The 72,089-nt window shown below is 39.9% G+C and overlaps 2 protein-coding genes across 2 annotated transcripts; one reads left to right on the top strand and one right to left on the bottom strand.

Moving 5' to 3' along the window:
• Positions 1–36,773: 36,773 nt before the first annotated feature.
• Positions 36,774–37,628, bottom strand: LOC110881561. The gene has a single exon (XM_022129781.1). It carries the CDS (start codon positions 37,626–37,628, stop codon positions 36,774–36,776), a length of 855 nt encoding a protein of 284 aa, XP_021985473.1.
• A 1,241-nt stretch (positions 37,629–38,869) lies between these two features.
• LOC110881562 lies at positions 38,870–39,880 on the top strand. The gene has a single exon (XM_022129782.1). It carries the CDS (start codon positions 38,870–38,872, stop codon positions 39,878–39,880), a length of 1,011 nt encoding a protein of 336 aa, XP_021985474.1.
• Positions 39,881–72,089: the final 32,209 nt, after the last annotated feature.

Below are 72,089 nucleotides of genomic sequence, written 5' to 3'. Positions count from 1 at the left end.
CATGTGGGTTTTATTGGCCCACAATTTTCAAGGATGCATGTGAGTTCGCTAGAAATTGTATAAATTGTCAAAAAATGGGAAGTATATCGAAGAGAGATGAGATGCCATTACAACCAATCTTGGTTGTCGAGATATTTGATGTATGGGGTATAGACTTTATGGGTCCTTTTCCGAATTCGAATGGCTTCCTATACATTTTGGTAGCGGTGGATTATGTCTCGAAGTGGATTGAAGCTATTGCAACACGAACAAACGACCATTCGGTTGTTTGTAAATTTGTTCAATCCAACATTTTCTCTCATTTTGGCATCCCGCGGGTTATTATAAGTGATGGTGGTTCGCATTTCAAGAATTTCAATTTCGGGAAATTATTGAAGAGGTATAGCGTGAATCACCGAATTGCCACACCTTACCATCCGCAAACGAGTGGACAAGTCGAAGTGTCCAATCGTCAAATCAAAGAGATTCTTATGAAGACGGTAAGAACGGATAGGAAGGATTGGTCGAGTAAGCTAGATGATGCATTGTGGGCATACCGAACGGCCTACAAGACTCCTATTGGCACAACGCCTTACCGGATGGTGTATGGAAAGGGTTGTCATTTGCCAATGGAGCTAGCGCATCGGGCACATTGGGCAATTAAGATGGTAAACGCGGATTATGATGAGGCGGGGAAGTTGAGAAAGTTGCAATTAAGCGAGATAGAAGAGATTCGGGATGAGGCGTATGAATGTGCATCGGCTTATAAAGATAAACTCAAGAAGGTGCATGATGCAAAACTGCGAAAGAAAACGTTTGAAGTGGGTCAAAAAGTTTGGTTGTATAACTCAAGACTGAAGATGTTCGCGGGTAAGCTTAAAAGCAAATGGATGGGCCCGTACGTCATTCGGAGAGTTGGAAGGTTTGGTGATGTAGACATCCAAGATGAGCAAACACTTAAACAACAAACGGTGAACGGTCAACGGTTGAAGCCATACTTGGAGGGGAACGACATCAACAACTTGGAGCTTGATAAAGCGGGCTACATTTTGCGCCCGGTCGATGAGGAACAACCATGAGAGGCCCAGGTTTGGTAGTGTAAATAGTAGTGTTTTGTTTTGGTTGTTTTGTATAGTTGCACAATTACCGTATTTCCTTGAAATCCGTGTTTGAAACAAGTGTGGGGATATTCGGGTCACGAATTACTCTAACATTGTGTTGAGGACAACACGAGACTTTCGAGGGGGTAGGGTGATTTTTACACGTCTTAAAAAAAAATTTAAAAATTTGAAAAATATAAAATTTTATGGTTAAAAATCACATTTTAAGCAAAACAGGGATTCCCAGACATCACCGTAAATTACGGTCTCACCGTAATTTACGGTGGAGATAAAAAAGTTTGTGGCTTTACAGTGCAAGTCTACTGTTTTACGGTGGAATTTTTTTTTCAGGGTTCACCGTAATTTACGGTGAGACCGTAAATTACGGTACGCGGAAAAAGTTGATCCGTCGTTTGGGGTTCCGCATTTAACTAAAAAATAAAAAATAAAGACATCTGGTCACGTGAAGTCACCCCTAACCACACAATTCTCTTCTCTATCACCATCATCTATCTCTTTCACAAGACCCACAAATCCATCTTCTTCTCCAACCTTCAACCCTCCATAACTTTTTCAATTCTTGTCCAAACTAAGTGAAATTGGAGTCTATCTTGACTAATTTTTCACGTAGTTTCTGATTTTGTCAAGAGATTCACGAGAAAACAAAGCTTTAGGGTTCGGATTTCAAACCCTAGTCCGAAAATTTTTGGGGGTTTTTGGAGTTTTTGTTTCAAAAGCATTCTTGCATCTTAAATCAAAGGTATGGAAGCTTATTTGTTGTATTTTGATGATGCATTGTGAAGATTGAGGTTATTGTTGATGTTTGTTCATACCCACTTGCTTGTTCATAGTTGTGACTTGTTACTTGTTCTTGAACATGAGTATGGTTTGTAGATGTAGGATTGTTAGTAAAGTAGTGAACTTTTGGGGATTTCTACAATGTAGAGACACCATGCCCAAATTTTTGAAAAAAATTATAAAAGTTTTGGTTCACTAACATCTACAGCCATAGTAACAAGCAAGTGTGGGGATATTTTGGAGAAAGGAGCCTAATTTTGTTTTGTTTGGTTGTGTTGTTTACTCTAATGTGTGTAGGAATGGCACGAACAAAAGAAAAGACCGGAGCAAGTTCATCTTCGTCTTCGAAAGGAAAGGGTAAACAACCGGAACAACAACCGAGAAAGAGACAATATTTGGGCCGAGTGAATGAAAGTGAAAGTGAGGAAGAGATGGAGTTGGACCCGACTGAAAAGCCGATATGGGATTCAGGATCATTGGAAGACCAACTCGAGGAATGGCAACCAACATTGTATCATGATAGAATGAATCGGCTGAAGAATAAGGCAGCGGCCTTTATTTGTGAAAGGGAAGTTCGGGAAGTGGAATTCCAACAGTTTGGTGTGTTTGATAAGTTTCGTGCTCTAGGTTGGGAGTCGGCGCTTAAATGTTTTGACAAAGATAGGAACAACCTGTTTATGACCGAAATTCAAGAGTGGATGGCAACTCTTAAGGTTAACCAATATGACAGGCCATCAAAAATGAAGCTAACGGGTATTGTGAATGGAATTCTAGTGGAGATGTCGTTTGACACGTTGAAGAAGATTGGGAAATATGATAGTCTTGCAGCCCGTGATTACATGATACCGACTCTTGATGACCTCCTGGTTAAACCGGAGAAACATGTTCGATGGAATGACATGTTGGCAGCACTGTTTTTACCCGGTAAATACAGTGGTATTCTATACCGGAAGAACTTAAAAATAGAAGCTAAATTGTTGCTAGCAATCTGTGTTCTCAATGTTATTCCACGAAGGGGGGACAAAGAGCAGGTGAGGTTCCCGGAGGTACCTGTCCTCTATTCGCTAATGCATGGGTCTCCGCGTTTTCCGATACGCTATCTGATCATGAACCACTTATGGATTTGCCGGAATAAATATGGAAGGGACATTGTACCCTATTGTCGAATAATCACGGGGTTGATGAAACAACAAAAGGCAATAACATCTGAAGATCGAGGAGCAACAAAAAGGCATTAGCCTTTTACGTTGGATAAGTTGGGGAATTGTTGGACGTATACACAATCGGAGCGGTATCACAAAGTTAAGTCGGAAGGACAAAGATGGAGGGCGCTTAAGGCGAATGCGAGAGATTTGTTACCGGGTGAAGAGGATGAACCCGAGAGTGAGGCGGAGATCCCGAGCGGGGATGAAGATTATGAAGAGCAACCACAAGGTGGTGTGAATTTGAACGTGCGACAAGGGGGCCATGGTGGAGGTTTTGGTGGTGCTTTCTACGATTATACGGAGCGATCTTATGTGCCCGGGTGGGCGTATGAAGGTACCATGCAAGAAGTGATAGCAAACCAACGTCCTCCGGCTTCCGTTTTTGAAACTTGGTCGGGTCCGGAGCGGACGTTGTATGACCAAAATACCATGATGAGTGCAAGTATTGAGCATTCTTTGAAGCAAAACTTTGATCGTAATGAGGCATGGAACCGCACCTTTGCGTATTCCCAAGAGGTGGAAACGAATAATCGGTATTATGACGATCAAGAGAGGAGGATGCATGCAGATTGGCATGCCGGAAGGCCGGTGGTTGCGGATCCACAACATGTGGATTATGCCTCGCTACCGCCTTATGATGGTAGTGTATCATATCCGACTCCACAGCTTTACGATTCACAATGGATTGACCCGAGGCAACAAGAGGGAGCCCAACAACAACAAGGAGGAAGTAGTAGTAGCGGCTCATTTGCATTTGGAGAATGGAACGACATGATGTCTTCCATCTTTGGACCTCCGGGACCGCGCTACTATTAGTCAGGTTGTGTTTCTCCTTTGTATATTTTGTGCATATTTGTTAGTTTGTTTTGTTTTGTTTACGGTTGGGCGGTTGGGTGGTGTATGATTGTTATGTTGAGTGCGGGATGGTGCTTATTGGTGGTGTCATGTGTTAAAAAAAGAGAGAAAAAGAAGAAAAAAAATCATAAAATGAAAAATCCAAAAAGAAATTTGGGGTTTGAGTGTAGAAGCTTTTTGTTGATGTTGAATGAATTTGAGTGATCAAAGCCTCCTAAAACCATACATTGGGGTCAATGTATCCCAAGTGTGGGGATGGGGGGAATTTTTTGGAGATTTTGAAAAATTTTGAAAAATTTTAAATCAAGCGAAATATTGTGAGAATTTGAACACCCTAGAGTAACCCCAAATGGTGACCGGCATCCCTTGATACCCTTTCATTCTTGGTGAGAGTTGAAGCCACATTTGTATATAAATAATGCTTATCTTTGATGAGAGTGGCTACGGGTGGGGGTACATTAGAACTTGTGCTTGTATGCGGTTTGAGTCCTTAGTTAGACATAAATGTGAAAAGGATAAGGGCATCTAGGTTCGTCTTTAGTGTGTGCGAGTGTGGGATTTGGGGGGTTGCACCTCATAAGTTATATATATGAGCATGGTTACGAGAGGGGCGGGGGTTTGGACATTTAGTTACCCAATTTTGTGCCTAAAAGCCTATTATTTGTTACCCCTAGCTACTTACCTAAAAATTTGCCCAATTTGACCCGGTCTTTTAGTATTAGTAGTAGTAGTTGTAGTAATATGATGTAGATATGTTGATGCTTTATTGCATGGTTGTTTGCTTGAAAAAAAAAAGAGAAAAAGCAATGAAAAATGAAAAAAAGAAAGGATGTTTAGTTGTCTTGTACATAGTAGTTTAGATTGGTAGTTGTTAGTTTGTTTTATTGTGTAATAAAAAGACCGGGTTAAATTTTCGCTACTTCATATATATTCCATTTCCTACCCATACACTTAGCCACGTTACAACCTTGAAAGTCCCTTTGATTTGCATTCATGTTTGGCACTTGTTAGGAGAAGGATCGATTTAGGTACAAGCCTATAATTTTGCAACTGCCCGTTAGCCTTTGTGTGTCTAGCTCATGTTGCTAGTGCTTACTTGTAACCGAGAGGAGAGACATAGTGAGGGGTGCATTAGTTGGGTGTTACAAAGGGGTGAGTAAAAGGATTGCTTGTTTTTGCTTGGTTTACATTGATCACTTGTTGAGAAATTGATTAGATGAGTTGCTTGGGACAAGCAACGGTTAAGTGTGGGGATGTGACGGGTGGTCCATTGGACAACCCTTTTATGATGTTAAAAGACAAGTTTATCCCTCATTTAAGTGTGTAATTATCTCGAATTAGATAACTACTGTTGCTCATGTCTCAGGTGCGGTTTGGCGGCTTAAAGTGAAGAAAAATGCAGCTTTGGAAGGTTCGAAGTTGAACGGGTTGAGTTTGAAGCAAAAGATGAAACGAAGAAGAAAAATCAGCTTTCCACCGTAATTTACGGTGGACCTGATCTTCACCTTTTTCCTGCCGTAAATCAGAAGCATATTACCGTAACAATTTTATGTGTACCATAATTTACGGTAGAGCCGTAAATTACGGTGGAACTGACGAAAAAACCGTATCTGCCATCATTTATGTAGTTGGATGGTGTCTTTTCATTATTCTCATCATTGGACGTTTGGTAGACATTGGGGGCGATTTTGCTTGTTTTGTCTTGGTTCTAAACAATTCCTAACATTCGGTTTGTGTATTCGATTCGTATGAACATTAATCGTTGTGTGATAATGATGTACCAAGTCATGCGTGGCTAAACTTTTGGTGATCATCCTAGATGTAAGGTTTGCTTTTGAAACACTATGTTTGTGCTTGAATTTCTAGAATAATAACTTTGAATGTTTGTTTGAGTTATTATGGTGTTTGGATATTTGTTTGTAAATTGTTGATTATTGTTTGATGTTAATCTAAACCATACGTTCTTGGTGCCGTTGGCAATCGAGATATCATGGGAGGGGTTAGGGTTGGATAATTGTCAATTGATCATCGAGTAACAACCTCGCATTTTATAATCCGAGTACTTGGTTCTCTTTGATCACAAACAGATAATCAAATACGAGCCATGTCTATGTGGGTCTTTCTAGTTAAGCATAAACATTAGTGTGGATTAAAACCTAAAATCTAGGATGGTCGCTTGTTCCTAATCTGTTTACAAAAACACTCTTTGATTTGCAATTTAATTAGTTAATATTAGTTCTTAAAATCAAAACAATCAACTCTTGAATTTTAATTTCTGCAATTTTAGTTTAATATTAGTTTTAGTGCAAAGCTACATAATCGACATACTTTCCACAAACTCCCTGTGTTCGATACCCTTTCAGTTGTTTTTGGGATTAAATTTGCGTGTAACCACGACAAACACGTCATAGACTCAGTCTTTTCAGCCCATCTTACAAAAGCAACAGCACCTCCGGTGCCGTCGAAGTTCACGGGCTTGCAGTCGAGGAACTGCTTGTAAGTGCACTATGCACATACGTTAGAATATACAAATGGTATTAGTGAACGTGCTAAAAATATCCAAATGTATCGTAGTATGTCTCAAACGACTTAACATTACCATCGGGTGGATTGTTATTGTCGTTGTTGTTCGAGTTGCTTCCGCTGGTTCCTCCTTGTGAGGCTGCATACCGTGCTATGGCAGCAGCAATGATTTGTTGGAGTTCTGCCTCGTTGGTAGGCATGCGTGGACCACGTCTCGGCGGCATCTTCTAAAAGACAGTTCACGTTGGTCAGGTCATAATAAATAAATGAATCATACGTATTCCATTTATCAAGCACATAACATCTCATGTTACAAATAAGCCAACCACATAACATCACATGTTATAAAATATAAACAATCAATCCAACATCACGTATAATGAGAATATTGCGATTGCGCTATCATAAATCAAGACCACAATGTAAGGTTTACAAGTTCATAACTGTATCGTACATCATCAGTGACTAAAGGCCACATCGCCCTAGTCCAAACTATCTAATCAGTGACAACAACAACCAATATACAAATCATCAAAGTCATAATCATCAAAATGCGGTCTCCAAAAAGCTGTATAATCTGCACAATCGCGGTCCTCTCATCAAAAGTCTACCTGCGTCGAATCAAAAGGCCTAAGCTGATGGCGGCGGCGGAGGAGGAAAACGAGAAAAGAGTAAACGTCGCATATGCAACCAGTCCTCCTCCATAGGACGATGAGTGCGCATCAAGTATGCTATCTGCTGCTCAGGAGTCCAAAAGCGAGTGGCAGAATCGGGGGACAGTGGACGTGGAGGGTGTGATACTGCAGGTGGGGTCTGGCAATGGCACAGTGGTCGTTGAGCTCTCTCCAGCTCCTGTATGCGACGGGTCAGCGCCTCCTGCTGTATCATGAAAGATGTGAGAATGTTCTCCGTAGAATACCCCACGTGGTATGGGTGATACGGATCAGACGGTGGCATATTAGGGGGCGTAGTCCATAGGAATGGCTCGCTAGTTGGTGTGAAGGATGGTACAGTAAATGGTGCAACAGTGGGAATAACCGTAGGATGAGAAATCTGGGGTACAAACTGGTCTCCTCCTGACACGAAAGGTGTATGACCAAATGGCTATCGAGATGAACCTTCCCCAGGACGTGGTGGAGGTATGTCTTGAAGAAACGTGATAGGTAAGTCAGTGTGGCGAGCATATGTGGTGTGTGTGGGAAGCAAAGGAACATCAATAGGAGCTGAAACAGGGGCTGAAATGGGGGCTACAAGTGGTGTAACCAGTATCACGAAAGGTGGGTAATCATCGTCATCATCTATCCACCCGTTGCGGGTGTGAGCGTATTGTGGATCAATATGGGTCGCAAAAGGTGCTCGGTCAAACAGTACTGGTACTGGATCAGGAAGTGGTGCAACAACATGATCCTCTAACAAAAGTGGAGCATCAACATGAGCATTAGCAACGTGATCATCCACCAATGGTGGAGCAACAACAGGATGATCGTCAACAGGTATACCATCAACAAAAGGAGCAACAGCAGGTGCATCGGCATGAACATGGTCATGCTCTAATGCAAGGTCAGGAGCAACGACTGGCTCAGGGGCCACAGCAGGCTCCAGATCAACAAACTCCATGTCAAAATCAGCTGGATCAGCAAACAAAGGATCGACAGGGGCTACAGGATCCTCCAGGGGCTGGTCTAAATGAATGAACTCAATATCCGGGTCAGGATCAAAACCAGGTGGAAAAACAGGATTTGGATCATCATCAACATCGTGATCGAACTCAAAACTGTGTGCGGGAGCAGGTGCAGTTGATGACGCCATGTCAGGGTCGGCGTCGTGTGAGTGGTGCTGCACTCCCTGGGTGTGCGAAGGTGTGGACGCCACAGACTCAAAGGAGTCTGGAACAGGTGAATGGACAGGAGCCTCCTCTGCAGGAGCATCAGCAATGAGTAGGATATCATCAGCAGCAATAGGGACCTCACCCTCAAGGTCATCCTCAAGTGGGTCCTCCTCAAACAAATCGACGTCATCGTCGGAAACAATATCGAGGGGCATATCAACAACCGGATGCGCAGCAAGGGGTACAGGAGCAGGGATCATCACGAGTGGTAAATCCCCAGCGAGATGGCCATTAGCAGGCTTGGCTACGACGTCAGGCAGCTCAAAGGGCTGGAAGTCGTCATCGTCTGTGCTGGTAGTATCGGAAGTGTGGACCTCGTGCTCCGATGAAACTCTGTTATCTGATACTATCGCCATGGGATCTGTGGTGTCTGAAACTCTAGTATCTGATGAAGGCATGATGTCTGTAACACAAACACATATGCACAAACAATCAATCATATAATCAAATAAACATGTTAGTCACCAATATGCAAGCAAGTATTTCTTCCTAGTCTCACTAGACTACCCTCCCAGCCTCTTAGACTGAACCTCCTAGTCTCTCAGACTACCCTCCCAGTCTCTCAGACTGGACCTCCTAGTCTCTCAGACTAACTCCCTGGCCTCTCAGACCAAAACCTCCTAGTCTCTCAGACTAACTCCCTGGCCTCTCAGACCAAAACCTCCCCAATCTTAAAGATTGGCCCCTCAGTCTACATGATTGAACCTCCCCAATCTCACAGATTGGCCCCTCAGTCTACATGACTGAATCCCTGGTCTCCCTGACCAACCTCCCAGTCGATAAGACTGAAAACCCTGGTCTCCCTGACCAACCTCCCAGTCGATAAGACTGAATCATAAATTTTGAAAAATGCTCATACTTTTTGTTTGTAAAAATGTTTTGTATCCTGGATCTGGACGTAATGTATGTAATGTAAAAATGTTTTCGTGAGAGCCCTAGTGATCATAGTCTAGACTCGAGAAGGAATCCTAGTTGGCTATGATCAAAGCTCTGATACCAAGCTATCACACCCTGGCTTTGCGGAAGCGTGGGTTTATTTGGTGTGACTTCTTAATACCATAGCTTAATCACAACAAAGCTATATGAAAGTAAAACCATGATGATCATCCATGGATTCAAGTTTTAAAAGTAAAATACGACAACATTGTTTTCAAACATCGACACATGCAATGAAAATACAACACAACAAAATAAAATCTTGTTCATAAGACACAACCACATAACATGAAATAACATAGTTTAAGGCTTGTGACTCGTCCAGGTAAAAGTCACAACCCCTAAACTTGGATGACATCACTCCTCTTACACAGCATGAAGACATAGCATACCTCGCCAGATCCCTAATTCCCTGAAATACATGTAAGTTGAAAAATCAACAAAAGTTGAGCGAGTTCATGTAAAAGTGAGTATGTAAAAACCTTTGTAACATGTTTGTATGTATGAAAATCTCTGGTATGTAGCAAATAAGGAAAAATGAGATCACCATTGGGTTACAAAGCCAATGATATGTGTGAAGTGCTGTAGGAAGACTCAAACCTAGCAGATTTTTGCGTCGGGCTCAAAGTCACCCCGAGGTCCGTACAGTTGGGCCTCGAGTTGGGCTCGCTACACCCAGATAGATCTACCGCTAATGACCCTCGGTCCTACAATGAGGATTAATGGACTCTAGTTTCCGCCTACCCACTCATATGATCTAAGTAGTAACCCTCCTTAAGCTAACCATACCATGTATAAAAGTATCCATAATCATTGTAACATGTATTTCACCCCCCGAAGTATAAAAACTGAAAACAGTTAAGAGAAAAGGGGGACATGAACTCACAGAAGTGCGTCTCGAAATAATCCGTCCCAAAACAACCTGCTGCGTGACGACCTACACGTACTAACTTCTATTAGACGGATGACCGTACCTTGGCTTAAGGTTTAATGTTTTTGGGAAATAGTTAGACAACTATTTCGTATTTACACTTCTTAATTATTTTGCAAATATATTCCTTCCCAAGGATGTTTTTATAATTCCGAAGATATATATTTTTAAGTCTCACTTGAAAAATATATTTTATATCACTTGTCTAAAATATTCTATCTCCAAAATATAAATATTTTCCCCAAAAATATTATATTTTATTCCATACAATTTCCAAAATACACACTTAAGAGTATTTTCCGAAAATACATAAGTTACATTTTAGGGTTCGCGTTGTAATAACAATACCGGTGTAACTTAAATATTTGTTTGTGAGGCCGTTGGTATTATTTTGGTGTCATATTTTCATAATATTTCAAGTAATATTATTTTTAGGGTAATATCTACTTCACAAAATAATCATATCATCACACAAGCGTTTTACTATGAAATATATATATTCTGAATATATATTTAACAAGTTTTATTTACGAAAATCCACCTCCGACACTTGGTTATTTTGTAATAAAAATCATGGCGAAGTTTATTTGGAAAAACAAGCCAAAAATATATTTATAAACACTTGTCACAAAACTATTTCTAAGTGTTATTTTCTGGAAAAATTTCGCCAGAGTTTCCAGAGTTTCCTCTGTAACTAACTGGAGGTGACCACGCTTACTAGCGTATCATTTTCTTTTCAAAATTCAATCAAACAATTTATCAACCATCAACATACAACATTTAAACATCAAACTTGACAAATCAAGTCTAAATCACAAACTCATGAACTTGAAAGTTGTGTAAAAATATGTAGTAACTTTCTAACATATTTAGTAGATCTTGTCATCTTTAAAAATAAAATTTGTTTCTTGAAAACTTTATTTTTAAAGAAGTTGTTGTTTTACAACTTCTAGTCAAAATTTACGAAAATGTTTCTTTGTTAAATCTTCTTGTTACACAAGTGTTTACACACTTGTTTATTCACTAAAATGCTTTTAGTTTATGTAAGATCCGGTTTTTAAACAAGACTTGCATCTTTCACTTGGTTCTTCCGAAAAACCACTTGTAGATCTTTAGATCTACTAGTTTAGAGCTTTATTTTACAAGGAAAATTATATTTACACAAGTTCATGTTTCATGAGTGGAAGAGTTCATCATCTTTTACAACTTTTACACTAACATATCACTAGTTCATGTTCTTGAACATGATCTAGTGTGGTTAGATGATGATCCATCCCACTACTAGCAACAAACAACATAAAATAATCACAACTAACCAAGATTTTCATGATTTACACCACTAGTTTCTCTTTAACCAACTTATTCATCATACTTTCAAGACTTTTAGTTATGATATTATGTGTTCTTGAGTTTTAGCCGTTAAATCACTTATTAACCACTTTAAACAAGAACAAGATGGTGTTTAGAGGCACTTACTACTAGCTCGAGGTTAGGGAAGAAACAAAGCGTAAACAAGGCGGATAAAAGAAATATAGAGAGGTTCTTGAGCTTCCGAGTGCACCGGGCTTGCTTGAATGATCTCTAGCACACTTGTATGTAAGTAAAATAGCTAGATCGAAACTTGACGGTGGTGGTGGTGGTGCTAGTGTTCTTGGCCGAACACTCAAAGGAGAGAAGAGAGAGAGCAATTTTTGGTTTGGTGATTTGTGAATGAAAGTTCTTATCCCTCATGCCTACTTATAATCCATTTCTCACTAAATCCATTGTGTAATATGCTAGTTAGATACTAGACATGTTTGATTAAAATAATCAAGAAATTATGGGGTGTGTCCCCACTCCCACAACCGTTCGAACTAGGGGGGGGGGTATGGTTGGTTTGTAATGTGATAGTTAGGATCTAGTTATGTTTAGTTAGGATTTTAAGTAGGTTATTAGTGTGTAGTGTAATATAAAGGGTGTTAGGGTGTTCGGGGACCCTAACTAGCTCAGAAAAGTATAAACAATGTCTTTGACAATATTTTTATGTTCCGGGTAAAGTCCGGTTGTTCGGTTGGATATTGATCCGTTAAAGTGCTAAATAAGTATTTAAAGTGTCTTTTATAGTGTTTTTAGTGACACAATAAATCCCCGACACTTTGGAAAGTGTCTAGCATTATTTTACCAAGTTTTTGCACTTTACTAGTTAAGTTAAATGCTGAATTTTTGCACAAAGTGCAAAATTTTATAATTAAAGCATGTTCTAGGCACATCCGGTCACTATAACTATCACCTAGTGACGCAGTTTTACAATCCTTACCTCCCTACACTCCTTACTAGTGTAGTAATCTATTCCCGGCTCATACTGGCCTTAGAGACAATGTTTATCTAGTGCTGGCAATGTCAGCGTGTTTACTGGGTTATCCGTTCACTGTCTAACTGTGCTTTTGTGCATCAAGTTTGTCACTATAGTTCTATGTAATAAATGGAGTGACAGTAATAAAGTATGATTCATGAATATGTATGTATCAGAAATCAAGAAGCAGTTTAACCACAATTGTAAGCAAGCACAGTAATTAAGCATTAATTAAATATTAATTAATTTGTACGGATACCTGGTTTGGTGAGGGTTGTCACACAGTAGTACCCCGTTCTCAGGATCCTTGAGAATAATGCCCTGCCCCCAGTGTGATTTCCACAATCTCCTTCGTGGAGATCCTTTAAAACTTCTTGAATTTCTGGATCCTTAATACATCTTAGATATGGTCCTACAAGAAATCGTTTATATAGCATGTTATTCAATATTGTAAACTGAGATACCTTATTTTTGAAAGCCCTGGGGTTTTCTCCAGTAGGATCTCTCCGTGTTGGATATATCTCATAATTGGAAGGATCCATGATCCTGAATGAGATCCTATGTCTTCACTATGGATAATTGTAGAATCTTCTCCTATCTCCATAGCTGCATGATCCTCAATAGCAGGTGTTAGGATATGGATAATAGGGATTTTGACATCCACTGGGGTCTTCAAGGATGATCCTAAATTGGCCAGTGCATCAGCTTCTGCATTCTCTTCTCTTGGTACATGTGTCAAACTAAAAGATACAAAAGAGAGTGCCAATTCTTTGACTATCTCTAAGTATTTGATTAGCTTTTCACCTTTAACAGCATAGGATCCATTAAAGTGATTGGTGATTAATAATGAATCTACATGTACCTCAAGATACCTGATCCTCATATGCTTAGCAATTTACAAACCAACTATCAAGGCTTCATATTCAGCCTCATTGTTAGTAGTTTGGAACTCACAAGCTATAGAGTGGGGTATTATGTCCCCCTGTGGTGATTTTAGTAGTATTCCAAGCCCAGTTCCTTTCACATTAGAGGCTCCATCAGTGAAGAGTATCCAAGGATCCTTAGTTTCCTCTAGCTGTTGGACTTCTAATTCAGATTCCCTTTGCAAGTCACTACTGAAATCTGCCACAAAGTCAGCTAAGGCTTGGGATTTAATGGCGGTTCTAGGCTCATATTTTATATCATAAGCACTGAGCTTCACTGCCCACTTAGCCATCCTTCCTGACATTTCAGGTTTCCTGAGAACATTCTTAATTGGAAAGTTAGTCTTAACGATAATGGCATGTGTTTCAAAATAATGTCTTAATTTAGTAGATGCCATAATTAAAGCAAGGATAAGTTTTTCTAAATGTGAATACCTGGATTCAGCATCAAGCAAACTCTTACTTACATAATAAACATGATGTTGTGTACCTTCATGATCCTTAACAAGGACGGCACTTACTGCTTTAGAGGATACTGCGAGGTATAAGGATAATACATCTCCTTATTCTGGTTTCATCAAGGCAGGAGCCGAGGATAGGTAATCCTTAAGAGCTATGAGAGCATTTTCGTGCTTTTCAGTCCAATCGAATTTTTTGTTCATCCTCAAAATGTCGTAGAATTTCTTGCATTTTCTGAGGATTTGGATATGAACCTGTTTAAGGCTGCGATCCTGCCTGTTAATCTTTGCACATCCTTAGCATTGGCAGGTGATTTGACGTTCACAATAGCCTTAATTTGCTCTGGAGTTGCTTCAATTCCTCAATGCCTCTTTTTGTCACCATATACCCTAGGAATTTACCTGCTTTTACACCAAAGTGACACTTGGAATGATTTAGTTTCATATTAAATTTTATCAAGGATATCGAATGCTTCCTCCAAGTCTCTAAGGTGATCCTCAGCTTTTTTAGACTTAACCACCATGTCATCTATATAGACTTCCATAGTGTGTCCAATTTGATCCTTGAACATCATATTGACTAGTCTTTGATAAGTAGCACCTGAATTTCTTAGTCCAAATGGCATAACAATATAACAATAAATACCAGTTGGGGTCATAAAGGTTGTATCCTCTTGATCAGATGGTTCCATCTGAATTTGCTGAAATCCAGACGAAGCATCCATAAAGGTTAACAGTTCATGACCCGCGGTAACATCCACCATGGAGTTAATGTGGGGCAATGGGAAAGGATCCTTGGGACATGCCTTATTTAAATCAGTGAAATCGACACATACCCTCCACTTTCCCTTTTTCTTTTAAACAACAACCACATTGGCCAACCATCTTGGATACTTAACCTCTCTGGGATGGGGTTAATCTCCATCCTTTCTCTGTATTGAGCCATGTGTTCTTCAGGATCTGTTGAGCCATCATATAACTTCATGGTTGGTATCTGGAACCTTTTGGGTATCTCAGCATCACAAATAGGTGGTGCAAAACGAGATATCTTGTGGCTCCCATCTGCAATTTCAGGAATAGGCTTAACCACCCCTGGAACACTGGAGATCATATCCTTAAGCTTTTGTAACTCCCTAGCCATAGCCTGATTGATACCTGTATCCTGCATAAGGCCATGGTTAGCAGTATAAGAATTATTGAAAGTGTTACCTCCCGGTGGATTCAAGTTCGGAATCCCAAATGTGAATCCTTATTGTCGAGATTCTGGTATGATTGAAGGACCAGAAGAAGCAATGGTTTGCATTGGGATGAAGTCTCCTTGATGGACATCTGAACTTCTAAGCTACAAACTTCTTAAGGATCCTTGATCCTGAGAAACATTGGATCCTTGATGCACTGTGAATGGGGGTCTTGGAGGATAATCCATGGATCCGAAAACCTGAGAGGATCGTTGAGGTTGAAAGGAGGATCCTTGAACCTGAGAGGATCCTCGAACCGGCTGCGTCCCCATGTATCCTCCTGAGCTGGCGAAGGATCCTTGATGCTGAGAGAAAGATCCAGTTGGCTGAAAATAGGATCCTAGGGCCTAAGTCATTGCTGAGGATCTGTAATGCATTCCTCTTATTCCACCCAAGTATTGGACATCCGGAGCTGCAGAATGCTGGGAGGTTATGACTGGAGTATCGAAATTCAAAGACCTAGGCATCAATGGGGAATGATCCTCTGCTGATCTCTTCTGTTTCTTGATATCTCCAATTTCTCTGAGAATCTTTTCGTTGGTTTTATCCTGCTACTGTATGTGATCCTTCATCTGCAAAAACAAAGTAAAGAGGTCACTAGCAGTAGGAGTATAAGATGCAGAAGAAGTTGGAGGTTTTGAGAAAAGAGGAGTCGGTCTCTTTTTAGCATTCTTCTGGGATCCAGAAGGTGGTGGAGCCAAAGGTGGAACGCCCTGGGATGAATTGACTGCTGGCATTGCACTTGAAGTGGTTTTTCCTTGAGAAGCCATATGGTTGAATGCGATGAACCGGAATGACCGAAATGAACAAAATTTCTCAGAAATGAAGCACCAATCGCCCCACGGTGGGCGCCAAACTGTTTTGGTCAAAAATCAAGCAAAGATAATGCAACCAAATCTTTAAATGTGAGGTATGATGCTTGAATCAATGAATACTGCTAAGGATAACAATCAAATGTAATGAACAAATGACACAAGGATTTATACGAGGAAAAATCCCTTGATTAAGAGTTGATCTCCGGCATAAAAATCCTCGGGTGATGGAAACTACCGATCACCAACTTAGATTAAATAGAAAGTGTGTTACAACTTTGGATGATAGCGAGCTTGTTACAAGGATCACTAGAGTGTAATATGCAAATTAGTGTGTAAATGCCGAGCAAACTGTTGTGAGTTAACGAGAGCAGTTACGAGTCTGTGTGTTTAGCCAAAAATAGCCAAGTGTCCTAATCAAGCTCGCTATCCCCTTATAAATTTGGAAAATATCTAAGCAAACTAACTATCCGCATTTCGTGCAAGTCTTCCATGACCTCCATAACGTCCATATCAGTCAAGCACGTGCGGAATAAATAGGGAATATGCTCCAGGAATATCGCCAAGACCAAATCCAAGCACATACTCCTGCAAAACAACTTCATATTCAAAGCAGACAATCGTTAGTGTAAGGATCACTATGATGATCCTGGATCCTAATCCTACAATACACTCAGAGGATCCTAAACTCAAACATAATTGAGGATCCCTAAACCCGACAGCAATTGAGGATCACTGATCATTAGAAAATCCTCCCCTAACAAGAATGTTCTCAGGAAACCTGAAATGTTAGGAAGGATGGCTAAATGGGCAGTGAAGCTCAGTGCTTATGATATAAGATATGAGTCTAGAACTGCTGTAACATCCCAGTTTTGATTGCAGAAAAGGCATAGTCAGTTGGTATTGATAAGGTTACGATTTCTGAAACAAAAAAAAAAGATTGAAACCATGGATTTTATAATTTAATGGAAAAGGAAAAAAGGGACTTAGTTGCATAAAAATGAAACATGAAGAGCTTTTATGAAATTTGTCACAAGTCAAGAACTTAATATGTTGTGTGATGAAACTTGAAGGGCCTTGGTGAAATTTAGAATTATATAACAAAAGGAACCCTAGGATCGCAGAAACCAATCCCAGGCAAGCGGGTACGGCAGAACAAGAATGGGAGAGAGGGAGAGTTACGGCGACGATAGAGGTGGTTCTACGGTGAGTTTCGATCAAGCGGTTTGATTCGCGACAAGGTAATCTCTGTTACATTTCATCCGCGTATTCTTTTCGGTTTTGTATAATGACTAGGTTGGGTATCGCATGAGTTGTGAAGGTGATATATGAGAGTGGTGGTTTCAGTTCCGGTTATGGTGGTTTTAACATGGTTCAGGTGTTGCACTCGGTTAATACTCGCTACCCTTCATGCGATTTCGAAGCTTCAAGTGTTCAAACATGTGCTTTGTTGATGATGGTAGAACCGGGAAGGTGGCTACGGTGGCGAAGGATGGTGACGGTTGGCGATGGTGTTCGGTTATAGTGGTGGTTCGCGACTATCGTGTTGTGGTTGTATGGAAACCGGTTCATTCATGAATGGTAGAGTTCGGGTGGTTGTTTTTGGAGAAGACGACGGGAGCCTCGGGTCGGTTACGAGTTGTATTTTAGCATTCTTGAAGCTAAGTTTTGGGAGGCCATCTCAACACACAAGCCAGGTATAACTCTCGTCATATGCTCCTAGATAAATAGGGTAGTTGGATTCTGTTGACATAAAAACTTGGTTACAATCATGAAGATTGAATTAGGGTATGTTGTATTATTCCCAATGGATTTATTAATGGGTGATAGTGATGCATGTAAATTGATATCACGATATCAGAATACATGTGTGGTGTGGAATTGTTAAGGAAGCTAGCAAGCTAGCTCACATCTTAATTAGTTTTGCTTGCAAGCAAGCATGTCAATTACCTCTCATGAGAATATGGTTCTCGTTGATAAGTAAAGAAGATAGCAAGCACACACCTTATTTAATTAAGCTTGCTAACATGCATCTCAATTCTCTCTCTTGTTTAACAAGGTTTTGTGGTGGAATTTTCTGGTCTGGTGGCTAACGAGTATAATTATGAGAGAGTCTATTGTGTTTGGAGTAACGTATATGCATACATGAACAGGTTCCGGGTTGTTCGGCGAGTTCTTCTTTGCGACCCTCTAGCTTTTTGAAACGCAAATTTGTGCATTAAGGTGAGTTCTTGAGCCCACTCTTTTAAATGTTTTTAAGTCTTTTGGGCTAATGTGCATGCTAAACTGGTATAATTCTTTTTATAAAGGAAGTTGTGAAGTTCTTGTTACGATTGTATAAAATTCATTTTTACTCGTTTATTTTTTTAGCATAAAACGCGAGTAGGGTTATATGTTTTTTTTATACCCACCGGTGTGATACTTATATTTTTATATGCTTTCATATATATATATATATATATATATATATATAACAAAATAAATCTATATAGAGACATATTTATATATATAACTATATATAAATATACACATACTCGAGTTTATGAGGTGAAGAGGTATATATATTTAGGAGGTGTGTAGGTACGAAGGTATACGTACGATGGTTGATGTATATATGTACACACTCGTATGTATTTGTATGTAAGTTTATGATGCCCTCTTTAAACTTTTTCAAAGTTTAGGGCTAACATGTATGTTAGATGTATTAGTTGGATGAATATTTTTTTTTATGAAGTTGTATAGTTTATTTGTATTTACATACCAACTATACATGAGGATTATTTGCTTGCCCTTTTATGTGCTTGCGTGTGATGTGTTGGGTCATGCCACAACCAGGTCGAACAGAGCAAGTCCCCTAACAGTTTATCTGTACTTGGGGCAAGAGGAAGTCCCCTAACAGTTTATCTGTCTTTGGGGCAAGAGGAAGTCCCCTAACAGTTTATCTCTCCTTGGGGCAAGAGGAAGTCCCCTAGCAGTTTATCTGCCCTTGGGGCAAGAGGAGATGAAAAATTCCTTTATCCCCTACTTTGTGTTTGGGATTTAAGGTGAGGAGATCTGTGTTGTGTGCTTGACTCATTAAAAGATGAATTTTAAATTTTGAGGATAAAATAAATATATTTATTTATTTCCATGATTAAGATGTTTTACAAGTGTTTATTTGTTAAATTATAAACTTGAACTCACTCAGCGTAGCTGACTTTTGCACGCACGTTAGTTTGATTTCAGGTTAACTGGATGGACGTTGACCTCTTGGATGTTGCATGAAGCTACCCGACATTTGAAGATGGCATTTCTAGTCCAGGTCGCTTGTTTATGAACTTAATTATCATACATTAAATTTGATATTTAAATTTAGATGTTTCACATGTTTCGAAAATTTGACTTTAATGTTTTCCGCTGCGTATTCTTTGAATTATAAATAAAAAAAAGGTTTCAAGTGTTTTAGACTTTTTATGCAACGATGGTCCAACTGTGAGAAACCCGGATTTGGGGTCTTACAAGTTGGTATCAGAGCTATAGTTCAAGGGATTCGGGCATCCCTTAATGTCTGGACTTGAACTGGAATGGGATTAAAGCTAGAAATGCCAATAGGGGTAGCCGCACGCCAAGAGGTACTCTTTACTGTATTGGTGTATGTTTATATATTTTTCATTGAATGCTTAATGGCATTAGGTTATAGGTGGGAGATTAATGCCTTTGTATTTGATGTAGTATGAAAAGTTTTACTAGTGGATGTTTAAATGGATAATATGTTGGATGGAGTCTTAATGCGTTATGCTCAGAGGAGGGATGAAATGTTTCAGCTAATCATAAGAGGTGCTAGATGGGATGCTAATATCTTTATGTTTTGTGGTATGTTATGACGTTTTTTCCTTTGAATGCCGAAGGGCATGATGTGGTATGTAGAATTCTAGTACCTTCACGCTTTGATGTATGCATTGATGTTTCTTATTGAGTGTTTAGTTGCACCATATGGTAAATTGAATGTTAATGCCTTTGTGTTTAGGAGGTAGGACATGATGCCTTCTTGTATAGTTAATTTTCTGATTCGTCGGATAGAATGTTAATGTATTTATGCTTGAGGTATGGTAGGATGTTTTTCTTGAGTGTCTATTTGCATTACGTGGAAGGTAAAACACTAGTGTGACCACGACGGGAAATGTTTAGAACGTTCGCGGCGACATGGACAACCGATAGCACTTGATCAACGTTATTGGCGGTCTACTGTTACCTCCCATGTTCTGAATAAAGACCTGGAATGAATCAATCAAATGCTCTGCTTTGGGTAGGTTGTTAATAACGGGTTGATGATGGCATTTTACCTTTAGACGAGATTACATTGTATTACCATTCATTAATTAATGATGAAGTCGTTTTGAGTCTTGCTACATGCATTTTGTGATTAGACGTTGATGTGTATATCTGTGGCTGTTATCGGATTAAGTGTAGCTATACGTGGCTTTGTGGCAACGCTTAAGTAGCTTGATTTTGTGTTAGCACAATCTTTGAAATAATATAACGGTCATTTTCGACCAATTTATGTAGCTAGACTAGTATAGACATAACTTCTCATTTGTCTGTACTTATGGTCTTGATTGTGTCTTGAACATGTATGATGCTTAAGGAGATGTTATGTGAATGATTACTTTTACATTACCTACAAAAACTATGCAAACGTGTCAGCCTGGGTATGGTGGCGAGTATGATGGTTGGTGCTACGCATGAAGGGTACAACCGCGTGTACTTTATGTGGGTACATGGGAGATGAGTGGCTGTAGCCATAAAACCAGATAAATGTATTTACCCTGGTTTAGAAATTGAGTATAAGACGTAAGAGGAGGATAGTTGGGGTACTATAAAGCGAGCATTTTATGCTTTGATGTTTTAAATGTTGCGATGGTATTGTCTATCACTATTAGTCTTGTGTGGGATGTGTCGTGTTTATGCTTTGATAGAATACCCTTATCTTATATGATGTTTCTCGTGACGAACGATGTGGTGGTAAGACACTAGGTGTTATGACTCCTTTTGGACGTGTGACGGTTACGTGCACTATTTATGCTTCAAAGTACGTAGTCCATGGACGAGGTTACAGGATTCGATGTTAGACACATTTTTCCGTACACGTGTGGTCTGCCAGGCGATTATGATGAATGGACAATGATGCTGAAATATTCAGCCCAAAGTAGCGATGTGAGGTGCCGATTTTCGTGAAGAGCTTCTGGTGGAAGATTTGACTGGCGCATCTTCTTGAGACTTAGAAAGTCGATGATGCTAGTGTTGGAATTGGGCGACAAACGAATGTGAAGGACGATGGAAGCTAGGCTTTAGTAGGAAATGAGGGCAATCCACAGACTTTATATCCGGACACGACGGTGACGATGTTATTGGTAATAACGGTGTCTATGGAGATAGGCAAAGGAAAGGTGATGCACCATCTTCTAAAGATAATGGACCATCTGAATCAGTGATGGATTGTATAGAGATAAGATGTAAGGTGTGGTGACACTTGATTTTGTTCTTAGCGTTGTGCTTATTTGTGATGTTGTGAGCTAAGTTAGCTTTAGGACATGTGGTTATAACTCGAGTTATGAATGTCGGTGTGGAGCATACCTTTTTCTTGCCAAAGTTGTTAGCAATGCAACCATGATGGAGATGTAACACTGCTAAGGGATTCAACGCCGAGTGGTGATGTAATGCGATGACCTGCAAAGGAATGTTTTTGTGTAGAAGACTTAATTGATGCATTTTTTTAGAGTTTGAGGAGTTGAGATTGCTCGATTGGGACGAGACGACTTATGTGTGGTGAACGATAGAAGCTAAACTTCAGGAGGAACAATGAGAATGACTAGTGGGTTTGATGTCTAGATGCGGCGATGACGATGTTGAGGATAATTATTTTGCTTATGTAATTGACATATTCAGCACGAGCTCCCAGAGATCATCAGCTGAGTTAGATGGAGTGTCTACGTTGGTGAAGATAAGGCGGGCTTTACACGAGCTCCTAAATATATCTTCTGTTATGACTCGAGTGATGCTCTACATTTGGAGTCAGTAGGTAGCGAAATTTTGTCAATCACCAGACTAAGATGATAGTACGACCAATTATGGGCATGGTATGCCCTACTTTTCAGTACGTTAGACAGCGACGACGGGTCAGGATGTGCTTAGTTACTCAGGTTCTGAGGCGGCACCAACGTGACTATTATCTTTACAATTGAAACATGGCAGGTGAGTCAACAAGCAGGTGTGATTACTAAATTGGACGGTTTAGACAATCTAACCGATGACAAAGCAAACAATGTCATTGGTGGCAATGTAGGCGTTGGTAAGTTAATTGGTTGTTACTGTCAGGTGAAGGCTTTGCGCTGGGGATTGTGGGGAGTCACTCGGTGGTGACCGGCGTGTATAGATGAAAAGACGAGACATGGATACCTTGCAAGTACAAAGTCAAACAAAAAATTGCATGAGGAATGTACAATCAAATGGTACAAGCCTCAAAGTGAAGGCAGACGGTAGAGATGACCCCTTGTCTACTATGTGTGGTAATTAGATTTCAGAACCAGGCGATGATGACAACGTTTACGATATTGATTGTCAATCAAGGATATGGAAGTATGGCAATGAGATTACTAATACGTTTGGTTTTTACTAACGGGACTCGAGGACGAATCCACTTTTAAGGGGAGTAGACTTGTAACATCCCAGTTTTGATTACAGAAAAGGCATAGTCGGTTGGTATTGATAAGGTTACGATTTCTGAAACAAAAAAAAAAGATTGAAACCATGGATTTTATAATTTAATGGAAAAAGAAAAAAGGGACTTAGTTGCATAAAAATGAAACATGAAGAGCTTTTATGAAATTTGTCACAAGTCAAGAACTTAATATGTTGTGTGATGAAACTTGAAGGGCCTTGGTGAAATTTAGAATTATATAACAAAAGGAACCCTAGGATCGCAGAAACCAATCCCAGGCAAGCGGGTACGGCAGAACAAGAATGGGAGAGAGGGAGAGTTACGGCGACGATGGAGGTGGTTCTACGGTGAGTTTCGATCAAGCGGTTTGATTCGCGACAAGGTAATCTCTGTTACATTTCATCCGCGTATTCTTTTCGGTTTTGTATAATGACTAGGTTGGGTATTGCATGAGTTGTGAAGGTGATATATGAGAGTGGTGGTTTCAGTTCCGGTTATGGTGGTTTTAACATGGTTCAGGTGTTGCACTCGGTTAATACTCGCTACCCTTCATGCGATTTCGAAGTTTCAAGTGTTCAAACATGTGCTTTGTTGATGATGGTAGAACCGGGAAGGTGGCTACGGTGGCGAAGGATGGTGACGGTTGGCGATGGTGTTCGGTTATAGTGGTGGTTCGCGACTATCGTGTTGTGGTTGTATGGAAACCGGTTCATTCATGAATGGTAGAGTTCGGGTGGTTGTTTTTGGAGAAGACGACGGGAGCCTCGGGTCGGTTACGAGTTGTATTTTAGCATTCTTGAAGCTAAGTTTTGGGAGGCCATCTCAACACACAAGCCAGGTATAACTCTCGTCATATGCTCCTAGATAAATAGGGTAGTTGGATTCTGTTGACATAAAAACTTGGTTACAATCATGAAGATTGAATTAGGGTATGTTGTATTGTTCTCAATGGATTTATTAATGGGTGATAGTGATGCATGTAAATTGATATCACGATATCAGAATACATGTGTGGTGTGGAATTGTTAAGGAAGCTAGCAAGCTAGCTCACATCTTAATTAGTTTGGCTTGCAAGCAAGCATGTCAATTACCTCTCATGAGAATATGGTTCTCGTTGATAAGTAAAGAAGATAGCAAGCACACACCTTATTTAATTAAGCTTGCTAACATACATCTCAATTCTCTCTCTTGTTTAACAAGGTTTTGTGGTGGAATTTTCTGGTCTGGTGGCTAACGAGTGTAATTATGAGAGACTCTATTGTGTTTGGAGTAACGTATATGCATACATGAACAGGTTCCGGGTTGTTCGGCGAGTTCTTCTTTGCGACCCTCTAGCTTTTTGAAACGCAAATTTGTGCATTAAGGTGAGTTCTTGAGCCCACTCTTTTAAATGTTTTTAAGTCTTTTGGGCTAATGTGCATGCTAAACTGGTATAATTATTTTTATAAAGGAAGTTGTGAAGTTCTTGTTACGATTGTATAAAATTCATTTTTACTCGTTTATTTTTTTAGCATAAAACGTGAGTAGGGTTATATGTTTTTTTTATACCCACCGGTGTGATACTTATATTTTTATATGCTTTCATATATATATATATATATAACAAAATAAATCTATATAGAGACATATTTATATATATAACTGTATATAAATATACACATACTCGAGTTTATGAGGTGAAGAGGTATATATATTTAGGAGGTGTGTAGGTACGAAGGTATACGTACAATGGTTGATGTATATATGTACACACTCGTATGTATTTGTATGTAAGTTTATGATGCCCTCTTTAAACTTTTTCAAAGTTTAGGGCTAACATGTATGTTAGATGTATTACTTGGATGAATATTTTTTTTATGAAGTTGTATAGTTTATTTGTATTTACATACCAACTATACATGAGGATTATTTGCTTGCCCTTTTATGTGCTTGCGTGTGATGTGTTGGGTCGTGCCACAACCAGGTCGAACAGAGGAAGTCCCCTAACAGTTTATCTGTACTTGGGGCAAGAGGAAGTCCCCTAACAGTTTATCTGTCTTTGGGGCAAGAGGAAGTCCCCTAACAGTTTATCTCTCCTTGGGGCAAGAGGAAGTCCCCTAGCAGTTTATCTGCCCTTGGGGCAAGAGGAGATGAAAAATTCCTTTATCCCCTACTTTGTGTTTGGGATTTAAGGTGAGGAGATCTGTGTTGTGTGCTTGACTCATTAAAAGATGAATTTTAAATTTTGAGGATAAAATAAATATATTTATTTATTTCCATGATTAAGATGTTTTACAAGTGTTTATTTGTTAAATTATAAACTTGAACTCACTCAGCGTAGCTGACTTTTGCATGCACGTTAGTTTGATTTCAGGTTAACTGGATGGACGTTGACCTCTTGGATGTTGCATGAAGCTACCCGACATTTGAAGATGGCATTTCTAGTCCAAGTCGCTTGTTTATGAACTTAATTATCATACATTAAATTTGATATTTAAATTTAGATGTTTCACATGTTTCGAAAATTTGACTTTAATGTTTTCCGCTGCGTATTCTTTGAATTATAAATAAAAAAAAGGTTTCAAGTGTTTTATACTTTTTATGCAACGATGGTCCAACTGTGAGAAACCCGGATTTGGGGTCTTACAACTGCCATTAAATCCCAGGCCTTAGCTCACTTTGTGGCAAATTTCAGTAGTGACTTGCAAAGGGAAGCTGAGTTAGAAGTCCAACAGCTTGAAGAAACTAAGGATCCTTGGATACTCTTCACTGATGGAGCCTCTAATGTCAATGGAACTGGACTTGGAATACTACTAAGATCGCCACTGGGGATATAATACCCCACTCAATAGCTTGTGAGTTTCAAACTACTAACAATGAGGCTGAATATGAAGCCTTGATAGCTGGTTTGCAAATTGCCAAGCATATGAGGATCAGGTATCTTGAGAGATAGTCAAAGAATTGGCACTCTCTTTTGTTTCCTTTAGTTTGACATAGGTACCCAGAGAAGAGAATGCAGAAGCTGATGCATTGGCCAATCTAGGATCATCCTTGAAGATCCCAGAGGATATCAAGATCCTATTATTCATATCCTAACTCCTGCTATTGAGGATCATGTAGCTATGGAGATAGGAGAGGATTCTGCAATCATCCCTAGTGATGATACACAGTCTCATTCAGGATCATGGATCCTTCCAATCATGAGATATATACAGCATGGAGAGATCCCTATAGGAGAAAACCCCAGGCTTTCAAAATTAAGGTATCTCAATTTACAATATTGAATAACATGTTATATAAACGATCTCTTGCAGGATCATATCTAAGATGTATTGAGGATCCTGAAGTCCAAGAAGTTTTAAAGGATTTTCATGAAGGATATTGTGGAAACCATACTGGGGGTAGGGCACTATTCTCAAGGATCCTTAGAACATGATATTATTGGCCTATTATGAAGAAGGATGCTGTGGATTATGCCAAGAAGTGTGATCCTTGTCAGAGACATAGTAACATCCTTCACCAACCAGCAGAGCTCTTGCATCCTATATCCTCTTCTTGGCCATTCATGAGATGGGGGATGGATATAGTTGGTAAACTTCCCAAGGCACCTGATGGAAAAGTGTTCATGCTTGCTATGACTGATTACTTCTCCAAGTGGATAGAGGCTGAAGCCTTTGCTCAAGTTAGAGAAAAAGAAGTGATATCCTTTATTAAAAGAAATATTATTACCAGATTTGGTATTCCTTCTGAAATTGTTTGTGATAATGGATCCCAATTTATTGGGAATAGAATTACTAACTTTTGTGACAGTTGGGGGATTAAGATGATAACATCAACCCCAATCCACCCAGAAGCTAATGGTCAGGCAGAATCATCCAACAAGATCATCATCAACAATTTGAAGAAAAAACTTGGATCCAAGAAAGGAAAGTGGGAAGAAGAACTACCTTATGTACTGTGGGCTGATAGGACAACTCCCAAGAATGCTACTAGTCAAACTCCATTTTCTTTAGTGTTTGGAGCAGAATCAGTGATTCCTACAGAAATGGTGGTTCCTACTGCAAGAACAAGCATCCGTGATCCTGAAGGAAATGCTGAAAGCTTGATTCAAGACTTGGATACCATAGAAGAACTCAGGGATTTGGCAAGGATAAGAATGGCTAGTTATCAACAAAGGATGGCTGGAACCTACAACAAGAATGTCAGGATCAGGAACTTCCAAGTTGGTGATATGGTATTGAGGAAAGCATTTCAGAATACCACGAGTCCTGCTGATGGCAAGTTAGCACCAAAGTGGGAAGGCCCCTATCTTATTGAAGCTGAAGCAGGAAAGGGGGCATATCAATTGCTAACAATGGAAGGAGATTCGCTACCAAGGGCTTGGAATGCTGTCCACTTGAAAAGATATTTCATGTAATAAGGATCCAGGATCCTCAACTATTTTAGTGTTCGGTGTTCATGAAGGATCCTCAGAGGATAGATGATCCTCATTCTTGTAACGATCTAATTCCAATTTATTTAATTCTTTAATTATCTTGTATACAAGGAGAAGGATCCTGCATCTTTTATCCTTCTTTCACTTGATTCTGAGTTTTGCAGAAGCTTGATAGATCCTTAACAAACGATTGAGTATCCACAAAAGTCTCCAGTTATTTGGGCTTGACCCCAGTTATTTGGGCTTGACCCCAGTTCTTTGGGCTTGACCCCAGTTCTTTGGGCTTAACCCCAGTTCTTTGGGCTAGTCCAGTTTTTTTGGGCCTGTCCCCAGTATCGCCAGTAGCGCACGATGATCCTGGTGTAGTTCATGGAAATGGGACCAGTACTCGCTTTAGGGGCTGACAATTTCATTATACTGGCTGTATTCAGGATCCTACGTATAATGGTAGACGTACCATACATCCGTTCCTAAGGTTTCTAACGTTTTCACGTTAGCTAAGGTTTTGGCATTTTCATGTCACTAAGTTTGGATAGTCGCAAGTGAGGGCCATACTCCAGTTTACACAAGATCCTTTGGGCTTGTCCCCAGTTTTTTTGGGCTTGTCCCCAGTTTTTTGGGCTTGTCCCCTGGTTTTTGGGCTTGTCCCTAGTTTATTGGGCTTGTCCCTAGAATTGTTGGGCTTGTCCCTAGTTGCTAACTCTTCTCTTATATTGGCTTCGTCCCAAGCTATGTTTCATTTCAGGTTTTTGAAGTTAAACAACTAAGGATCCTTGATCCTAACCTTTCATTAAGGTTTGTTTTTTTGGTTATCCTGATTGTAAATGTTAAGGATTTAGGATCCTAACTTGGATTCTCAGGTATGATCCTTAATCACTTTGATTTTATTCATTGTTTATATAAGTGACCCTTATCCTTTGACAACAGGATACATGATCCGTGAACTATACTACCTTTTTGAATTTATCGATCATAGGATATTTGGTCCTTGATCATATCCTAAACTTTTTGACATAATATGTTAAATCTTTGTTTTAACCTTATGAATTCAAACAAAGTATGCCACAACAGTTGAAAGATAAAATATTCACAAAAATAACAACACATGATAAACCAAAAGATTAAACTTTTATTTATTTATCATAAGTTAACCCTTAAAGGTTGTCAAAATTGCCAACCCAAGTTTCTACCAGCAAAACATGGCCCGTCCACTTGGGTTGGCAAAGGGTGTCCATATTAACAAGGTCTTAGTGCAGGAAATAAAAGCGGCAGGATAACAAGTGGTTTCATCTCCCAAACAGAGGATCCATCCACCACCCATTATCCTACCTATTGTCCAAGGATCCATGATCCATAACCCTAGAAACTATTGTTCAAGTACAAACCAGCATTGTTCAGAAGACATCACAACCAAAAAACATTAACATCCTAAAAAATGGGCTCCGGCCGCGTCTAGATAAATCCATCATCGCCCATTTCTGTAGCTCACACCTTCGCTGCATCACCACCAGCATCAGCACCACCAGCTTGATCCTTAGCCCCGCTGCCACTTGCCTCAATCGCCAAGACCTCTGTAGCCTCCTCCTCGTCATCTAGCTCAGCCAGCTTCGCCCTCCAGCCCTCCTGGTCCCAAGTGGTCCTGTCGAAGTCAGGATCCTCAGCCTCCTTGGCAATTTGCAGCTTGATCTTGTAAATAGTGATGGCAGCAGAGACTTTAGCATCCTCCATCACCTCATGCTTCTCATGATCAGCGTTAATCTGGGCCATGACCAACTGCTTCTTTTCCAAGTTCAGCTCTCTCTCAAGGGAAGAGATGGTCTCATCCTTTGCCAGGAAGAACTTTTGGAACTCCAGATGCTTCTGCTCAGCCTCTTCAACATATGCGTCAAAGAGCATCTGGATCTCGGCGAATTTCTGCAAAAAGACAAGGTAAAGTTCAGGATCCATTATCCTCAAATGGGCAGGATACTCAGTCAGGATCAGGGATCCTTACCTCAGAGAAATATTCCTCAAACTGGTGACGGATGAGGGGCAGGCCTTCAAGGTTGTCAGCTTCAGTGGCCTTCCTCTTCTTTCCTCCCTTGGAGGTGACATGTTTAGGCACTGGGACGCTTGGGCTAGCAGCAGACTTCTTCTTTCCGGACCGGGGAGCCACAGTGCTAAGATCACTGACACTGAAGCGGGAGGCTGACTTTGAAGACTTTCCAGCACCTACAAACAGCAAACAACAGATAAGTATCCTTGATTTAAATACATTTAATCATACGTAAAGATAAACACTTACTTGACATTGTGACTGAACCGGAGGATAATTCTTGTGAATCCTTTGTGTTTGCTTGAAATGATCTAACTGCAGGATCAAGACTCCAGAAAGCAGCAATCCTTTCTTTGGTTGCAGGTGATGGAATGATATGAGAGACTGAGCTGCATAAAAAACAGGGAAGGATCAGTTATCCTCAACAAAAATAGAGTCATCCTATGATCCTTCTATAAGGATCCTATATCCTACCATGGGTGTTCCACTTTATGGGGAGATCTTTCCCATCAGGGATAGAGTCCCTCCTAACAAAGAAGAATCACTTCTTCTAGTTAGTATCATTCTTTGTGGTCTTGAGGATTGGGTGAGCAGCACCGGGTTTGTGTTTGAACAGGTAGTGATGTGATCCATGGCTTACAAGGTTATAAAGCTCTGCCAATTCTGATATCCCTATCTCTACGCCCTCTTGCTCAATGATTTTATCTTGGGTATATAAAACCCTCCACATCATTGGCATGGCCTGAATGTAGCACATGCCAGTGAGAGAAAAGAAGGATTTAGTGAAGTCAGGGAAAGGATAAGAGTATCCTATTAGGAATGGGGTAGCTGGAAAAGCAACCCAAGTTTCAGAAATAAAGTCACTTTTGGCAGTAGGGTCAAAGGGCTTGAAGACGGTGTCTGCCGGAAAACAATAGCGGATCCGGTCGATCTCCGGATCAATAAAGCAGCAGAGTTCCTTCGGAGTATTTTTGATAATCCCTTGGCTTTTCAAAGGACTATCTTTCTGATGATCCTTGGCGGGGGATGATCGTAGTTTCATTGTGACCTAAAGACTAAGAAGAAGAACAGACTAAGAAGATGAAGAGAGAAGGGAGAGAGAAGTACCTGATCAATCTTCGAATGAGGATTTAAAAGGAGTATCGCTCGAATTTAAATGCACATTGATCCTTATCTCTAACCTATATATAATGATGATTTTGCAGGATTGTCACTTCAATGACGTAAGCTGTAACGGCTAGTTCGACTTAAACGGCTATAATTCCGTTGGCTAGTTAGTTGCAGATAAGATTAAAAAATACAACTCCTTAATTTACATTTTACTCCTCATATTTTGGGGGTAATTGTTAGGGGAGGATTTTCCAATCCTAAGGATCACGGATCCTCAAGTACTGCCAGGATCATGGATCCTCAATTCTGTTTGAATTAAGGATCCTCAGAAGGTGTTGCAGCATCAGGATCCAGGATCCTCATTGTTATCCTTGTACTAACGGTTGTCTTCATTGTATGTGAGCTTGTTTTGCAGGAGTATACGCATGGACCAAGTCTTACCGATATTCTTGGAGAATATGCCCTCAATATTCCGCACGTGCTTGGCCTTTGTGAACGTTATGGAGATCATGGGAAGCTCGCACATTTAGCGGATAGTTAGTTATCTAGTTATTTCTAATTTTAAAAGGGGATAACAAGCTTAGATTAGAACATTCGGCTAAGTTAGCAAATACACACACACTCAAAACAACTCTCAATAGTTCATTTGGCTAGTGTCCTTGTAACAAGCTTGTTATCATCCCGAGTTGTAACAATCATTTATGTAATTATAGTTGGTGATCGGTAGTTTCCATCACCCGAGGTTTTTTATGCCGGAGATCAACTCTTGATCAAGGGCTTTTTCCTCGTATAAATCCTTGTGTCACTTGTTCATTTTACTTGCAAGTTGTTCATATAATTGTTCATTGATTCTAGCATCACACCTCACAACAAAAGATTTGGTTGTATTATCCTTGCTTGATTTTTGACCAAAACAATAAGCGCAAATGCTAAATTCTGTGCGAGAGTGTGTGGAATTTGTTAATCGTCATACCGTTTTATCAACATTTGATTCTAGGGCACAAAAATGCTAGCCATATCACGGGCTACGGCTCAACTTTCTTGGCGAAGTATAATTTTTCTTTTAATGTCCGTTTTATTTATCTAGGATATCCATAAACAAATGTTAGGATACCTCTAAGTGTTTGTGAAAAAAGAGTAATCTGCCAAAATGGTCCCTGAGGTTTGGTCACTTTTGCCACATTAGTCCAAAAGTCAAACCTTTTGAATCTGGGTCCCTATGGTTTCAATTTTTTGTCATTTTCATCCAAAATCAAAATCCAGTCAGATTTTTCAGTTAACATCCAGCTTTTCTGTCTTTTTCCTCCCTTTTAATGAAGGGCAAAATGGTCTTTTAAGGTTTTATTATAACAAATTAAAAAAATCTGACCATTTTGCCCCTTCATTAAAAGGGAGGAAAAAGACAGAAAAACTGGATATTAACTGAAAAATTTGACCAGATTTTGCTTTTGGATGAAAATGGCAACAAAATTGAAACCACAGGGATCCAAATCCAAAAGGTTTGAGTTTTGGACTAAAGTGTCAAAAGTGACCAAACCTCAGGGACCATTTTGGCAGTTTACCCGTGAAAAAAAATGAAATGAAATTTGACATTTGATGGAAACGAAAATTTCTGGAAATGAACTTGCAGGTGGCACACATTATTAAAGAAGGAAAAAAATGAAGTTATATTTAAAGTTAATATAATAATATGACATTTGGACAATAAATGAAAAGGCGGTACTATTCTACAATTATCAGAAGTCAAATTTAATTAGTAATCTATATTTTTTACCGGCAAATAGTGTTTTACCGGACAATAAACATAACTTATTTGTGTTTTTTTCTTCACTTTATTTATTATTTTACCTGCCCTTAAAAATTAGTAGCTGCATAAGGCCGCTAAGGGTATTCGAATTCTTAGAGATGACCCTAACGGGGGTGGGGGTGGTCACTAGTGATAGAATTCTATCACTCACAATATCCGATCATGTTCCGCCATGTCAACAACCATTTTTCCATCACTCACAACCTTTTTTGGTGGCAATGGTCATCACCTACCACCACACCTAACAATTTCCCCCCAACCAACAATTACTCTAAAAAAAAAAACATCACGCCGTGAAGAAAATAACGAAATCGGGTTTACCGTTGAACTATCACGCGTGACACTTGGAGTGGCGGTGGGAATTTGATTTTTCCACGCGTTGAAAAGTCCCCATCACGGAACAATAATGTTCCACCTGCCGCCCCTAAGTAAAAGAAAATTTAAAAAGCCCATTTTTATTAGTCGCACAGGGCCCTCTGGGGGCCAATGAAATCCCAGGGACGGGCCTAGGTAAAAGTTTTTTTAAGATACCTTTGAATTTTTCTTCTAGTTCCACCACTGCAATATTACATTTTGAATTTGAGACAGATTTTCATGAAACTGGCATCTTAATAGTATATATTTCAGTTAAATGAAATTGCCTTGAGCTTTTTTTTTGGACAATGTGGGGGAAATTAAGAAATAGAAGTAGGAATCACTCTTTCACCTGTAGGTTCTCTTGTTCTTTACACCCAAGTGGCATTAATATTGTGTACAATTGGTGTCATTTGTTCCTCTTGTGAATCACAAATAATATAATGCTGATAACGAACAAACCGATCAACTTGTGACCTGTGTGTTACTAGAATTCAAATGAGTGAAGATCTGCCTCTAATACGTGCCAGTGAGACAACAAAAAAATTTATGTTAGCTAAAACTAACAAAATTACAATCTATGTGCACTAGGAAATGATACTTTTGTTGCCCAGAATGATCTTTGATCTCTAGATCGCAAATGATAAACGTAACTTTATTGAATACTGAAATTTGAATACAATGGAATGAATTTTACAAATGAATTCTAAGCCCTATTTATAGTTTCTAATGGGTGCGAGTGAACGTCTCTTCATGAACGGGTGTGTCTCTAGTATCTTGTGGATGGTATTTAATCTTGAAGAGGTGTGTCCTTTTTTTTAAAAAGTCATGGCCCTTTAATCCTTGTGGCTGAAATTGAATGGATGTGTCTCCAAGGAGACATGTCGATTCCTTCAATGAAGTTGGTTATCAACTTCCAACTTGACACCTTTGGCCCTCACACTTTATAACTACCCTAAATTACCTAATTACATAATCAACCCTTGTAGTATGGATGTGTAGAGATTAGTATTTCATTCACCCCCCCTAATCTTGAACATCCTTGAGTTGTTATAGATCTTGAACTCCGAGCAGTTCTCGCATTGTAGCAAACTTGACCCTTGCTAGTGCCTTTGTAAGTATGTCTGCCCGTTGTAGTTCTCCACTTACGTGTTCCACATTGATGTCCTCGTTCTCAATGCATTCTCTTATGAAGTGATAGCGTGTATCAATGTGCTTGCTTCTTCCATGAAAGACTGGATTCCTCATGAGTGCTATTGTAGAAACATTATCCACCCTGAGTGTCATCTTCTCTTCCTTCCAGCCTGTAATTTCACTTAACAATCTTTTAAGCCATAGTGCTTGGCATGCTGCTGCAGTGGCTGCCATGAATTCTGATTCACATGATGATAATGCCACTGTCTGTTGCTTTTGTGTACACCAGGTTATACGTGATTCTCCAAAGTAGAACACCAGACCAGTTGTTCCTTTTCCTTTGTCTGTATTAACTCCAAAACTGCAATCACTATAACCTGTGATCTTATATCCTCCTTGCTTCTTGTAGATGATTCCATGCTCTTTAGTTCTTTGATATAATGTAGTATTTGCTTCACTGCTTTCAAGTGTTGCTCCTTTGGTTCTTGCATGAATCTACTAAGCAGACTGACTGAGTAAGATAGATATGGCCTTGTATGCAATAAGTACCTGAGAGAACCTATCAGGCTTCTGTAATGTGTTGCATCTACTAGATCTCCTTCTTCAGTCTTCGTTAATTGTGTTCCTGGATTCATGGGAATCTTTGTGTCGTTGCAGGATAACATATCAGCCTCTTTGAGTATCTTGTTGATATAGCCTGTCTGCTTGATAGCTATCTCACCCCCTGCTTGAATGACTTCTATTCCCAGATAATATGCTAGCAATCCTAGATCGCTCATTTCAAACTTGTTCTTCATCTTAGATTTGAAAACATCTATCTCCTTCCTTGATGTTCCAGTGACTATCAAATCATCAACATAGACTCCAACTATCAGTGTAGAAGTCTCACTCGTCCTTGTATAGATTGCATTCTCTAAAGTGCACTTCTTGAAGTTAAGTGACTTTAGGGTTTAATCTAACTTCGTATTCTAAGCTCCTGGTGCTTGTCTCAATCCATACAGTGCTTTTGATAGTCTATAAACCTTTCCTTCGTTTCCTGGCTTTACAAATCCTTCTAGTTCTGAGACATAGACCTCCTCCTTGAGATCTCCGTGTAAGAATGCAGACTTCACGTCTAAGTGATGTACTTCCCAACCTTGAAATGCTGCTAAAGCCAACATTAGTCGAACTGTCTCTATACGTGCTACTAGTGCAAAGACTTCGTCAAAGTCTATTCCGTGTTGCTGAACATATCCTTTTGCAACCAGCCTTGCTTTTTGTCTGATCACGTTTCCGTTTGCATCTTTTTTAGTCTTGAATACCCATTTTAAACCTATTGCCTTGTGATTTCTTGGCAACTCTGTCAACCTCCAAGTGTTATTTTTGTTTATCGAGTCTAACTCTTGTGGATTGTTCGTTCTTGTTCAGCAAGTAATAATTCTTGTGGATCTACTTGAATTTCCTCTGTCTCTTCGTATACTTCTTCCAGACTTCTTAGTTTTACTGGAGTGTCACTAATACTCTCCGTTGTACTTTCAGAGGTAGATGGACCTCTACTTGATAATCTGCTTGAACTTCCTGCTGAGTTCTGATTGTACGAATGTGCTGGCTGGGTTACATATGAGTTTGGTTCTTCTGTCTGATCTACTCCTGAATCATCATGATGTGGCCTACTATTACCAGGACTACTTGGTTCATTTTCTTCTAACTCTGGTAGGTTGTCATCTTCTTGAATGACAAAGTTTGTCCATTCGGGATTCCCTGAATCTACCATCTCCATATAACTATTCCAGTTCAATGGTTGACCTTCCATGAACTTTACATCTCTACTGACACATATCTTATTCTTTGTCGGATCATATAATCTGTATGCCTTTGATCCTTTTTCTATTCTAAGGTAAACCATAGGTGCACATCTTTCATCTAACTTCTTTTGTTGAAGTGGTAATACCTTAGCGTATGTTGTGCAGCCAAAAACCTTTAAGTGTTCCAGATTCGGCTTTCTTCCTTTCAATGCTTCATACGGGGTCTTGTTTACCAAAGCCTTCCTTGGAATCCAGTTTAATAAATATAACGTATGTCTTATTGCTTCTCCCCAGAAATTTTGTGGCATGTTCATTGCCTTTAACATACTTCGAGTAGTTGACAACATCGTCCTGTTTCTTCTTTCCACAACTCCGTTTTGCTGTGGGGAATATGGCGTTGTAAGCTGTCTCGCTATGCCATTTTCCATGCAATACTTGTTGAATTCAGCCGACGTGAATTCTCCTCCTCTGTCTGTCCTTAGCATTTTTAACTTGGTTCGAGTTTCTGTCTCCACCTTTTCTTTGAACTGCTTGAAAGTTTCGAATGCTTGATCCTTAGAAGTTAGTAGAAATGCCCACATGTAGCGAGTACAGTCGTCTACAAGTAGAAATATATACTTCTTCCCAGCATGTGTTGGTGGGGATATAGGACCACACAAATCTCCATAGACTAAATCCAGAGGTCTCAAAGATCTGAAGTTTGCCTGATTTGGAAATGGTGTCCTAGTATGTTTTCCTAATAAGCATGCGTCACATACTTGATTGGCATGACTTATTTGAGGAACTCCATGTACCAAGTTCTTTCGAGTCATTTCCTTAATAGCATCGAAGTGTAAATAGCCTAACCTTGCGTGCCATAACCATGCTAAATCTTCTATGTTTGAGAGCAGGCAGATTGGCCTTCCAATCTTCAACTTTACTTTATAAAACATGTTCCTCATTCTCCTGACTCGCATTAGTGACTTTCTATTTCTGTCGTGGACTGTTAGCAAGTCTCCATCCATTACTACTTTGCACCTGATTTCTGTAAGTTGTCCGAGGCTCAATATGTTGCTTTTCAAACATGGAATGTAGTATACTTGAGAAACAATCTTTTGTTCTTGGTTCAGACATTCCAGCAGTATTGAACCTATGCCTTTAATTTCTACGTGCGACCCATCACCGAACCGAACTTGCCCTGTCACCTTTTCATCTAATTCTCTGAAGTGACTTCGCACTCTTGTCATGTGGTTGCTGGCCCCGTTGTCTAAATACCATAGACTTTCATCTTCTGTGGCGTAAATTGCTGGTTCTATGTGTTCTTCGTTTAGTAGAACCCTTTCTTGAACAATGTTTTCTTCTTGTATTGCCATTAGCAATACAGGTGCTTCGTCTTCCTCGACGAGATTTGAATGTTCTTGTATAACATCTTTCTCATCACAGTCTTTCTTGAAGTGTCCATACTTATGACACTTGTAGCACTAGATCTTACTTATGTCTGTTTGGTTTTTTCCAAAATTCCTCCAATTCTTAGACTTTCCACCTCTAGGTCTGTACGAAGATCCTACATACTTAGTGCTTTGCCTGTCTTTATTGTCTCGCCAGATTCCACGCGGTTGGTTGAACCTGCCACGCCCGCGGTTTCCAAACTGTCTTCCTCTGCCTGAGTTGTTGTCGTGATGTGTAAACATCAACTTGTCTTGACTTTCTCCTGGGCTTCCTTTCTTTTGCTTAAGTCTTTCTTCAAACGTTTTTAACCTTCCGACTGCTTCTTCTAGCGTCATTGTTTCTAGATCGGAGTACTGTTCCATCGAGGCGATAATCTGAGTAAACTTATCTGGCACTGCATTTAGGAGTTTGCGTACCAGAGTCGGTTGACTCAGTGTTGTCCCTAATTCGCTTGCCCGGGTAACTACACTGTTTATCTTTGCGGTGAAGGAGTCTATAGTGTCATCTTCCCTCATTTGCGTTAACTCGAATTCTGATAAAAGTGTATGCCAACGAGCCTTCTGTACCCGATCAACACCAACGTGTCTAGTCTTGAGATTTTCCCAAATTTCCTTTGCAGTTTTACAACTTGCAACTTGCAATACAACATCCTCCGGTATTGCTTGGAACAGATAAGCAATCGTTGCCTTATCTTTCTTAACATCCGTTTGCGTATTTTCTGCCGGTTCAATCATTTCCCAAAGTCCATTCGCTTCCAAAATCGTTTTGATGCGAATTGCCCAAACCGTATAGTTTGTTGGTTTCAAAATAGGACACTGGAATTGGGAAAGAGAACTTCCTTCCTTTTGAATTATAACTTGTGAATTTGGTCCGGTTGTTCCTGACATGTCTTCTGACCGAACAATATTCACTTTCAAAAACCTTTATCTTTCGTGGTTCCAACAAACCTCTAATCCTTAACCCCCCGCGTATAACCCAACGCGTAATGAACAATCAATCTATTTCGCACTAAACCCCGGAATCAAAACTGTAGATTCCTAACCCCTGGTTCGACCCTGAACCAAAAATAAACTAACTTGTGAATTGAGAAAGAATAATAAAACCTGATCGCGAATTCCCTGCGATGCCTAGAGCCTGATGCTCTGATACCAATTGTTGCCCAGAATGATCTTTGATCTCTAGATCGCAAATGATAAACGTAACTTTATTGAATACTGAAATTTGAATACAATGGAATGAATTTTACAAATGAATTCTAAGCGCTATTTATAGTTTCTAATGGGTGCGAGTGAATAGACGCGTCTCTTCATGAACGGGTGTGTCTCTAGTATCTTGTGGATGATATTTAATCTTGAAGAGGTGTGTCCTTTTTATAAAAGTCATGTCCCTTGAATCCTTGTGGCTGAAATTGAATGGATGTGTCTCCAAGGAGACATGTCGATTCCTTCAATGAAGTTGGTTATCAACTTCCAACTTGACACCTTTGGCCCTCACACTTTATAACTACCCTAAATTACCTAATTACATAATCAACCCTTGTAGTATGGATGTGTAGAGATTAGTATTTCAACTTTGTCAATGATTATGTGGTTTTTTTGATGCATTTATGTTAGACACTTTTTTTTGTTATCGTAATAGGAATATAGGATTCACAGTATTTTCTGCTATGCTAGCTTCGTGGGCCCTCACAATCACGGTCACCATTGGAGGCAAACGCCATACCTTGGATGAACTTGTAATGTACAATGTTGCTGACCGATATGGTTAACAAGTTGGATGTAGTATGATTGTAGATTGGAATTTGTGTAGAGTTTGCATGCAAATCTTATTAGATTAAGATATAAGCTAGATATGATTTTATATATCATATAGTATAGTTTTATTATTTATGTTACAATTATTGTGTATTATTTTCTTTTCCTAAGTTTCGGCAGTTACTTCTACAAGGCTGCCATGTATATATGTTTTGTATATGTCACAATACCAATTCGAATATACAAAACAATTATTTTCTCTGTATATCTTTCGAACCCTAGTTTTTACGATCAAGAAAGTGGTATCAGAGCCAAACGCATTGATCCACTCACAAATACATATCGATTCTTCTCATTCACTGTAAATCATTATTATGGCAACATCAAACGGCGGTATTCAAACCCAAATTCCGAAATTACTTGGGCAGAATTATTACCACTGGCACATTCAAATGAAAGTTCTATTAGAATCTCAAGATCTGTGGACAATTATAGATGAAGGATACAACAAAATCGTTGCCAACGCATCGGAAACCGATCAAAACGCTTTTAGAGAAAAAGTCAGAAAAGATAAGAAGGCTCTGCACATAATTTTCCAGGCTGTAAGTGAAATAGTATTCGAACGAATAGCAAATAGTAAAACGGCAAAAGAAGCATGGAATATTCTTCACAAGGCATACAGAGGAGAACGAAGGGTTAAAACGGTAAAACTTCAAACTTTACGTTGTGAATTCGATGCTTTACGAATGAAAGATAGTGAATCGGTAGAGGAATATGTGAATAGAACTACTGTCATAGTAAATCAATTAAGATTAAATGAAGAAGATGTTCCAGAACAGCGAATCGTAGAGAAAATCCTTCGAAGTCTTACCCGAAAATACGAGTCAGTGGTTGTAGCCATTGAAGAGTCAAAAGACTTGAATCTGATTACATCAAAGGAGTTACTCGGTATATTACAGTCGCATGAATTGCGATTAAGGAAGTATGATGACTCTCCGATGGAACAAGCGTTTCAAGTTCAGAGTCAAGATGGGTCAAGACAATATCGATCCGAATATGCAGGAAGAGGAAGAGGTAGAGGAAGGAATAGGTTTAAAGGACAGAATCGTTGTTATAGTTGTCAGAAATTAGGACACACTGCGAGATTCTGTCAACGGAGAGAAGAAAACGAAAGAAACAATAATGTTCTCATGCATGAAGATGAGAATGATGGAGATGAAGAAACTATGTTTATGATATTTAACGTAGAGGAGATAACTAAGGAAGATTACTGGTATTTTGACAGCGGATGCAGCAACCATATGACTGGAAATAGGAGTTTATTTATTACATTAGATGATTCGGAAAGAAGAGAAGTAAGAACATGGGATAATAAGAAACTCTAAGTATTAGGTTGTGGAGATGTGTCGATTAAGGTTAAAGGAATCGAGAAAAAGGTGCCAAATGTATTTTACGTAGAGGGTTTAAAACACAATCTTCTAAGTGTAGGTCAGTTAGTACAAAAAAGGTTATGAAGTGAAATTTAGCAATCAAGAGTGTATCATCAAGGATTCGAAAGGAGCATGCATAGGAACGGTTCGGATGACAGGAAACAAAATGTTTCCTTTGAACCTGAGAAATGATGTAACACCAAGAGTGTGTAGTATGATAATGCAAGATATTTCAGTTTTATGGCATCGAAGGTATGGTCATATTAACTTCGAGACATTACATAACATGGGAAGAAATAACACTGTTAAAGGCTTACCAAAGATCTCAAAAACATCTCATAGTTTATGCGAAGGGTGTTTGTTTGGAAAGCATACAAGGAAGCCGTTTCCTACGCAATCAAAATGGCGTGCATCATAGCCGTTACAACTAATCCATTCTGATATATGTGGCCCCATGAGAACAAACTCCATTGGTGGTTGCAGATACTTTATAACTTTTATAGATGATTTTTCGAGGAAGAGTTGGGTCTATTTCCAAAAACTAAAATCAGAAGCACTTGTGAAGTTCAAGGAGGTTAAGAAACTGGTAGAGAATCAAGTAGACTACAAGATGAAATGTATACGTACGGATAGAGGAGGAGAATATTGCAGCCATGATTTTCAAAGATTTCTTAAAGAAAATGGCATTCATCATCAATTAACGACAAGTTATACACCCCAACAAAATGGAGTGGCGGAGCGAAAGAACAGAATGTTTATGGAACTCAGTAGAAGCATGCTGAAAATGAAGAGACTTTCAAATTCCTACTGGGCTGAAGCGGTAGCATGTGCAACATATTTGCTGAATCGAGCCACAACAAAGAGTGTACAAGATGTAACCCCATACGAAGCATGGAGTGGTAAAAAACCAAGTGTAGAACATCTTAGAATATTCGGCAGTATAGCCTAATCTCACATTCCCAAACAACATCGTGGAAAACTTGATGATAAAGTGGAGAAAACAATATTCATAGGATATAGCGAGAACAGTAAAGGGTACAAGCTCTTTAATCCAACAACAAACAAGACTATCATAAGCCGGGACGTGACATTCGATGAAGGTCGAGACTGGGAAACAGACAAGACTGGTGAAAATTATAAAGACTCACAGCTGAATTGTGACAACGAAAACAATGAAGAAGTGGCACCTGCACATCAAGAAATTGAGACTGAAGATCAAGGGCAAGACGTTAACTCTCAAGTCAGCGATCAAGGTGAGGGTAAAGGCAATAATAACGATCAGAATATACAGCATGAAGCAGATGAGGATGATGTATCTTCAGTTACATCAGAAAATGAAGAGATTAGAACACGCAATATAACCGAAATATATCAAAATTCTCAACCTTTGACGAAAACACAAGTAGATCAGTTATATGGAAATAACCAACTTGGTTCAACTGATGTAACCAATTTTGTGTTATATGCTGATGCCGATCCTACCAACTACAGTGAAGCAGTAAAGGATGCAAAGTGGAGGGAAGCTATGGATAGAGAAATAGAATCAATTAGAAAGAATGAAACCTGGGATCTTGTGGAACCTCCACTGAATCAGAATCCGATAGGTGTGAAGTGGATATTTAAAACAAAGTATGACGGACATGGGAATGTGGATAAACATAAGGCACGGCTAGTGGTCAAGGGATATAATCAAAAATATGGGATAGACTATCATGACGTATTTGCTCCTGTGATTAGATTCGACACAATAAGATTGGTTTTAGCATTAGCAGCACGACATGGATGGTATTTACACCAAATGGACGTCAAGACAGCTTTTCTGAACGGAAAGTTAAATGAAGAAGTCTATATTATGCAACCAGAGGGCTATGTCAAGAAAGGAGAAGAAAGGAAAGTGTGTCATCTAAAGAAAGCATTATACGGATTGAAGCAGGCTCCAAGAGCTTGGTACAGTCGCATAGATGAGTATTTTCAATCACATGGTTTTAAAAAATGTGTGTATGAGCATACTCTGTTTATTAAAATATCAAAGGAAGCTCGTATGGTGATAAGTTTGTATGTTGATGATCTTATCATTGCGAGTGACTCGCTGGAGTTGATCAATCAATTCAAATGCTCGATGAAAAGGGAGTTTGAGATGACCGATCTAGGTAATCTTCACTATTTCCTAGGAATGGAAGTAAAACAAGAAAATGGTAACATTATGTTGTCACAAAGGAAGTATGCTAAAAACTTACTTGAAAGATTTAACATGAAACACTGTAAGTCAATTTCAACCCCGATGGAATATGGGCAGAAGTTATCAAAAGAAGATCTCGAAGAAGATGTAAATGAAAATTTATATAGAAGCCTGGTAGGGAGTCTGATGTGCTTGACAAACACACATCCGGATATCATGTTTGCATTGAGTAAGATTAGTCGTTTCATGGAGAGACCAAAAGAAGCCATTGGGAAGCCGGAAAACGCATATTCCGATACATACAGGGAACCCTAAATGAAGGACTTATATATTCAAAAGGCAGCAAAGGAAAGTTAATAGGTTTTAGCGATAGTGACTATGTAGGCAATGTGGATGATAGTAAAAGTACCTCAGGTTATGCTTTCCAATTGGGTTCAGGGGCAATCGCCTGGCAATCAAAGAAACAGAAAGTTGTGGCATTATCATCTACTGAAGCCGAATACATAGCACTGTCAATGGCTGGATGTCAAGCGTTGTGGTTAAAAGGCATACTGAATGATCTGCTGTTCAACATGGACTGTCCACCTACCATTCTATGTGATAATAAGTCCACTATTAGTCTGGCCAAGGATCCTGTCTACCATGGGAAAAGCAAGCATATTCGAGTGAAATATCATTTCATCCGAGAACTCATTAGAAATGATGAAGTGGAGATCTGTTATTGTTCAACCAAGGATCAAGTTGCTGATATCTTTACAAAGGCACTACAGCCAAAGGACTTTCATCATTTTAAAGAACTTCTTCATGTTGCACCAATCTAGCTTACCCGGGGGGGGGGGGGTGGGTATTAGATTAAGATATAAGCTAGATATGATTTTATATATCATATAGTATAGATTTATTATTTATGTTACAATTATTGTGTATTATTTTCTTTTCCTAAGTTTCGGAAGTTACTTCTACAAGGCTGCCATGTATATATGTTTTGTATATGTCACAATATCAATTCACCAATTCGAATATACAGAACAATTATTTTCTTTGCATATCTTTCGAACCCTAGTTTTTACAATCAAGAAATCTGCAATAACATGAGGAGGATCTTGAAAAACACCTTTAGTTTTTACAATTTTAAGAAATGTTTATGCGTAGTTGTAGCTCATTGGAAATTTTTGATGAGAACCTTGTTGTTAGGGTAGGGACTTGGAATTTATATTTCTTGAACAGAAATGGTATTTTGGTTATATCATGTTGTTCAAGGCTTAGTTTTCTTAGAAAACCGTTTCTCAAATGTGTAAGATTTCAAAAGTAGTTATCTTTAGCAAGTTAGGTATTTGTTGAGTTATGTTCAGCCTACTAAGTTCTAGTTATGTTGAGCTGTTTTTTTCTCATTCGATGTCCGGTTGACGTTATGTACTAGTTGTGATCTATATATATGCTAATGTGTTAGTTATTGAATGTATATTGAAGTCATGTACTGGAGCGAACGCCGTTTAACCACATAAGAAAAAAATGGGCCACGCGATGGCAGATGCTGGTGAAAATGCTAACAGACAGCTCGCAGCTGTGAGGGAGAACATTTTGATCCTGCAATTTTAACAGCCATGGAATTACATTATTTTGGGGATGGATCTTGTGCTAAAATAAAAGGGAAATTGAAGTGAATAGGAACCGAGTAATAAGAGGAACAATACCAAGCTGAAAAATGCTAGCAAATGAGCGTTGTAAATGTGCTACTAATACACAATTTCTCCATGATACCATGTATAAGTAGGTAGACCAGCAAAAGGTGTAATAATTGTTGAAATAAGGATCACCCCATGTGCCAGTGGAACATGAGCATAACCATCAGCAACAGCTTCATCATCGGATTGTTAAAACAGGTCCAACATAGCAATGTGTGATATACCAAAAAGAATGATCATAAATTCTGATAAGGCAAGCATATGTCTAGCATGTGACCTATTATTAATGACATTGAAGGTAGAGGCTCGTAAAACCAAGTGCTTGTAAAAGGGAATGGTGAGAACACAAGCTCCAGCCGTGCAACCCGCAAAAGACACTGCCAAGATGACGTATGAAGCAACCTTTTTACTGCAGCACCTCCATGCAAGTTGAGGTCCATCAGATTGTTGAACTGTGAAATAAGCTAGCTTATCCATAGAAACAGGAAACCCATTGCAGAGCTGATATAGGTCCGGTCTCCTAACTGTTGGTATCAGCTCTCTTGAATCCGTAAGCTCATTAGCATCATTAGGTTCAATTGTCGTTATAATTGAAGTATCCAACTTAGGATTATAACATAGTGTCGTGTGTATTATTGGCATTGAATATGACAACCTTTCGAAGAAAATGTCGCAAGCAAACTAGTAAGCATTAGAATCAAGAAAAAGGTAAACAATGCTGGTAACAGCTATGCCATTTCGACCAACTGTAATAATGTCATAAGAGAATGGCCTCTTGATTGAAGTCTTCATGGAAGCAAATTCAGAACTAGCAAAGAGCATCATCTTGAATGAATGCACTATGTTATCCATAATCAATGCCTTGGTACTACGGTCCTTATTAACCCACCATGGATTCCGCTTCACATGCAATTTCCTTAGAAAATAGTACGGTGGACTTGCGTAATTAGTGCTCATAGTGGATATGTGAGATTGTGGAAACAACATACTTGAAATTGAAATTTGAGTTGGAAAGTGATTTTGACCTTGCAAATTAGGAGACATGACAGTAGTGGTAGGCCTAACTGCAGGAGAAGGTGTTTTTGCACAATACGTATGGCAAGCACTGACATTAAGTCCGTCCTTTGGACCGTAAACAAAACCAATTCCTGGCACCTGAATGCGGATGCAAACTGCGCAGCCTCGAGTGCACAAGTGTTTGGTGTAAAGGATGTGTGAGTGTCGAGTGGTTGTTTGAGAGCATCGACATTCATGTAAGAGGATGGAGTGGTTGTTCCGCCTTTCCATCCAATATGATTATCGCCAACTTGAAACTCAAGTACCACATGAGTAGCACCAAGTTGTGTGGCAGGGAAGTATAGTGCTGGTAGACCCAAGCCAAGGTCGTTTGGGCAATGCATCAAACGGGTTCGTTACGTGGGTGACGCTAGACAATGAATATGTGTTAAACCCAAAAGATGAACTACAAATGGATTCAACAACTGAACATCACTAGGAAAATAAGATGAGGAAACAAAAACTTGACCAGTATCAAAATCGGTTCCGTGGAATGCAACATCAGTTTGCAAACGAAGACAAGCAAAGAGCATATCAAATTTACCAAACCCGTGGTGTGGAACATGAGTTTCAGAGGTCTAGGAGGTGGAATGTCAATAAACAAACTAAGAACGAATGATTTAGATACCTCCCGAGTCGAGAAGAACCAAATGTAGTTGTAGTCTCATTGTGTACTTTCGAAATCAGATGGAATAGGAGCCGAAGTAAGAGTCGGGAGGTTTTGGATCATCATTCAAAAAGTGTAACCGAGGAATGCATAAGCTTGTAGTGAAAGAATAGTTCCAGGAGGAGAGACCGCATCCGAACTTGGAAACCCAGATTCAACTGAACCAAAAAGCAGAGTAGGAGTAGTCACAGTTGGTGCCATAGAAATCCCTAGATCCAGATTATCCCCATCACTAAATCCACAAACTCAGGTATAGGATCGAACAAAAGAGGACGCATCAATTTGTTGTCGTTTGTATAGAATGAAAGCCGGGTACTGTCTGATCTGATCTGATCTGATGTATATTACATCCCCTCATTAAGAAGCAACATCATTAGTCTCAGGCGAACTAAATAGACGGGTTATGAGATCTTAGTGAAACATCAGCAGCGTTGGATGTATGGAGAAGACAGGACTTTACTAATGAAAGTACCAAGATGGTTATACAAAATAGAACTACGGGCTGTGTCACCAGTATCTTGCATGCCAACATTGATAATTACGCATGGTTATGACATGTCCGGCTAGGGAATCTTAAGCATCAAAAGACTTGGCACCAGGAAACCAAATCTAGATCATGTTAAAAAATATTGATTACTAAGGTCATGTTAAAATGTTGTCTAACAATCTGAAAAGCTTTACTTGGGAGTTCAGCCCAGAACCAAAGCATACCGCATGCATGACCCGAAAAAAAGGAGAATTCAAGTCACTCGAGGTGTTAAATTCGAGGAAGATAAACGCTAGAATTGGGAGCGGTATCTAGAAGAATTCGATACCAACAACAGATTGGGTTGAATCTACTGTTGAAATGAGCTATTTTTACCATTTAATGCATATCATCTATTTCTATGAATATGCTTGTATGATGTTTTCGGGTAAATACATAGCGAAGACCTAATTATAATATGTTTATAATCTAGCATGGAGTTGAACCATTTTGAAAAACAGAGATTAAATGAGCTAAAATTAAAATTTAATGTATGGAATAGGAAACAAACTCATTTTCATGCCATATTTGTGTCTCACAAAGATAACTTGTTGAACTGTTCAACTTTTTAATGTTTTTGTACTTTGATAGTTTGATTCAGGGGCGGACCTAGGTTATAGGCTGGGTGGGCGGGCGCACCCCTTTAAAAAAATTTAGTGTACTTTATAGGCAAAAATCCCGACCACACCCCTTGAAATGTTAGTTAAGACCCACGTACGCACCCCCAGTAAATAATTTATGGGTCCGCCACTGGTTTCATTACAATAATTTAAATGTTTAAATTAAACGATATGAGAAGTTTTGTGAACTAAATATATAGACTTTGTGTGACTGTTTACCTAAGTTTTTGCTTGTACTGAATTTCTTTAGTTTGACACATTTGAAATATATACAACCCTAATCTACCCAAGTAAACATGTAGAAATTGCTACCTCTAGTAATGTTGGCCTGAAAGTGTAGGTCCGGCTAGGAGGATCTAGTCGTCCAATCCTTGTATACTAACCAACCCGGTTGTGCGGAATCCAACCGGAAAGGCAAACCGAGATAGAACACGCACAAACACAACACGCAATCTTCACCGATTAACATCACTTGTATTAATACGAATGAAAGGTTCGGTTACAAAGCTATGTTTACAAATGTGTTTTGCAAACCCTCTAAAACACTCGTGTGTGTGTGCTCTCAACAGAATGCTCTCTTTCTGTTCTCACTATGTGTTCTCTGTCTCTCACACTCTGTCTAAAAATGAATTGAACACATAACATGAGTATATATACTCATAACAGCTCATCTGGTCGAAGGATCAGATAGACTGATCGAAGGATCATCTATCGATCTGAAACCTGTCGAAGGATCTACATATACCTCGAAGGATGATCTATCGAGGTCCATCAACATCCATCGAAGGTTTATCTTTCGAGCTCATCGAGGGATCTAAACAATCCTTCGATGACTCATCCTTCGACACAGACATATTACAATCATGTACCAACTGTTTGTCCAAGTCAAACCAGGAGGATGGTTGACTTGGTCAAACTTACAGGACTAACAAAGGACATCGTTTTATATCAGACAAAATACAGACAAAGTACAGACACAAGTGCACCAACAAACTCCCCCTTGGCTGTAGCTTTGTCTCGATCTTCGTGTCTTCAAGTCTCTGACGTCCTTTCAAGTCTTCAATGTCGGAGGATCTTCAAGGTCTTCACGTCTTGAAAGCAGAAAGTGTATCAACAAACTACCCATTTCATGTAGGAAGTGTGTTGACAAACTACCCCTTAACATAAGCTCCCCCTTGAGTTATGCTCGTGAATGACTTGATCTTTACAGCTTGAGATCCTTGTGGTGTTGATGATGGTCAGCGGCAACTCGATCATTTTCATCTTTTGAGCGCCTTCACGTCATGTCTTCATTCCGAAGCTTGTCGTCGACTATGTTCTCCTTGCCTTTAGAATCTGCACATGCAAGAAATCTAAACGCGTAATGAGAACAACTGCTTGGAATATAGTTAGCATAAACAAATGACACACGTATGACCATGTATCTGTCACACCCTGGCTTTGCGGAAGCGTGGTTAATTTGGTGTGACTTCTTAATACCATAGCTTAATCATAACAAGCTATATGAATTAAAAATATGCAAGATCATCCATTAAAAATAAAAATATGAAACATTGTCTTAATGGGTTAACACCCAACAACCATAACTTGTCAAAACATTACAAATGCAAACTTAACATAAACATGATCCAAGGACTGTGACTTGTCCAGGAAAGAGTCACAAGCCTCGAACCCTGGATGACCTCGGGCCTAATGCAGCGGAAAACAAGCCATACCGCGCCAGATCGTTAATTTCCTGAAATACATGTAAGTTGAAAAATCAACAATAATGTTGAGCGAGTTCATGCGAAAGTGCGTAAACAAACCTTTATCTTTATCAAAAACATGGTATGTAGCAAATAAGGAAAAAGAGATCACCAATGGTTTGCAAGGCCATTGATATGTGTGAAGTGCAAGTAGGGATGACTCAAACCTAGCGGATTTATGCGTCGGGCACTAAGTCACCCCGAGGTCCGTTATGCTGGACCTGGGGCTGGGCTCGCTACACCCAGATAGATCTACCGCTCCTGTCCCTCGGTCCTACTACGAGGATTAATGGCCTCAAGTTGTGCCTACCCACTCACATGATCTGAGTAACAAACCTCCTTACGCTAACCATACCATGTATAAACATATTCATAATCATAGTAACATGTATTTCACCCCCGCAGTTTATAAAACTGAAAACAGTTAAGAGAAAAGGGGGACATGAACTCACAGTGAGTGCGTCACAATACCAAGTAATCCAAATATCCAACTGCTGCGCAACGACCTACATGTGCTAATTCTATTAGACGGATGGCCGTGCCTTAGCTTTATAGTTATATTTTCGGGAAACAGTTAGACAACCGTTCCGTGTATATACTTGGTAGTAAATCTCCTTCCCAAGGATGGGGGAATTAATACATGCGTGTTTATAATATTAAGTCTCACTTAATATATTTTATTTCTCATTCCAAAATATAATTATTTTTCTCAAAAATAATATATTTTCTCTTTACATAATATTTTCCAAAATAATACGTTGACAAGATGCGCATTCATGAATATTTCCGAATAAGGCGTAAGTTACGTTTTGGCGATTAAGTGGTAATAGTAATTACCATTGTAACTTATATGTTTGTCGTATAAGCGTTTGTATTATTTTGGGTTCGACAAAGTTAGTAAATATTATTTTTACTCTAAAAATAATATTTATACATTTTCACAAAATAATCATAAACAGTGTTGTGAAAAATATATTTATCGAATAAATATTTATCACGTTTATTTTTGTGAAAACCCCACCTCCGAATATTTGTAAATAAAGTCATGGCGAAATATATTTTGTAAACATTTCAAAAAAATAACTCTAACACTTGTAAATAATTCTAAGTGTTAGATTTTTAGAAAAATTTCGCCAGAGTTTCCCCTGTAACTGGAGGTGGCCACGCTTTCAAGCGTATCATTTTCTTTTACAAAATCATTCCAACAATTTCTTCAAATCAACCAATCAATTTCCAACACATTAAACTAGTTTCAACACATTAACTCGTAGACTAGTATGTAAAATCACATTATTACATGAACTTGTAGTTTTTCTAAAACTATTGTGTAGATCTCGTTATTTTTAGTGGATCTTATGTATAAAATAGTTTAGTCTTGCAAAAACCCCGTTTTTGGAACAAATCACTCTTTTACAACTTCCCGACAATTTTTATAAAAATTGTTATTTTGTCGGATCTTTCGTTTCACAAGTGTTCATACACTTGTAGTTTATAAAAATCACCTTTGTAAACATATTATCCAACTATATAAAAACATGATTTTCTCGACACTTGGTTCTACGAATGTACCACTTATACATACGTAGATCGGCTCGTTTTAAATACTATTCTTCATGTCAAAACACTTTTACACAAGTTCATGTTTCCCGTGTGGTGGAGTTTCACCTTTTAACCCTTGTACAAAAGAAACAAGTGTATGTCAAGATTCGGGATCTGACAAAGTCGGGTTAAACGATGATAAGAGCCACCACAACGTAGATCGGGTCTCTACAATCAACATATTCAAATACTACGACATTTACACAAGACATGACCTTTTATCCAACGATTTTCATGTTTTAGTAGACTTTTTAGATTCAAAAGGTGGGTTACCGACTTTTAACCGTTAAAAATCCTTTTAACCACTTTAGATACGTTCAAGAACAAGTTTTAAATGTTATACCTCTAGCTCGGGGCTAGGGAAGATCTTTGGCGAAAACGGCGTGGATAAAAGCAAGTGAGCGAGGTCCTTCAACTCCCGTTTGCTTCCGGCTTCCTTATACGTGATCCCCGACACTTGTGTGAGCTTGGAACTTGCAAGACGAAAACCGAAACGGATGGATGGAGTGTGGGTGCTCTCGGCCGAGAACCAAAGAGAGAGGGAGAGAGTGTGTTGGGTGTTTAGTGTGTGTTCTTGTGTGAAGTGTGTGTGTGTTTATATAGAGAATTCTAGGATCATCGTCCATCGGTTTACAAGTCTAGATATCCACGAACAAATAAAATAATAAAAAGAGGTGTACCCTCTAGTTCCAAAGGGACCAAACCGGCCCTAAGGGGGGTGGGGTCACCCGGTTGGATCTCGATTGTTCAGTTAAGGTTTAGTTTGGTTAAGTCGGTTAACTTTAGGAATTAACACCGTTAGTTGTTTAATGCGTTATAAAGCGGGTGTTAGGGTAATCAGGGACCCTAACTGGCTCAGAAAAATATCAATAATATTTCTGGCAATATTTTTATGTTCCGGGTATAGTCCGGTTGTTCGGTCGGATAGTAATCCGTTAAAGTGCTTAAGTAATCCTTTAAGCGTCGTAATTAATATTTTTTGCGACACAATTTATTCTGCAAAGTGTCAGGAATAATTCCTCATATTTTGGCACTTTATTAATTAGCTAGAAGCTAGTATGTAATTAAAAGTGCTGTGTTTTGTGCTTAGAATACGTTTTAGGCACATCCAAATCTCTATATCTTATTCCTAGAGACGCAATTATACAACCCTTGTATTCCTACACACACTACGGGTGTAGTAAAATATTTCTGGCTCATTCAGGCCTTTAGAGGCAGTGTTTGCCTGATGCTGGCTATATCAGCATGTTCAATAGGTTATCCGTTCAAATGCTACTGTGCTTTTGTGCATCATGTTTGTCACTAATGTTCAGTAAATAAATAATGTAGTGACGGAAAAATCAAAGTATGATGCAGATATGTACAAATATCAAAAATCAAGTAGCAGTTTATCATAAATCTCAGTTAAGCACAGTAATTAGGCAACAATTAATAGTTAATTAAGTCGTACGGATACCTGGTTTGGTGAGGGTTGTCACATTCTCCCCCCGTTAAATAAATTTCGTCCCGAAATTTCAAATTCTGCTTGTAGAAGCAGGGTTCTCAGGAAATAAGTGGGGGTATTTCTCTTTCATTCGGTCTTCACGCTCCCAGGTGAACTCAGGACCATGTCTAGCATTCCAGCGAACTTTGACGAGCTTGACACTGCTCCGGCGGGTCTTGTTAACTTTTCAATCCGTGACCTCAACAGGTTCTTCAACGAAGTGGAGCGTGTCGTCAATATGAGTTTCGTCGGTAGGAATGGCAACGTTAACTTAAGTTGGACTTCTCTTCAGATTGGATACGTGAAATGTATCGTGAACATTATTCAGTTCGGCAGGTAGTTCCAACTTGTATGCTACGGTCCCAATTCTTTCCAAAACCTTGAAAGGACCAATGTAGCGCGGATTCAACTTCCCACGTTTCCCAAATCGTGCCACACCCTTCCAGGGTGATACTTTCAACAAAACCATATCCCCAACCTCAAACTCCTGAGGTTTCCTTTTCAGATCTGCGTAGGTCTTCTGTCGGTCACGAGCCGCACTAATGCGATCTCGGATTTGCGCGATCTTATCTGTAGTTTCCTGAACTACATCGGGATCTACCAATTGTCTATCACCTGCGTCAGACCAACAGAGCGGCGACCTGCACTTGCGTCCATATAAAGCTTCGAATGGCGCGGCACCAATACTGGTGTGGTAGCTGTTGTTGTATGAAAATTCAACCAGGGGTAAATGCTTATCCCAGCTACCGCCTAAATCCATCACACATGCTCTCAGCATGTCCTCCAACGTCTGAATCGTCCGCTCACTTTGGCCGTCGGTCTGCGGGTGAAAGGCTGTGCTCATATTCAGCTTTGAGCCAAAAGCTTCCTGGAAGGATTGCCATATCCTCGATACGAATCTCCCATCTCTATCAGAAATAATCGAGAGAGGTACTCCATGGCGTGTAACAATCTCTCTCATGTAGATTTCAGCCAATTTGCTCATATTATCCTTCTCGCGGATAGGCAAGAAGTGTGCTGACTTTGTTAAGCGATCCACTATCACCCAGATAGTGTCATGGCCTTTTGGCGTTCTTGGCAACTTCGTAATAAAATCCATGGAGATTTCTTCCCACTTCCACTGGGGAATTTTTGGTTGCTGCAGAAGTCCCGAAGGCTTCTGGTATTCCGCCTTAACTTTGGCGCAAGTTAAACATTTGCTCACGTAAATAGCAACATCGCCCTTCATCCTAGGCCACCAGTAGTAATCTTTAAGATCCTGGTACATCTTATCCGCTCCAGGGTGGATAGAGTACCGCGACTTGTGAGCTTCATCAAAGATAACCTCTCTTAAACCACCAAACAGAGGAACCCAAATCCTTTTCCCAAAACACAATGTTCCTTCCCTGTTTGGCACCAACATCTTCTCCATCCCACGGAGATATTCTTCCTCAAGGTTTCCCTCCTTGAGAGCTTCCTTCTGTGCTGCACGAACGCGTGAGGAAAGGTCGGTTTGAATTATCATTTCCATAGCCCTAACCCTTATGGGCTTGATTCTCTCTTTACGACTTAGGGCATCAGCGACCACATTCGCCTTCCCTGGATGATACTTGATCTCGCAGTCGTAATCGTTCAACAACTCGACCCATCGTCTTTGCCTCATGTTCAACTCCTTCTGGTTGAATATACGCTGGAGGCTCTTGTGATCTGTAAAGATTGTACACTTTGTACCATAAAGGTAGTGTCTCCAGATCTTTAAGGCAAAAACCACTGCGCCTAGCTCCAAATCATGCGTGGTATAGTTCTTTTCGTGCACTTTCAGTTGGCGTGATGCGTAGGCGATAACCTTTTGGCGTTGTATCAACACACAACCCAATCCTTGACGCGATGCGTCGCAGTATACCATGAAATCATCAGTACCTTCTGGTAGAGCTAAGATTGGCGCGTTGCAAAGCTTATCCTTCAATGTCTGAAATGCTTCATCCTGTTTGATTCCCCAATCAAACTTCTTATCTTTCTGCGTGAGGAGTGTCAACGGTTGAGCGATCTTTGAAAAGTTCTCGATGAACCTTCGATAATAGCCAGCCAAACCCAAGAATTGCCGAATCTCAGTTGGCGTCTTTGGCGTTTCCCAATCTTTGATCGCCTCGATTTTGGTGGGATCCACATGGATTCCATCTCCATTCACCACGTGCCCAAGGAATTGCACCTCACGTAGCCAAAACTCACACTTAGGGAACTTGGCGTACAATTGTTCCTTCTTTAGCAGCTCCAGAATGGCTCTAAGATGTTGCTCGTGCTCAGCCTTTGTCTTTGAATAAATCAAGATGTCGTCGATGAATACAATCACGAACTTATCCAAGTACGGCTTACAAACTCGGTTCATCAAATCCATGATCACTGCAGGTGCGTTTGTCAAACCAAACGGCATAACCAGAAACTCGTAGTGCCCGTAACGAGTTCTGAAGGCTGTCTTCGGGATACTCTCCTCCTGTATCCGTAGCTGATGGTATCCGGATCGAAGATCGATCTTTGAATAGAAGCTTGAACCTTGAAGCTGGTCGAACAGATCATCGATTCTTGGCAGGGGATACCTATTCTTGATCGTCAGCTTGTTCAACTCCCTGTAGTCAATGCACATCCGTAAACTACCGTCCTTCTTCTTCACAAACAAAACTGGAGCTCCCCAAGGCGAGAAGCTTGGTCGGATAAACCCCTTGTCTAACAACTCTTGAAGTTGTGTCGACAGTTCTTGCATCTCAGACGGAGCAAGTCTGTAGGGTGCCTTAGCCACAGGCGCAGCGCCTGGAACTAAGTCGATGCGAAACTCCACTTGCCTTTGAGGCGGCAAGCCAGGCAAGTCTTCTGGAAAGACTTCTGGGTAATCCCTCACGACAGGGATGTCTTCGATCTTTGGCTCAGCAGCCTTTTTATCCACAATGTGTGCTAGAAAAGCAACACATCCTTTCTGCAAACACTTCCTTGCTTTCAGGCAGCTAATCATCCTTAACGGCGTCTCACGCTTCTCCCCATGAACAACAATGGTCTCACCATCATCGGTCGGGATACGAATAATCTTCTCGTGACAAACTATCTCTGCCTTGTTACTTGATAACCAATCCATCCCTACTACCACGTCGAAGCTTCCCAACTGGACTGGTAGTAGATCGAGAGCAAACTCACGCTCTCCCAGCTCGATTACGCAACCTCGAATCACCTCGTTAGCTTCTACTAACTTCCCATTCGCTAATTCGATCGAGTATGGAATATCTAACTTACTAGCGGCTAAACCAAGCATGTTTCTAAATTCTAATGATACGAAGCTATAATCGGCACCAGTATCAAACAAAACGGATGCATAGCGTTGGTTTACAGGGAACGTACCAGTGACAACATTGGGATCCTGGCGCGCTTCCCTGGCTTCCATGTTAAAAACTCTTCCGCGTGCCTGGTTTAATTCTGGGCAATTCCTCTTGAAATGCCCTTGATCTCCACAATTGAAACATCCGGGCCTCTGCCCGTTTCCACCATTGTTTCCAGCTTGATGGTTTCCCTGGTTCCGATTCATGGCGCCTGCTTGGTTAGCATTGTTGGCACGGTTTCCATCACCTCCCTGGTTTCCTTGTGGGCGGTTCCCATTACCACCACGGTTACTCCTATTCCCATTTCCTCCTTGGCATCCCCGGCCAGCATTAGCCCAACAGAAATCCTTCGTATGACCAGTCTTCCTACATGATTCGCAAACTCTCAGGCTGCAACGACCAGAGTGATGTTTTTGGCATGAGTTGCACTTGGGATGTGCACCCATGTATCCCTTCCCTTTCTTTCTACCACCAGCTGAATCCTGAGCTGGCGCACTCGATTCTCCCTTTTTAACCACCATCCCGGTGCTCTGCTTGAAACTCGAAAACTTTCGCTTATTACCACCAGATGACTCCACATGAGTCTCTTTCTTCTTGGGCTCAACCCCATCAAACTTGTTCAACCGAATCGCCTCTTCGGTGAGAGCCACACTCAGATCAATGGCTTCTGTGATGGTTGCAGGTTTGGAAGAAGTCACCATGCTGATTATCTGAGGAGCCAATCCCCAGATGAAGCGTTCAATCCTCTTGAACTCTGGTGTAACCATGTAGGGTACCACGTGCGACAAATCGTGGAACCTCTGGACATACTCAGCTATCTTGGAACCTTCCATCTTTAGGTGCCAGAATTCGGTCTCTAACCTCTGAATTTCAGCACGAGAACAATACTTCTTGCGCATAAGCTCTTTCAACTCTGTCCAGGTCAGTGCGTAAGCTGCAGCTTCGCCAAGGGTCTGGACCTGTAGATTCCACCATGATAGGGCTCCATCCACAAATAGCCCTGAAATGTAGGTGACTTGCTGATCCAATGCGCACTTGCTCATGCGAAGTACGGACTCGGTCTTCTCTGCCCAGCGGATGAAAGCAACAGCACCACCTGTGCCGTCGAAGTTTATGGGCTTACAGTCCAAGAATTGTTTGTAGGTGCACCCTGCACATACATTATATCATAGGAACGGCATTAGCATCTGCTAAAGGAATCCATTTAGGCCATGGTATGTCTTAATGACTTAGGGTTACCATGAGGAGGATTTTGGTTGCCGTTGATGTTCGAGCTACTTCCGCTTGGTCCTCCTTGCGAGGCAGCATATTGAGCAATGGCGGCAACAATAACTTGCTGTAGTTCTTCAGGAGTAGTGGGCATCGGCTGAGGTTGTCGTCTTGGTGCCATCTTCTAAAGATGCGTACGTCGATTAGGCCATAATAAACATACGTATATAGTAATAATAGTAGCATATAACATCTCATGTTATCTATATATCACACACAACATCCCATGTCCCAACATCCCATGTCACAAATATCACACAACATCCCATGTCCCAACATCCCATGTTGCAAATATCATACATACAACATCCCATGTCCCAACATCCCATGTTGCAAATATCATACGTACAACATCCCATGTCCCAACATCCCATGTTGCAAATATCATACAACATCCCATGTCCCAACATCCCATGTCACAAAACATAAATAAGCAATCAAGTGAATCAGATATGGTGAGAATACGGCGATTGTTATATATATCGAGACCATAATGTGGTAAGGGTATCAGTACGTCACTGTATCATACAATCACAAATCAAATAGGGGCTACATCACCCCTGTCAAAAACAATATCACATCAGTGTCACATACACCCAGTACATCAACAAATATAAAAAAAAATCAGTATCGTCAGATGGTCTCCAAAAAGCTGTGCAGTCACAATCGCGGTCGTCTCACCATCGCCTACCACTATGGCACCAATGAGCCCTAAGCGGATGGGGGTGGAGGAGGGGGAAAGTGAGTGTAGAGTAAGCGGCATAAATGAAGCCAATCCTCCTCCATCGCCTGCTGAGTGCGAATAACAGAAGCGATCTGCTGCTCCATAGTCGTAAGTCGGGCAGCAAAGTCCGGGGGTAATGATCGAAAAGGCTGAAAAGGTGAGGATGTCTGACCAAGATATGGACCTAGTGATAACTGAGCTCTCTCGAGCTCCTGGAGTCGCTGTGTATGGGAATCATGCAGATGGACAAAGGACATCAAGACGTCCTCAATGGTATGTCCCATATGGAATGGATGATATGGATCAGTGGGTGGCATCGGAGAGGAAGATGTCCAAAGCAGTGGCGTGCTGGTGGGATCGAATGGTGCTACATGAACAGAAGATGGAACAGGTGTCATCTGAGGCATGAAAGGCATAGGCATCGGCATGTGCCCAAAAGGGTGGGCTGAAGAGCCCTCTCCAGGCCCTGCTGGAGGTACAAACTGTGGGATCTGAAATGAGAAATCAGTATGATGTGCCTCAGTGTGATGTGGTGGAAGCGGTGGAACATCCTCGTCAGCCGGTATCCAACCATGCTGAGCCTCCTCATCAGGCGGATCCATATGCTCTACAAATAGAGCGCGCTCAGGCTCAATGGGTACAGGATCAAAAGGAGCAATGACAGGATCAACATGATCAACATGGTGGTCAACAGGGACGTCAGCAATCAAAGGTGGGTCAACAAAAGGATCAACAGCATGATCAGCAACTAGCAAAGGGACATCATCAACAGGAGGATCGCCAACAGGCGGGTCAGCCAAAACGGGCTCAATAGGAACGTCAGCATGTACCAAGTCATGCTCATGTATAGGATCGAAAGCAGCTGCCTGCTCTGGGGCTACGGCAGGCTCCGGGTCGTCAAAAGCCATGTCAAAATCAAACTCTGGATCAAAGGGATCGATAGGATCGACGGGATCAACAGGGTCCTCCATATGATGGTCCATAGGAATATACTCAATGTCGCGGTCAGGATCAAATCCTGGAGGAAAAACGGGATCGGAGTCCTCAATAACGTCGTGCTCAAATACAAGGCTCGGAATGGGGGCGGCAGAAGATGCCTGATCAGGGTCCGAGTCATGAACAAAATGCTGAATGCTCACCTCGTGAGACGGAGCAGAAGCCACAGACTCAAAAGAGTCTGGGACTGGTGAGTGGACGGGCGAGTCTCCAGCTGGGGCATCAGCAATCATCAAGAGACCGCCAGCGGGTAAAGGGGCTGCATCAGGAACCTCGTCCTCAAAAGGCTCGTCCTCGTAGAGATCAATGTCGCCGTCAGCCTCGGCGTCTAGTAATAGCTCGTGTGCTGGATAAGAAGCAAGAGGAATCGGAGCTGGAATCACAACAAGGGGAAGATACTCAGCAGGATCGCCATCAATAGGCTCATAGGCACCCTCAGGTAAAGCGAAGGGCAAGGAGTCATCAGTATGCTCATCAATGCTGTCGGGTAGAGCGAACGGCTGGAAGTCATCATCATCCGTGCTCGAGTAGTCTGAGGTATGCACCTCATGCTCCGATGACACAATGTCATCCGACACTATGGGTAGAGGTCCAGTGGTATCTGAGTCTCCGGTGCCTGATGTATCCATGTGTCTGTAACACAATCACAAGTATGCACAAATAATCAGTAAATCAGGTAATCACATAAGTTACCAAATAATAGTCACATAATTCTCCTAGTCCCACTAGCCTCCCAGCCTCCCAGACTGTCCTTCCTAGTCCCACTAGCCAACTTTCCCAGCCTCCCAGACTGACTCCCTAGTCCCACTAGCAAATTCTCCCAGCCTCCCAGACTGACTCCCTAGTCCCACTAGCAAATTCTCCCAGCCTCCCAGACAGACTCCCTAGTCCCACTAGCAAATTCTCCCAGCCTCCCAGACTGACTCCCTAGTCCCACTAGCCAACTACCTCGATCCATTAGATCGAGCCTCGGCCTCCCAGACCGAGCCTCAGTCTCCCAGACCGAGCCTCAGCCTCCCAGACTGAGCCTAAAAATAATAAATAAAATATGCTCAACATTTGTTTATAAAAACGTTTTGGATCTGGACTTAAGTGGTATGCAGTAAAAATGTTTTCGTGAGAGCCCTAGTGATCATAGTCTAGACTCGAGAAAGAATCCTAGTTCGCTATGATCAGGGCTCTGATACCAAGCTGTCACACCCTGGCTTTGCGGAAGCGTGGTTAATTTGGTGTGACTTCTTAATACCATAGCTTAATCATAACAAGCTATATGAATTAAAAATATGCAAGATCATCCATTAAAAATAAAAATATGAAACATTGTCTTAATGGGTTAACACCCAACAACCATAACTTGTCTAAACATTACAAATGCAAACTTAACATAAACATGATCCAAGGACTGTGACTTGTCCAGGAAAGAGTCACAAGCCTCGAACCCTGGATGACCTTGGGCCTAATGCAGCGGAAAACAAGCCATACCGCGCCAGATCGTTAATTTCCTGAAATACATGTAAGTTGAAAAATCAACAATAATGTTGAGCGAGTTCATGCGAAAGTGCGTAAACAAACCTTTATCTTTATCAAAAACCTGGTATGTAGCAAATAAGGAAAAAGAGATCACCAATGGTTTGCAAGGCCATTGATATGTGTGAAGTGCAAGTAGGGATGACTCAAACCTAGCGGATTTATGCGTCGGGCACTAAGTCACCCCGAGGTCCGTTATGCTGGACCTGGGGCTGGGCTCGCTACACCCAGATAGATCTACCGCTCCTGTCCCTCGGTCCTACTACGAGGATTAATGGCCTCAAGTTGTGCCTACCCACTCACATGATCTGAGTAACAAACCTCCTTACGCTAACCATACCATGTATAAACATATTCATAATCATAGTAACATGTATTTCACCCCCGCAGTTTATAAAACTGAAAACAGTTAAGAGAAAAGGGGGACATGAACTCACAGTGAGTGCGTCACAATACCAAGTAATCCAAATATCCAACTGCTGCGCAACGACCTACATGTGCTAATTCTATTAGACGGATGGCCGTGCCTTAGCTTTATAGTTTACATTTTCGGGAAACAGTTAGACAACCGTTCCGTGTATATACTTGGTAGTAAATCTCCTTCCCAAGGATGGGGGAATTAATACATGCGTGTTTATAATATTAAGTCTCACTTAATATATTTTATTTCTCATTCCAAAATATAATTATTTTTCTCAAAAATAATATATTTTCTCTTTACATAATATTTTCCAAAATAATACGTTGACAAGATGCGCATTCATGAATATTTCCGAATAAGGCGTAAGTTACGTTTTGGCGATTAAGTGGTAATAGTAATTACCATTGTAACTTATATGTTTGTCGTATAAGCGTTTGTATTATTTTGGGTTCGACAAAGTTAGTAAATATTATTTTTACTCTAAAAATAATATTTATACATTTTCACAAAATAATCATAAACAGTGTTGTGAAAAATATATTTATCGAATAAATATTTATCACGTTTATTTTTGTGAAAACCCCACCTCCGAATATTTGTAAATAAAGTCATGGCAAAATATATTTTGTAAACATTTCAAAAAAATAACTCTAACACTTGTAAATAATTCTAAGTGTTAGATTTTTAGAAAAATTTCGCCAGAGTTTCCCCTGTAACTGGAGGTGGCCACGCTTTCAAGCGTATCATTTTCTTTTACAAAATCATTCCAACAATTTCTTCAAATCAACCAATCAATTTCCAACACATTAAACTAGTTTCAACACATTAACTCGTAGACTAGTATGTAAAATCACATTATTACATGAACTTGTAGTTTTTCTAAAACTATTGTGTAGATCTCGTTATTTTTAGTGGATCTTATGTATAAAATAGTTTAGTCTTGCAAAAACCCCGTTTTTGGAACAAATCACTCTTTTACAACTTCCCGACAATTTTTATAAAAATTGTTATTTTGTCGGATCTTTCGTTTCACAAGTGTTCATACACTTGTAGTTTATAAAAATCACCTTTGTAAACATATTATCCAACTTATATAAAAACATGATTTTCTCGACACTTGGTTCTACGAATGTACCACTTATACATACGTAGATCGGCTCGTTTTAAATACTATTCTTCATGTCAAAACACTTTTACACAAGTTCATGTTTCCCGTGTGGTGGAGTTTCACCTTTTAACCCTTGTACAAAAGAAACAAGTGTATGTCAAGATTCGGGATCTTGACAAAGTCGGGTTAAACGATGATAAGAGCCACCACAACGTAGATCGGGTCTCTACAATCAACATATTCAAATACTACGACATTTACACAAGACATGACCTTTTATCCAACGATTTTCATGTTTTAGTAGACTTTTTAGATTCAAAAGGTGGGTTACCGACTTTTAACCGTTAAAAATCCTTTTAACCACTTTAGATACGTTCAAGAACAAGTTTTAAATGTTATACCTCTAGCTCGGGGCTAGGGAAGATCTTTGGCGAAAACGGCGTGGATAAAAGCAAGTGAGCGAGGTCCTTCAACTCCCGTTTGCTTCCGGCTTCTTTATACGTGATCCCCGACACTTGTGTGAGCTTGGAACTTGCAAGACGAAAACCGAAACGGATGGATGGAGTGTGGGTGCTCTCGGCCGAGAACCAAAGAGAGAGGAAGAGAGTGTGTTGGGTGTTTAGTGTGTGTTCTTGTGTGAAGTGTGTGTGTGTTTATATAGAGAATTCTAGGATCATCGTCCATCGGTTTACAAGTCTAGATATCCACGAACAAATAAAATAATAAAAAGAGGTGTACCCTCTAGTTCCAAAGGGACCAAACCGGCCCTAAGGGGGGTGGGGTCACCCGGTTGGATCTCGATTGTTCAGTTAAGGTTTAGTTTGGTTAAGTCGGTTAACTTTAGGAATTAACCCCGTTAGTTGTTTAATGCGTTATAAAGCGGGTGTTAGGGTAATCAGGGACCCTAACTGGCTCAGAAAAATATCAATAATATTTCTGGCAATATTTTTATGTTCCGGGTTTAGTCCGGTTGTTCGGTCGGATAGTAATCCGTTAAAGTGCTTAAGTAATCCTTTAAGCGTCGTAATTAATATTTTTAGCGACACAATTTATTCTGCAAAGTGTCAGGAATAATTCCTCATATTTTGGCACTTTATTAATTAGCTAGAAGCTAGTATGTAATTAAAAGTGCTGTGTTTTGTGCTTAGAATACGTTTTAGGCACATCCAAATCTCTATATCTTATTCCTAGAGACGCAATTATACAACCCTTGTATTCCTACACACACTACGGGTGTAGTAAAATATTTCTGGCTCATTCAGGCCTTTAGAGGCAGTGTTTGCCTGATGCTGGCTATATCAGCATGTTCAATAGGTTATCCGTTCAAATGCTACTGTGCTTTTGTGCATCATGTTTGTCACTAATGTTCAGTAAATAAATAATGTAGTGACGGAAAAATCAAAGTATGATGCAGATATGTACAAATATCAAAAATCAAGTAGCAGTTTATCATAAATCTCAGTTAAGCACAGTAATTAGGCAACAATTAATAGTTAATTAAGTCGTACGGATACCTGGTTTGGTGAGGGTTGTCACAGTATCAATCAAACACCGTCCGACAGTTTGAAAGTTTAATAAATTTCTCAATTTTAGATTTAACTTTCAAAAACTTGCAAATTTCGACCGTTTATGAAGATTTAGTCAATTCGGTTTTCAGTCAGGTTTCAGGTAACGAAGACTCGAGATCCAACATCGTACGATCGAAAATAAAATAGAAATAAAATCTTTTTGGCTTTTATAAAGTTTATATTAAAACACACCTAAAATCTTTTTGGTATTTTTGAATTTTTCAAATGTAAAGACTGAAAGCAGTAAATAAATATATACAGACATTCTTTTTGCGAGTTTCGAGGGTAAGAGAATCATATCAGTGTACGGTCATCCCAAAACACTCTTGTTGTTCAATTAGTTAACATTAAGATAAGCATCCTATAACAATTATCGGTATTGTTGTCCACTTAAGCTCAACTTATCAGATGTAATCATGGCGAGGGGATACGTTAAGGTATGATTTATACTTACCGACCGGTGTTCATCCACATCACGACACATTCCCGTATCAAGGTATGCATGAGGGTTCATCTTACCGGTGAGTATACTGATTATCATCTGTTTGACCGTATATGATGTGAGATTCTCACTTATTTTGATTTGAAAACAAGCCCTATGTGAGAGAATCACTTATTGATGAGGAACTTGATTTTCATATGCATGAAGGCACAGGAGCAAGTCCGTGAACAGGTCAGTACTTTCGTACAGCAGAGAGACGAACTTGACTTCCGGATAAATGTGATATGTTTATCACTTATTGAGGTCGAATGCAGTATGTACACGTATGTATAGTATCATGGAAGATCTAGACTTGCGTCCCCGTTATTTTTCGGTAAAAGATACAACCATGATACCCAGATGATAAGCAGCATAAAGACCGAATATCTCAGAACCTCGGCAATCTCTCAAACGAAATTTCGGTACTAAGACCATATGCCAATGAACGGTTCCCACTTGGTCTTCAGTCGATTTAAGTTTATATCACCCTGCACACTTTAAAATGAATGTGAGCCTACCGATACATCTTATATAGAGCTGCTTATCGTTTTTCATTTAAGGTTTAAAGAGGTTTGGATAGACCACTGATGTACTATCATTTTCTCTTTTGCTCGCCAGGAAACTCATTTTTGTTTTTCTATTGTTTTTGTGTTTTTGAAATTTTTCGATGTTTTTGGATTTTCAGATTTTTGGATTTACTCCCCCTAAAATCAATAAACTAAGACAAATTTAAAAGACACAAAGATATATTTAAAAAAATGATTTTCCGATGTTGGTTTTACTCTTGCTTGACCTTAATGCCGTTTACCAATAATAAAAAGTCAAATCTTGATTTGTTAAATGCTTTGGTAAAAAGGTCGGCACGTTGGTCATCGGTGTGGACCTTAACAACATCGATTAGCCTTTTATCAAAGCAATCACGTATGAAGTGATATTTGATTTCGATGTGTTTGGTCTTTGAGTGCTGCACAGGATTTCTAGTGATCTGTAAAGCAGCAGAATTATCAACGTAAATAGGAGTAGTTAGGAATTCAAAACCGTAGTCGCGTAATTGTTGTTGGATCCAAAGAACTTGGGAGCAACAACTTGAGGCAACAATGTATTCAGCTTCGCATGTTGAAGTAGCGACACAAGTCTGCTTCGTGCACTGCCATGTGACTAGGCGATTTCCTAAAAACTGACATCCAGCCGTTGTGGATTTGCCGTCGATTTTGCATCCGCCAAAATCAGAATCACTGAATGCGATCAAGTCAAAGTTATTATCCCTAGGGTACCATAGACCGGTGTCAGGGCAACCCTTCAAATAACGAAAAATCCTTTTTACAGCTGCAAGATGTGAGGCCTTCGGGTTGACTTGATATCTGGCAAGCAGGCACGTTGGGTACATTATGTCTGGCCTTGATGCTGTGAGGTACATAAGAGATCCGATCATTGCGCGGTAGTATGAGGGGCTAACAGCTTCACCCTTCAAGTCTGGAGTAATTCCGTGATTTTGTGGCAGTGGGGTACCAATGGGCGTTGCATCAGACATCTGGAACCGGCTCAAGATGTCACCAACATATTTAGTCTGATGAATGAATATCCCAGACTCAGTTTGTTGCACTTGTAGGCCCAAAAAGAAAGTCATTTCCCCCATAGCACTCACCTCGAATTTATCCTGCATAATGCGCTCGAAATTCCTACACAAGACATCATTAGTAGAACCAAAAATAATATCATCAACGTATACCTGTACCAGAAGAAGATCTCCATCTTGTTCTTTGATGAAAAGAGTACAGTCAATAAGACCTCTTCGAAAACCGTTCTCCAGCAGATAGTTAGATAAGGTTGCATACCAAGCTCGCGGTGCTTGATGTAGACCATAGAGAGCTTTGTTGAGCAACCAAACCCGATCGGGATGGATAGGATCTTCAAAACCTGGAGGCTGTTCGACGTACACCTCTTCTTCAACCACACCATGTAAGAAAGCACTTTTGACGTCCATCTAGTAAACTTTGAATCCTTTGAATGAGGCATAAGCCAGAAAGATCCGAATTGCTTCCAGACGTGCAACAGGTGCATAGACTTCGTTGTAGTCGATTCCTTCTATCTGACGAAAACCTTGAACGACTAAACATGCTTTGTTCCGGATAACAACTCCGCGGTCATCCGTTTTGCATTTAAAAACACAACGGGTACCAATCTTCTTGTAGCCAGCAGGTTTCTCTACGAGTTTCCAGACACCAAGCTTCTAGAATTGTTGCAGTTCTTCCTGCATTGCTTCAACCCAAGAGTTATCTTTCATGGCTTCTTTCCAAGTTCTTGGCTCTTCCTGGGAAACATAACACGCGAAAGACCAATCGTTTTGTTGCCCGGATTCTCGAATAGCTGCATACAGGCCTGCATTGTTGTTGTTTCGCAACATGTTTCTTGTTTGAATGCCACTTTGCACATTTCCGATGATGTTTTGTTGAGGATGGGTATTATGAATCCTTGTTTCAGGATTATCTCGAACTGGAATATTTATACCCAGGTTGTTGAGATTGAGATCAACAACTAAATCAATGCCCGAAATTGAAGAAGAGGATGATGCAGTAGCTTCAGCTGTTCTATGGGCATCCACTGGAGGAGTACCCTCTGAAGTACCATGAACTGCTGTTGTTGGAGCTTCTTGATCTGCATCTAGAAATTCATCATCCTCTGAAGATTCGTTCAATTCAGTTGCATCATGAAAATCCTCATTGTCGAGAGTATTATTGTTCACCGAAGATGGTTCTTGATTGACAAGAATTGGACGCACCACTGGTGAAACTGTTGCATTGTCACTCTCGAAAAACATCCTTGCCGCATCACTTTCTTCAACGGCTTCAACATTGATCGAATTGAAAAAGTCATCGTACTCAAACATCCAAGGCTGACCAGGACATTTGACTGGCAGAGTGTGCCTTTGTACTCTGACCTCAGACCATTCCTCGACCCTTTTAGTGTCTAGATTCCAGACTCGTAAGTTAGGGGTGGCATACCCAAGAAAGTATCCGTCAATTGCTTTAGCCCCAAACTTTCCATTAGGATCGATGATTGTACATGGAGCTTCAAACGGTTCAAGATAAGACAAATCTGGTTTCCGTTTGATAAGAAGCTCAAAGCAGGTCTTGTTGTGCCTTTTTACTGTAAGAACTAGGTTCAATGTGTAACATGCAGAGGCCATAGCTTCAGTCCAGAATGGAATGGGCAACTGCGACTCTACCAACATTGTCCTAGCAGTCTCGATCAATGTGCGGTTCTTACGTTCAGCGACGCCATTCTGTTGAGGAGTATAAGCTGCACTAAACTCATGAAGAATACCCTTTGAAGTGCAAAACTCTGCCATGGCATGATTTTTAAATTCAGTACCATTGTCGCTACGTATCCGCCTAACCTTCAACTTATACAAATTCTCAATCTGAATGATCAAGTTTTTGATAATACCAAAGGTTTCACTCTTGTGTGCCATGAACGCCACCCAAGAAAATCTTGAATAGTCATCAGTAATCACGAGACAGTATTGATCATTCCGAATACTCTTGTGCTTGACAGGACCGAACAAATCCATGTGCAAACGTTCAAGAGGAACTGCCACCGTGTTGATTTTCTTAGTAGGATGTCGTTTCTTCGTTTGTTTTCCTTTCTGGCACGAAACACAGACGTCTTGAAGATGGAAGTTTTTAAGAGGAACACCATTCACCAATTCATTTGAAACCAAATGACTCATTTTGCGTAAGTGAATGTGACCCATTCGTCTGTGCCAAGAGATAGAGTCTTTTTCTGTGGCTTTGGAAACGAAACAAGTTGCTTGTGCAGACGTAGTAATAGCTTGGCTCATATCAAGGACGTACAAATCATTTATCCTTGGAGCTGACAAGAGAATCCATTCTTTTGGAATTTTGAAGCCGGGTTTCAGCACATAACATCCATTAGCATCAAAGTATACTGAGAATTGCTTGTCACAAATTTGAGAAACACTAAGAAGATTGTGATCAAGTTGTTGCACAAAGTTGATCTTGTCAAAGCTGACAATCCCGTTGGATATCATTCCTTCACCCGTAATATAACCACCCTTATCTCCAGCAAATGCAACATAACCTCCTCTAATAGATTTGACGTCGTAGAGAAGCTTCATGTCGCCTGTCATGTGCCTGGATGCCCCACTATCAACAATCCAATGACTATTGATAGTTCCTCCTGGAACACCCTGCACATGAACTCAATCAATTAGTTGGAGATGGGGACCCAAGCCATTGTGGTCTTGGGTCTTCCATTTTCATCAATAACAATAACTTCTTGTCTTTGATGATTGGTAAATTGTGATGGTCCCCCTGATTCAGTAACCGTTTTTGGTTTCCAGGTCTGTTTTGTTTTACCAGTGTTATTCTTTAAAATTTTAACTTCATGGTTGTCTGAAGTTTTTGAATTTTCTGGTTTGACAGAAACAGATGTTTTGTTAACCACATCGGCTTTAATTGCCTTTTCAATTTTCTTGACCTGTTGGCGTCTCTGTTTCATTTCCCTTTCTTTTACAAGTCGGGGATCTTGTTTTGCAGAAACAGATCGCTTACGGTCAGTTTGGTCACGGGGAACATCAACTTTGCCTTTTTGTTTACGAAGATATGGACAGTTTCGAATTATATGTCCAATTGTTCCACACTCAAAACATGATCTTCGTTCAACAAACCCCGAAGTATCATGTGATCGTCTTGCCGATGATGATGAACTTTGTGATCCCGAGGTACTAGGTTTTGAACTACTTGGTTCATTTCTTTTCTGTACAGTTGCTTTCTTAACAAAATCTAAGTTAGATTTGTTTTCAAACGTTTCGATTTTGTCCATTCCCGTCGATTTCACAAAGTTTACATTTTTGTTCTTCTTTTGATTCGGCTTCTTTTGTGCTTGAGCCGGTGATTTTCCTTTTGGCTTGGTGTGATTTTGCTGTTTTTGCACTGTTGGTAGTTTCTTATTGCCATATTGTTTTCGAATTTCGGCCTTTGGAATAGGAGGACACTGTGTAACTGTAACACGTGGTCCTGTCTTTCCTAAAAACTTACTTGTCGAATTTTCAAAGACTTTACTGATTAATGATTGATTAACATTCTTAATCGGAAAATCTTTGTCTGAATAAATTTTATCATCACCAACAAGAGTGTACAGCAAGTTCACACTCTCCGACTCTTTGGCAGACGAGGACTCGATTGCAACAGTCTTAGCGGGTTTTGCAGGAGGATCACATAGAATGTAATTCTCGAGTGGTATGTTCTCATCTTTGACTACCGCATCAGACTTTGCTAGGACAGCATCATCAGATTCATCATTAGAAGAATCAGCATCCTCAGTAATAACTGGAGGATCCTGATTCAGGTCAGCAGAAGACACACATGTATCTGCTGATGCATCTGAATCTGATGATACTTCTTTCCTGTATCCGAGCCCTGTAGCAAACTCCTTTACATTTAGAGGAACAGATGGTTCAAAGAACACTCTATCCTCCTCGTCAGGCATTGCATCATAATTGTGTCTCACTGGTGGTGGACATTTCTTGTAGCCTATGCATGTGACATCCCGTTTTTCTTTCTGAACGTCAATGATGTGATCCAACACATAGCTAGAGCTCAAATAACTGTCTAGCTTAAGTTGGATCGCCTCACTTTCGGTTTTCACACAAGCCATCTCCTTTTGCATTATCTCAAGGCGAGATATATACAAATTAATGTTAGTTTGTTTTCTGGAAACCGTTTTAGTTAATTCGGTTTTATCTTTCCTCAAGTTCTCAATTACCGACTTAAACTCTTTTTCATGGTTCTCATAAAACATGTTGGCTTCAGTGCATTTTGAAAGATCCACGGTCAACTTCTGGTTGTGGATAAACGTCACATCATATTTTTCTCTTGCAAAGCTTCGTGTTTGCTTTGCAATTCACACCACTTGGCATTCAATGAAACATGTTTGTCTTGCAAGTCAAACAAACTAGCTTGTAATGCATCATGTTTGCCTTGCAACTCAGACATGTTTGCTTCTAAATCAGCACACTTAACTCTTAAGCTAGCACAATTATCACAATCTACAGCAGTGGGTTCATCGACACATACCTGACCGGAATCACTCTCAGGTGTTGGCCTTTCTGCATCAGAATCAATAACCTCCCTTGATGATTCACATTCAGATCCATCCTCGCTTGAACTTGAAGTTGTATCACCCTCAACTGAAGTTAAAACATCTTCATCTGAACTACTGTTATGTTCAGAACTGTCATTACCACCCGAGGATTCACCATTGCTGACATCTTTGACAATTTCAGCATACAATGCTGTTTTTGTCTGACTACTGTTCCCTGGATCAGGAGATGATGGTGCTTCAGTAGAAAGATGACATTGTGAGGCAACTGGTGGTAATGGACTTCCATACAAGTGTGTGGTGAGAGCTGGCTTAGGAACTTGTATCGGATTGCCATATAAATCTGTTGTCATTTTCGGTTCACTTTGCTTTTGATTAGTAACCGATGCCCATTGTTCTGCCGTAATTCGAGGTGGTGTGGGAGATTCGGCCCATGAGGGAGATAAACTTGTATTTGTATACTTTCCCCCATCCGGAGCAGGTGTACCCCACCATGAGGGAGTTGAACTTGTACTTGTGTATTTTCCACTATCTGAAGCCGGAGTTCCCCACCAACTTGGGTTCATGTTTGACAAGAAAAGTGAATTCTATGTTAATATCTCGAATGATAACCACCAGCCGAAGGATCCCTGATCGAAAGACCTAAAAAAACACAAACTTGTTAAACCTAAACAGACTAAGATCGAAGGATCTATACTTGTTCGAAGGATCAACAGTGTTCGAAAGATCACTGTTGAATTTCGAACAATGATTTCGAAAGATTCTCCAATTTAAAGATCCTTATCTTTCGAATATATATCCTTCGAAAAGATTCCCTGGATCGAAGGATAAGTCTCAGACTTTGAAGGATGTTCGAAGGATGATTATCTATCGAAACTTCCTTTGATCGAAAGATGATCTTTCGACTTCGAAGGATATCCTTCGATCTGCACTGACACAGTTGACAAAAAGGTGACAGGTTGGTGAAAAGGTGATTGGTTGGTAGAAACTTTCGGCAGAAGGTATGTTCAAACCATACCTTTTACCAAACCAAGATTTGACCAATAAAATATACTAAAAATGGAAGATCCTTATCCAGAAACCGGTCACCGGAGTAAGCCGGAATTTGGCCGGAAATTGCCAAACTTCTTAAAAACAAGTTTTTAAGTTACCCAACCCGTCCTTTAACACACCCGGTTAGTTTAGAACACGTTTTTACGTCAAGAAATGCGAGAAAAACACTAAAAAGGAGTGCTAAACCATGTGAGTTTTGTCCAAACACTCCAAAGTCTTGTATAAACTCGGTTTTTAACAAGGAAAAGAGCCACGGCTCTGATACCACTTGTAGGTCCGGCTAGGAGGATCTAGTCGTCCAATCCTTGTATACTAACCAACCCGGTTGTGCGGAATCCAACCGGAAAGGCAAACCGATATAGAACACGCACAAACACAACACGCAATCTTCACCGATTAACACCACTTGTATTAATACGAATGAAAGGTTCGGTTACAAAGCTATGTTTACAAATGTGTTTTGCAAACCCTCTAAAACACTCGTGTGTGTGTGCTCTCAACAGAATGCTCTCTTTCTGTTCTCACTTTGTGTTCTCTGTCTCTCACACTCTGTCTAAAAATGAATTGAACACATAACATGAGTATATATACTCATAACAGCTCGTCTGGTCGAAGGATCAGATAGACTGATCGAAGGATCATCTATCGATCTGAAACCTGTCGAAGGATCTACATATACCTCGAAGGATGATCTATCGAGGTCCATCAACATCCATCGAAGGTTTATCTTTCGAGCTCATCGAAGGATCTAAACAATCCTTCGATGACTCATCCTTTGACACAGACATATTACAATCATGTACCAACTGTTTGTCCAAGTCAAACCAGGAGGATGGTTGACTTGGTCAAACTTACAGGACTAACAAAGGACATCGTGTTTTATATGAGACAAAATACAGACAAAGTACAGACACAAGTGCACCAACAGAAAGAACTCCTTTGGGACTGAGTCAAAAATCAATCCAGTTTTGACTTCACAAATTCAAAAGTCAGAACTAGTATTTTTTTTTTTTTTTTTTGCTACCTCTAGTAAGTTTTGTTATCATAGATCCCGTTTCGGTTAAAGTGTTACCAAACAAGACTTTGATCATTTAGCGGGTTTAAAATTCCAATTTGTTTATTTTTTATTTTTTATTTTTTTTCTATTACTCTAGATCGTATATAGTGTAGTTGTATATTTTCATTTCCGAATTTCATTTTTTGTTAAAAAAAAAATAAATAAAAACATGGTTTGATTGGGTGTCTGATTGGTGTGTTCAAGAATTTTTTAGCGCATCTATACTTGTCAAGTCTTATTGTATCTCCAATATTGTTTCAAACGATCTACCTTGTCATTTGTTGGATTGAAGTTGGGTGATCCTAACTTGGTTATTAGTTAAGAGGAAAAAAAAGCAGTGATGGTCAGATAGTCAACTCTGGTCAAAATATAAATGCCGGTAAAGAAGTTAACATTAGTAACAGAGTTAATGATAGTCATGGAACTGTTTGGCTGCCAGGGGATATGTTGGTTGCATAAATATATATATATATATATATATATATATATATATATATATATATATATATATATATATCCATCTATTATACTAAAACAAAATAAAGGTTGACTATTTGACCATGATGTGGCAACTCTCTTTGGCCAGATAATTGTGAAAAATGGGCGCCATTCTCCTTTTCTTCCTATTTCCTTCATTTTCTTCAATGCTATTAAATACACAAAAACCTTAACCGCCTTCTCTCTTCAATTCTCTAGATTACCACCGCCTTCTCCATCTGCATCCTTTTCTTCATCTTCTTCAATCGATTTATAAAATTGTTCTTTGATCCAATCGATTTATAAAATTGTTAATTTCTTAGTTTAATCATTCTCTTACTATCGATTTGTTCTTGAAGCAGGTATTTTTTTTCTGAAACCATCATTTAATCTCGTATTTGTAGATGTTTTACTTTGATTTCATCCTCACCTTATACACAAACCCTAAAACTCTTCATG

Source organism: Helianthus annuus, chromosome 10 (assembly GCF_002127325.2).
Source record: "Helianthus annuus cultivar XRQ/B chromosome 10, HanXRQr2.0-SUNRISE, whole genome shotgun sequence".
Classification (NCBI taxonomy): Eukaryota; Viridiplantae; Streptophyta; class Magnoliopsida; order Asterales; family Asteraceae; genus Helianthus; species Helianthus annuus.
The sequence above is the reverse complement of the archived record's forward strand: the minus strand, read 5'-3'. Positions and strand labels throughout refer to the sequence as shown.

Excerpts from the sequence above, each read along its gene's own strand:
- LOC110881561 (XM_022129781.1), bottom strand. The coding sequence starts at position 37,628 with ATGTCAGGAACAACCGGACCAAATTCACAAGTTATAATTCAAAAGGAA.
- LOC110881562 (XM_022129782.1), top strand. The coding sequence starts at position 38,870 with ATGGCAACATCAAACGGCGGTATTCAAACCCAAATTCCGAAATTACTT.